This window comes from Rhea americana, unplaced genomic scaffold (assembly GCF_003343005.1).
Source record: "Rhea americana isolate MKP2758 unplaced genomic scaffold, rheAme1 scaffold_33, whole genome shotgun sequence".
In the NCBI taxonomy this organism is placed as follows: Eukaryota; Metazoa; Chordata; class Aves; order Rheiformes; family Rheidae; genus Rhea; species Rhea americana.
In genome coordinates, this window is record NW_028186457.1 from 3,405,418 (window position 1) to 3,477,506 (window position 72,089).

A 72,089-nucleotide genomic window follows, 5' to 3' on the forward strand; every position below is an offset into this window, starting at 1 on the left:
ACACCTTTCATACAGTATATTATTTGTGTACTTTATGAATATGTCATTGAGGAAGTCATGTAGTTAGTGGGATATAAAGAAGGCTTGCCTTGAAATATTAATAGGATAGAATATAGCACTACTACTGTGACGTAAAAGGAAATTTGTTCCTATCCTAAGGGTCTCACATCACATCAGTTTATACGTAGTATTTTCATTCTAGTCCATTACTGTACAAAATATTTCATCCCACCTACAAACTTAACTGCAAAGCAATGTAATAATAATCTACTTTTCAAAAACTACCAGAAAGAGAATCTGAGAGATTGTTTCCATATACATATAYATATATATATATATATATAAAAGAGCCTGTATAATACTTTGACTGTCAAATATCTATGATATTTGAACTATCAAATTGAAAAAAAAAGCAGAAAAGTGAAATAAAATATTAAAAGTGCTTGTACATTTTCTAACAGAACAATTTTCCATTGGAAAATACTAATAACATAACAGCTTTTGCTGATATGTTTTAGTTTAGTAGAATATTTCTAGGGATTTTCTGAATAAAATATCTTAAATTGTATATTTAAAGATATAGAGGTTATGTATTTTGTATTTTTCATAACGAGATAGTGAAAAAGAGCAGTACTAAATATTTCAAGAATCTCCATTTTCTAAAGAAATATCAGRTGTATTTTTCATTTTCCATTTGTTTTGGTGCTAGAACAAAACAAAACTAAATTTTTAAAAACCTGAGATCATGAAGATCTCAGATCATGAATTCAGGTATCTGGCTGCTCCAGAAAATATCGTGTGTGTCAGTTTTATTATCTACCCTCAATGTAGTTAATCTGAAGTGTTGTTGACATGTTATAAGCCTGAAAGCTTCTGCAGTGTGTTGTAGTTCATGGTTGCGAATTTCTTCATCTATCTGCAGAAGGATCAAGGAAGTCTATAATGAGTTTTTTCTTACTGTATTTTGCATGGTAAGACCRACTAGCTGGTAAGAAGCAAGAGAGACAAAGAAATGATTTGTCTCAACTGTTCAGGTAATGACAACCTCTCTACCTAAAACAACGGGACTATTTTGATTGGAATGCAGACTGCTAGCATAAGCCACAAAACTTTTCAAATGACTGTTACAAAATCAGTCCTCTTATTCACCATTATAAGGCCTCTAAAGAGTTAGCAAAGAGATACTATATTTGTCCAGCCATTTGGTATTATAATGGTAAGTAGAGTACTGGAGAATCCGAGGATGTATAGCTCTGTATTTAGACTGACTTGACTAACTGTCCTTTAAGGATGTGTGAGGTTTCCAGCATCAACATACAGCTGAGTCTTAAATGAGGGTAAAGAACAGTTCTGATAAAGAATTTTCCAAGTTGTGTGGCATAYCTGTAACAGGTACAGCTACAACCATTACTGAAGTTTATCAGAATTCYTGATTACAATTAATGTTTATGTTTTTCTAAACTTGGATTTTACTCACAGGAAGGACACACCCAAATCTATCATTTTATCAAGATATCACTTATTCACTGGAGTCATTTGTATCTGGATTGCAGTGGCTTGCAGATGTGACCTCTTCTGTCACTCTCAAGAGCTTGCTGCTCTTAGTCTCACTAAAATACCACACCACCTTCTGAACAGTGTCAAAAAAGATGACAAACGGGTCCTGTCAGGATAACAGAGATGGTGTATTGTAAAGAAGATGATTAAAACTAGAGTCTGGACTGACAAATGCACAATGGCCCATTCCCTACTGTTCCTAAAGGTTGATTTAAGACGTAGCTCTTCATATGTCCAGCATATTTCATGAGAAGGGACATTGCTTGCATGGTTCACAGAGTGTACACCATGTGCCAAGCCACACAAAYGGGTATAACTCCACTGATGTCAGTGGATAAGTGATGATGGCATCACTTAAGACCTGGATACCTATCTCAGCTAAAATTCATGAACATTCCTTTTATATAGTATTTTCATTCTGCGCTGGGATACCACTTTAGAACAAGAGATTCTTACAGCTTCAATGCATTAAACTTCAAATTTTTTATAAATCATCTTAGAAGATGGCTATAGGCATATTGAAAAAGTGGTTCATAAACATTGCTTTGTATAGTGTTTATTTTATGCTGCTCTCTAAACTAATAAACCTGCCTCCTTTTTATTAAAAAAGAACTTATCTACATCTTTCATTCTTTTTCTGTGCTCAGCCATTCCTAGAGAACAGACCATAATTAGTCTAACTTTCTGTGTATATTGTTCAGTTAATTACAGTTTCCTCACATTTTCTGCTGTAATTCTAACAGACACAAGTTTTACCACACTACCTTAAGAAATCAAACTAACAGGAAAATGGTCTTATTTTTGCAGCCTATTTCATACACATTACAATAGTCTTTAGGGAAGAATATAGGAATAGGTGTAAAGAGACTTGAGGTCTACTCACAGCCCTGCCATACGTTTTCCATCTCACCTCAGGCAAGTCACTTGACCTCTCTGTACACCATTTACTGCTTGAAAATATGAGAATTAATGCTAGGCTACTAAACTAGATAAATATTTTGCAAAAGAATATTGTGTAAATTTAACTCAAATAAATGCCACAAATTTATGTTGATGGCATCAAAGATATTTAAAGCAGTCAAAAATAATCTGAATTAGCAAATGCTTTGTTCTCAAAATATTTAAAGGACTCACAGCACTTTTTTTCTTTATGACCTTACTTAGGAATTCAGAGTTATATTGCTGACTCACTTGCCAAGCAGAACAAATGGGTCCTATTAGTTCCAACTCAGGAGCATAAAAGGAATATATAAAAATTCTTGTCACAAGAAAAAGAAAAAAAAAAAAGATTAGCAGCAGCAAATGTACCAGGTTTTTGTTTCTGATAAGCACTGCATTTGAGAGTGATTAGGGAAGAAAACAGAAATAGATACCCAGCTAGCTCAACCTAGTTACAACTAAAATCTTTCAACAGAGATCAAATCTCTCTCTGCTCTGTATTCTGGGACCTTTAGCCAATGAGTAGTCTTTTATGCTGTAAGGCAAAAAAAATTAAGATATACTATATACACACACACATACACAGACACATACATATATGTCTGCATATATGTATATATACATATATATGTATATTTATCATCTTCCTGATTACTGGAGTCTCAAGCATAAAACACTGCTTCCTAATTCTAGAGAGGTAAGAAGGTTTGGAAGATGAACAATTACATTTTTCAAGATCAAGCTAATAAATTTTAGTATTAGTAAGTGACAGTGATTTTTCATTCTCAGCAGGGGCAGATTTTGCTCAGGGACATGGTTAACCCTGTTCATTATCCTACAATTATATTCCTACTGTCATTCATAGAAACCACATCTGCAAACCAGCTTACTCTCGTTCCTTATTAACACTGATAACTGGTTATCAAATGAATGTTCATACTGACTTTATCTGGTAAAACACAGAACAGGTACAGAAGCTGTGATAAGAAAAAGGAAAGAGAGAGGATTTACTGGTAGATAGGTTAAGAGCCATAGGGTGAAAATGAAATGCTATTTCATATGTATGCCATCTTACAAAGTAAATATTAACAAGTTGTTTAAAATGAAGCAAATCATTTACATTTCACCTGTTCCATTTTTTTTCAAGTTATTTCAGCAATTGCTCCGTTTTCTTAATATGATTCAACCATTGTACATATCAGCTTTAGCAAACAATAAAAGTAATTTGGGACTTCAGACTTTGTCATTTGTGATTTTTTATCATCAGAAGATTACACATCAGTCTAATTTTATGGCCTGTATCATCCTTTTATCTAGAAACTTAAAGAACTAGCTAAATTCTGAATTAACTGAAATCAAAATAAGCCCCAGACATTAACGTCTAATCTGGACAAGCATCTCTTGTTGTGTGAAATGGGTGTTTCATGCTTCAGGAATGTTTGCCAAGACGATTCAACCCCAGTGTTGTACCAGTGTGGCCCTGTCTCTACCACAGGTGCCATTTAACATTATAATGTTTCTCCTTGGAAGATCTGAAAGTACCTTAACATATGCTGACTCTGCCATAACAAAGCGAGGTGAATTGTCAGCCTAGAAACACACTGTCAAGTCAGGGGGATCTAGTGTCTCACCTTTTTCTTAAAATAATTAACTTGTGTAAAATTTAGTGCTTCAAACCATAAAACATCGTGCAATCAGTTTACAACTATCGGGACGCTTGTAGAGCCAAGCATGTTGCATCTGCTAGGACCTTTTATTAATAGCAGTAGGGGAGGCATAGATGAAGAGGATATCCCCCAAAGAAGCCTGGACAAGAAAATACACGGAGATGAAAGAAGGGACCATAAAGGCACATATGTATTCCTTATTTTTTCTCTGTATAGTTTCCAAAGGAAGCATTCCCCACCTGCATTACATGTCTAAGTGACATCCACAGCCCAAATGGTATTATGCAGCTTGGTGAATAAGAGTGTTAGAGAATGTCATTAAAGTTGCTTACACAGCATTGAGTAATTAAATGAGATCCATGGTACATCTTTTTTTTTTTTTTTTTTTTATCTCAGAGGCTACACCAGTAGAAAAATAATGGAAAGACTACATGTTGAGGTACAGCGTGGTACTGCTGCCATTCAGCTGTTCCTCTCTACTTTCCAGCATCATCTCATCAAAAAACATTGTATCTCCCTTCACTCCCCATTCCCCTCTTCAAGGGGGACTACAGAAGCAACAGAACAAGTGAAAGCAGCTGGCATACTTGCCTCTCTGGCACCTCCCTCAGATGGATGCTTGGTTAAACTCCTCTCTCAYTCTGCCCTTGCTACAGCCATAATTTCTACAGTTCATACAGGACCTCACCAATACAGCTGGAATAGATCTTACCTTACTGCATGGCCTGTCTGGTAGGTCTGCATKTGAACATCAGGTGGGAATGATTCTTACCTCCCAGTCCCCTTCATCTACTTTACTTTCTTATTAATTAATAGCTTTCAGTCCTGAGGATTATGTATGTCCTGTGGCACTTACCAGCAGGACATCTTCTCATTGCTGCCTCCTGGCTACATTTAAATGTTAATAACTACAGGTAATACATGCAGTTGATTTTATTTTAATTCCTACCAGTTTTAAATGTCAGTGATTAGACTTGTCTGAAATGAATTTTACTAAACTATATCCTGTTAATTATCTTTTAACATTTACAATTCTATCTGATGGCCTGTATTGCCAACCAGGCTCCTAAGAGGCAATTCAGCTTTCTGCCTTTGAGATGGGGGGAGGGACAGTCAAGCCCTCAACACAAAGTGCAGTCTGATCTTCCTTGGTGTGCAAAACACTGGAAAAATGCCACAAATAAAACCCCAATAAACTCTAGCATTCAATGCCACAAAGTTTATGTACCTCTTTAGCTGTAAATCCTTTGCATAAGGGATTTGCCTAAGGTTTGTTCTTGAAGTCCAAGAGCAGCCATACTGTGCAGAAGGAAATGATGATCCACAATCATTAGTTTTGTGTAAAAAGAGTAAATAATAAGTGAAATGACCTGAATACATCAGTCGTTGCCACATTCGTAGTCTGCAGGATACATCAAAATTCTTCCATAATCATATTTCTAGACTACTGATGATGGAGATTTTTTCTGTAGAGATAGTTCTGTCCACTAAATTACAGGCAATATTGAGAAGAAGGGGATCATTAAAAGTAAAAAAAGAATTTGGAGAACATCTGTTTCCATTGTCCTCTTTTCAGATTTTACTATTGCCTCAATAATACCTGAAAATATCCTCTGTGTGTAGTAGAGGAGAAGACTGGTTCTCAAGTGGAAAGGTATTTCATTGGCCAGAACTCCAGCTTGGTGACAGGAAATCTTATAGCAAGTTAAATTTCCTGTTCTGCAGACTTCTTATGTGACTTAAGCACAACAAGGTGAAGAGTGAATGAAATTACGAAGACCTCAATAATTTGTTCTTTCCATCTGTGGCTAAGATAACATAGATAGGGTTAACACAGAGCCTGGGTTGCTCAACATGTCCAAATTAGGACTTAAAAGAKCTGATGTCTGGATATTTGGTGATGGAAAAAAACATGGTATATTTAGTTATGCCCATGCTGGATCATTCAAGAGAGCTTGAACAAATCCTAAAAGTCTCTGGCCTCCTGCTACCTCCAGAGCTTGAGCTGACACGGCCTCAGAAAAGAGACTTTGATCTTTCACACTTTGAATAGTAACCAATCCTGGTACTAAAAGTGGGTTCAGATTTGCATTTAATGGACACAGTGTAGAGAAACCTCACTGTCAGATTTACAAATAAATATACTGATAATGAAAACAGCTTACTGGAAAGGCGTGTGTGGAGGGGTAAGGGGGAAGGGCAAAGATTTGAAACAACAGCTAATGTGTAAATACAATTTTGAAAACAGTTATAACAATACCCTGTTGTCATCACTGAATGCCCCAACAGCATTGTAAATAGGATCCACTGTGCCTTGTTTCTATGTCTGAAATTTTTAACAGAACTTCGCTATATCACAGAGAAGTTGTACAGTGCTCAGATATCATGAGTGTTATGAGCCGCTATATGCTTAAAAGATTGTCTGTAGAAAGGTATTCAGTCAAATTAAACCTTCATAAAGACATTTTAAAAGTGTAATATTAATTTCTGATTAAATTGTTCCTTATTAAACAACATTAACCCTCACTAGGACCCTTCTACAATGCACTGACATTATTACCTTTTCTTTGTCTCAGCTCATTTTTAGAGCTAACCAGAACTTAACCACTCCACTGCAAATATATATATTCTGTGTCACAAAGACACAGCCTTAAAATCAACACTTATGTATGGGAGACCAGCACTTATGCCAGGGAGACTTTCAAGGGCAAAAGTAATTGACTGTTAGGTTTGAAATAGAAGGCTTGAATGGACGTTCTGAGATAGTCGTACATTTTTGCTACAAGGAGCCAACAACTGGTGGAAAACATCATCTTTTCTAACATTTTTTACTGGTGGTAGAAAGCAGTGCTGCCGTCATTGATACCTGGCCCAGTTGTTTTAAGATCCAGCAGAGGCCCAGCCTTGAACTGGGAATAACCAACAGTGTATCATCTTCTTGTTTAGGTCTTGATCAATCATAAATTATGGTATTATTAAAATCTAATTTTTTCCTGCCAGCAATGAGTTGTTTAGGCCATGATATGGTACTTCAAACACTGCTATCCATTTCTTTTCAGCTTTTAAGATTGTATTTCATAGAAAAAGAGAATTTCAAGCAAATCTTGCAGCAAAAGCTGTGTTGCTCTGAACACTGAATGTTTCATGCTTCTGTTTAGCTTTGTAATAGATTTCTCTGCTCTATCAAAAAACAGTGAGTTGTCCTGTGCATAGCACAACTATGCTGAAAAAGCCAACTTGAGCTGGCCCTGTGACTATTACGATAAAGCAAATAGTTAAGAAATTACAGACTTGGTGAAGTTGGTAAAGRAGGGAAAAAGGCAAAAAGGAAATCATAGAATTGGCAAGGATGGAAGGGACCTCTGGAGATCATCTAGTCCAGCCCATACGGGGACCCATACCCATACAAGTGGCCCATACGGGGACTGAACCCGCAACTTTGGCATTATTAGCACCACACTCTAACCAGCTGAGCTAAATAAAGGTACCATCCAATTTGGAAGCAAAGTATAATACAATTAGAACCAAAAATCTTCAGGATTATTTTACACATATTACTTACTTTGGTTCAAATGATGAATAGTTACCTCACGCATATTTTCAATGGACCAAAATAGAGCAAAAGGAGTATCTACCTACATTCTTGCAGCACAATTACTCAGCTGAAAGGATTGATCTGTATGTCCCCACTTTTGTTATTTCTGCACAAATACAGGCAGTAATTGTAAGAGTTTGAAGTCCTGAAGTTGCAGACTTGTATCTCACCTCTTTCACTGACTGCTAAGATTCGCTTTGAACTTTGCAATACCTATGAATGATTAACTCCTCCTATAGATCCACAGATAATCCAGGAAAGCATTTTTTCCCACTAGAAAATAAGTATCTTTCTAATGGTGAGGATAATCTAGGTGCTGGGACAGACTGTTTGACTATGTGGAAGTTTTAAATAGCAGGTTATACAAAATTCTGTCAGGAGTGATTTAAGGAAAATTGATCTTGCCTTGGGGCAGAGGGCTACACTAGGGAACTTTCTGAGGTCTTTTCTTGCCATATCTACCAGCCATTTCAAATCACAGAACCAAAAGGAATTGCTAGTATAGCTGTATGCTAGCTTTCAACCCTGGAAAGTAGGATGGGTTGAGACTGGATACCTCAGGGCATTATTAATGAGAAAGAGTGTTTTTATCATTAGATCACCAGCTCAAAAGAAAAAAAGGCTAAAAATCCCTCTAAGACCTATTTGATGGCACATTTGTTGTATGAGCTTTTAGAGATGTAAAAATTTGCTTTTAAGTCACAAATTTAACAGGATAATCTTTACTAATTGTTGTACTCAAAAGCAAAGCCAAGACCTGCTTGAGTTAAAAGAATACAAACACCTCTTTATGCCCCATTTCCTCCAGGCTTGAGGAAGTCCCTGCTAAAGTAAAAAACTATGAACACTAGCTGTAATAGCTAGTCATCACAGAATTGTTGGGAGCTGACATTGTYTCTTTATATGCACACTGGGAAAAGCAAAAAAAAAATGTATATAGACTTCTATCATTCATGGTTGAGTTTCATAGTTTATTCTGAGCTTTGCATATCTGCCTAGTATTAATAATTCTTCTGCTATTCTACATTTTTAAAGGGAAGTTCAATTGTGGAATGTGATAGGACTACGCTAAAGATATCCAAGGATGGGAAACTAGAGATGCACACTCTTTTACAAATTGCCTCATATTTTCTATGATTTAACTATCATGCGTATCTAATACAAGCCACCCAAACTAGGAGATGGACCAAATGATAAAGGCTCCATCCAATGATAAATGGAAAATTTATTGTATGCCTTAACCTGTCTTCTCTTTTTCTCTAACATCTGTAAAGTGAGTTTGGCCATCTAAATTGACTAAGCTGCCTAAGTCCCGTTCCATAAATATGGAGCCTGCAAATGAGTAACCAGTTACAAAACCCTTCTTCAGACTAAGAAATGCAGAGTGCAAGGAGTATGCTCCAGTGACTAGTAAGGCACTGCCTTTCCAGTCCAATGATGCAGCTGGGCTTTGGAGCAAAGAATAAGTCATCACTAACTATTCAGCACACATCCAGTGCTATTCAACATAGGAAACTAGTCTTGTTGGTTTGTTTTTGTTTTTGGTTTTCCCAGGGGTTTTCATGGAAAAGCCAAATACCAGAAAAGCATCTGTAAAGGAAGCATTTCATGAAAAGTGGTTATTTTCAGCAAATGCCTGCAAATATTAACACATGAGACTTTGTTCTGTCAATAAATACATGACTTTGTGACATACTTCAAGTGAGTATGTAAGAAAGAACAATATTAAAGTCAGAAAAAAAATGATAAAAAAGATCTGGGCCTACATAAAAGTCTGTAGCAAATACTCTAATTATGTGTGCGTGGGCTCTACCTACATTGTGCGTCTCCATACATACATACATCTTCTTTGTAGACTTTGTAAGGATGGGTGTGAAAGAAGGCTGCATTCATTCTGGGAATCTCTCATCCATAGCACTTCTTAGAAGGAAGTACAAACTGGAAATATGACACAGCAGGTCATATCAGCAACTGCTGACCTAGAAAAACCTTATACAAGTTTGTGACTGGTGAGAAGGAGAACCTCAAGGAAGACAAATCTTGGATGCCAGAATGTACAGCTATGTGTCCAGTTGTACTTGGTTGGCCTGTTTACAATTGCCTAAACATTTTTCACAAACCTTGGTGTAGCTTCACTGCACTTCCAAGAAACAGTAGAGGATTTGCCCATTGGTAGAAGCACTTACTTGCTGGAAATAAACATCTTTTTCATCTGGTCACGAATGCATGAAACAGCAATGAGATTTGACACTGTTTCTTTCCTTAGTAAGTATGGTTGATGAAACGTATTTAATCATTCACAAGCAGGTTTTGCTCCTTATTTATTGGGAGTAGTTTGATTCCATAAGATTTGACAGTTTTCTGACATTCTCCAAATTGTTGCAGTAATAACAGTGACACTGACAATATCATTTAGAAATCTCTTACACTCTGTATGTGAATGCAATTACATATCTACTGTAAGTACCAGAATAATGGAACAGCAAATTGTTTTGTTGAGAGAGCTGAAATTAGATTATGCCATGCTGCCAAGAGAGACAAAGGGATGGATGAATTCTGGAAGAGAAATTGCTATACCCATGAGAATGATGGGTTGCTGTTCCCTACCTCAACGATGTATAAGCTTTTCCCATCTCGGCAAGAGGCAAAAAACCTGATCAATTCACAAAACCAAACAAATTGCATGTGTTCTATAAACAGAGAGGAAGCATGCAGTTCTCCCAACTAGCTGACTAAGCCAGGATTTTCAAGCTGTATATTTGCTGATTAAGTGTTTTTAATACCACTGAAAATTCAAGCCCTTAGAAGTAGTCCTACGTACTTCTGCTGACAGGAATAACACCTCCTCCCCGTACAATCCATCAGACTTCCTGCCTAAAGGCAAACAAATGCTTTCTTTCCCAGCATTGCAAGGAAAGCCTGAACTGTGTTGCAAAAATATGCAAAGCTAGAGGCAATGCCAGATAGAAAASAGGTTGAGTAGAAGAATTTTTATAAGGTGCTGGACTCAAGGAATAGCTTACTCAGTATCCTCTTCTTGATTTCAGCCACAGTCAAGATTCTTTTAAAAAGCTACCAGAAAAGGCAGGTATTGGAAGGTAGTGCTCCTAACTTTGGATTTGTGCTTTTCTTAAACACAGATATTGTATTCTCTCCCTTCTCAAAAGTATTATTCTTTTCTTTTTTTAATATACAATTTTACTTCTGAACATTGCAGTAACTAAACTCTTCATAATCCTGATGAGTTCTTGGCTTTGGGTATGTGGTGGACCAATTTTCCTGTAGTGTATAAGAGCAATGTAGAAGTCATCCGGAGAGACTAGCTGGTATGAAAAAAAGTATATTCAATGACTCCAGCAAGGCTTGGCTGATCAGAACGGGATATGCCTGATCACATGTAACTTGTCATAGATCCATGGCAGCCAATGGAGTAAACATGCTTTTTCCCTTTTGACAATCTGTTCCTCAGATGTGAATAAAATTCTCTTATCTATGTCTGGATATGAAGGAGAAATTCTGTGGAAAAATCAGATGACTTACACTAGTGTAAGAAAAGAATAACATCAGGCCCACRATTTCTAAGGAACCTAGAGCTAAAAGAGGAGTTAATGCAAGTCATCATAAAGCAAAAGCAAAAGAAAGTGTAAGCTAACAAAGGATATCCTTGGGTAAGTTGAATATGCTGTGCACACTTATCTTTCGAAGACTACTTGCGCTTTGCTATTAGCTTAGCACATCATGCCTATGGTATTATCTAATTCAGTACTACCATTGATCTGTCTGCTATATTTGCATAACGCTATATTAAATACAATAAACTCTCTCCTGTTAACTTACTGCCAGGCTCCCAAAACATCATCATGTAATACAGAACTTAAGGTTTTTAAAAAAGTTCCATGGAGGCTGCAGTGTAGGATCTGTAAATATCTCTCTCATATTTCTTGTTAAATATACTGTTAAGTATAGTCTTGTTTATGCTGTTACAATGCATGTATTATAAATTATTCAGGACTGTCTTCTGGTGTAAGTCAGAATAGTTCTAAAAATGTAAAGTAACTGAATTGCTATTGATTCAATTCAGTACCTTCAGGATTATCAATTAAAAGAAAAGGGGAAAGATAATCTTCCACCACCAAAGTGCTATTTTTTTTCTCTGTTTCTTTTTTAATTAAAAAGAAAATTTCTCATTACATGTTAGTGTGCAAATGAAAAGCAGGAATAAAAATAGATCAGAATAAGAGAAGCTGAGAATTTAAAAAGAGGTACCATGTATTATTTTGAGTCAGGAAGGGGTAGACAGTAGGGGCCTAAGGCCAGGGGACTATACTCTCAACTCTGATCTGGACCTCTTTCTGTGAGCAGCGGTTTAGAAGAGCAAATACATCTTTGGCTTTTCATATTAAGTTTAAGGAGGAATAAAATATTGTCTGAAAACTGTTTGTAGTAGCAAATAGGCCTCTGCACAGATTTTCTCATTTGGATAGAATTGGCGTATTATACTTGAACATGGTAAGACGGAAAATAAATTGTGAGTATTTTCATATGCTTACTCTTTAGACTGTCAGATTCATACCACCTAAAAGAAACAAGCGTGTGGATTTTAAAACTGGACTACACAACGTGAATAGAAACTCAATTCCGGGTAATGAAATCTCAAAGGAGATAATCCCAGCAAAACTGTCAAAAAGGAAAGGGATCAATGGGCGTATCTTGCAGAGCACAAGCAACATACCTTATTTTGTTAGATATATTTGATTCCTCATTGCATGTGGCACTAGGAGCCTAGATCACATATCTAACTATGTAAAGAGAGAAAAATAGAAAAAATATAAAATTTTGGCAATAAGATGTTATATAATAGCCTGGATCAAATAATACTGATTCAACCAAGAGATACCTGATCATCTCCATTGATTTAACTACATATAACCTTAAATCCATACAGTCAAGGCCTATTTCTCATGCCGTGAAAACTCAATGTCCACCTTATAGAGTTATCCCAATTTATACTAGATAGATCCAGCCCAAAATTTTATGTAATAAAATGGCTAAGAGAAGATGAATGCCCTGTATTTCATTTTGCATTATCCTCACTGAAGGCTTGAATTCAATATGAAGTGTATACAGTCTGAAGCATTATCCCTGTAAGGAAGAATTTTCCACATGTGATCATTAGATCTTATCAAGCTCATATCAGCAGTCACAGGAAGTGACTCTTTCCTAGCAGTGACTCTCAAAAGTCCATGTTAAGAGATAAAGACTAAGACACAGCAGAAAGATAATGTAGGCCAATATTGCTGTTACCAAAATGTTACCTGTCTTTCCATCATCAGTACAGGAGTCAAAATGACAAAGGAATCATCTGATATTGCAGATGAATAGAATTCATTGCAGTCACTAAAACTGGAATTTGGCCAGAATAGTACGGTTAATTTTCCTTCCTGTGGTGAAAAGCTGGGAAGATTTTTAATGATCATGGGATATCTGTGGCCACGGTTTTTCATCTCATCTGAAAACAGTTACCTCCTGTCATGCTGAGTACTTACTGCCTCACAAAGAGACCCAGGCTTCCCCATATCGCTTCCCTACAGTGCCACATGTTTGCATTATACCCTGAAAGATTAATCTTTGGAGCATTACACAGTACTTTTATACACAAACGTTCCAGACTCTATAACCAGAAAGATAACAAGTTGTATCAGACAGACATACCAACCCAGAGGATTGGAGCTGTCAGGAATAAAGCATACACCCCTGCTGGTCTATAGCTGCTTCTTCATATACATCAGATCTGGAAATCTGCAGAGACACCTCCTGCATGAAAAGAATACTTTTGTCAAGTGTTACAAACCAGACTTGTAATCTTCTTTGGACTCAGCTTCAGGGGGCCAGATAATCCAAGCTGTTGTGACTCAGCAGGAAACTGTCAGAGAGTGTTTCAAGGCTTCATGGAATCTGTTATTCTTTTTACACAGCTTCCCATGTCTTTCAGATTGTACGGATTCTGTCAGATATGACTTATGATGGAGAAGAGAGTCTGCTCATAAAAGGAAGTCTCAGAGAAGGAGACTGAGTCAGAACAAAATCCTTTATCTTGACACAAATACCCATGTTTGCACAGTCTCTGGTTTCTGGACATTGCTACATTCTGTATAAAAGTACATTCTATGCATTTCTCCATCCTCTCACCTCTTCTTGGATTCATGAGTCATTGTGCATTTGAGCAACTTACAGAAAACCAGCATATAGAAGAAGAAGTTGAAATAGAAAAGATATAGATGGAGACCTGGGGACTCAGTCGGTGTGTAGCTGATCGGAATGTCTATACTTCCTCAATTAGCTCTTCATACAAAAAGTAGGTTTATCTACAAGCATGAACTATTCATATTATTGGAGAAAATGTGAAAAGGAATATGCAGGCGAGTTAAAAATACATAGAATATTCATGTTTCTCACAGCATTCTTTAATATCTTCAGGGCTTTAGAAGGACTTCATCTGGAGGAAATAAGGCTGGAGAGCTAAGGTTTTTCACCAGCTTTTACTTTGCTTTTGGGCTCTGGGTGAAGGGAGGAGAATGAAGGATGACAGAGGTCCTTAGTAAGACAGAGGTCCTTAGTGAGAAAGGAAAAATTTATTTTTTCATTCATCTACTTAAGTAAATAGTTTTAAAAAAAACTCTTTTTTTAATTTAGCAGAAAATATATCTAATTTTTTTWAAAAAAAAGATTGAAAATTTTCAAGAGCCTTTCAATTACCATTTTTCTGGATCTGGAGTGTCTCTTAGCATTTATATAATACTTAGGATAAAGGAAGACCTCATTTTAGCTGGAGTCTCAGAGAACTACCAATATACAAACAAAAGACAATAACATGTCTTAGGAGAACAACAATATAATATGATTAAAAGTTTGTCAAAATAAGCTGCCTTATAAGAGAAAAAATGAATGACCCTGGGATTTACTTTAAAGTATGACTTTTTCTGTGGTCTAAGTATTTATTTAGAAAAAAAAAAAAAACTCTTTTGATATCTAAGTATGCCCTAAATACAGATATCAAGTGACTCCTAAGTTGACATGCTGTAACTGATGTACTGTAATTTATTAAAAAACAAAACCGAACAAAACAAAACAAAAAAGAGACAGCTACACTGCAAATCATCTTTCTCATATAAACTACTCCTTCTCCACTGATTTCCCCATCTTTACTGTATTTGGTTTTCCATCTTCTTCCTCTGTGTTTCAAGGAGAACATGAATTCTTTATTGTCCCTTCAGTCATACTCACTAAAAATCTCACTAGGTTCTCATCCTGCCCTGCCTTGATAGCCATAAATGCTTTTTGCCTCATCCTTCCTTGCCCACCTCATTGCTCTACATACCTTTGTTTCTGCAAGTCATGAGAGAGAATACAGATAAATCCATCTTTGAATACATTGAAGATGCTTGTTAAAAAGCAGGTTTTTTCTCTTTAGTTTAAAACATGACAAAATCAATTTTTAAAACTTCACATCTTAAAGTGATTTTGAAGTCTGATCTCTTTAAGTGATGTGCAAATAGCAGAATGATATCACATTGTCAATTTGTTACAGACTCCATTTTCCATGCTTCTTCAAAAGCATGGTATAATCAACAAGTGAGCCTTTAAAATGTAAATTAAAGAAAGTACACCTTTAGATTGAAACAAGAAAAGATTCATCTTTTCACACACTGAGACCAGAGAAGTCTATTTCACTGCAGTCTCTTGGAAAGTCAGACTAAGTGAATGGGAGTTTTCACACGCCATTTTACCAAGAGGCCTCTGGACAAAACCTTCAGAGCTTCAATTTCCAGGACTGTGATTATTTAATATAATCAGCTTTTGTGTGTCATCCACACAGAACAGGAGATTACTGCTGCATGTAGCGTGGAACTGACACACAGTCCCTGCCTCAGAGAAATGTGGAAAACAAAAATGAACAGTAAAAGCAAAATGCCTTTCTTATTATGAAATATATATGAGGGAAAAACCTTCTTGGCCTCTCCGGTAACCAACAGAAAAGCTAGTTAAAGGTATCTTAAAATGCTCATAATACTGATAACTCTGTGCTGAGGGAAGAATAGGCAATTCTGGCATTCTTCTCTCATTCTCACACCTCGCCAATGGCCCACAAACAAACAGCATGAAATGCATCCACAGATTTTAAGGTCAGACAGGATTACTGCATCCATAAATCATAACAGTTTTTTTCCTCAACTCAAGAAGGTGTTCAAGTAGGTGCCAGAGGACTCCTCTCATTACTTGGCTTCAATTTTATTTATATATATACATACCTATATATATATATATATATGTATATATAAACTCTCTTCTTGTTTTAAAGGCTCTGAATAATTTCCAGTCTGCAATCTCCTCCAATAAACTGTTTCAATTTACACGCACTCCCAGGAAACTGTTTCTTATTTCAAGGTTGACTTTCTGTAGCTGGATCACTGGATCTGTTTATCCCTTGTCATTAAGACTGAAATTTCTTCCTTAGCCTCTGCTATCAGATATCTTTTTTGTTTGAGTATCTATTTTTGCTAATCAAAGTTGTCCCTCAACTGTCTCTCTGCTAAACTGAGTAAATTGAGACATGTTTTCCAGACCAATTTAGCCTTAAATTCTTTTCAGTGATACTTTCCATTGTTCTTCCTCACGTGCAAATATCAGAACTGGACGCTGTATTCAGGCAGCATTCTGAACTATACCTTCTATTCTAGGGATCTGTTTTGTACGACATAACAAGTAACGCTGTTAGAACAGGTGAAAAACAAGTGTGGAAGCGGATTTTTGTCTGAATTCTGCATACCCATTCAGGATACCTTGTAATTACAGCCTAACTTGGCTTGCCATTCAGCATTAGAACCCTAACCCTGGATTACAAAGTTAATCTTCCCATCTGCCTAACCCTTAAGTTTTTCAATTCCACTCTATTCTAGTAGTAGTGCTAAAGCCCCATAACTGCAGGAGCCGAAGGGCAGTGAACATATTAGGCTAAAAGCAAGTGCAACAGAGGTTTAACAGAGAATGTAGGCAGTTCTAGTTGAATTAGGATCTCAGCTGGGTGAAAATTAAGATGGAAACAGGAAGAAGTCTGAGTGTTCGGTACTACAGATGCTCAACAGCAATGATGCAGAGCAGGGAGAGCAGCAGCCACAGGTAATCCTGCAAGTTATGGAAAGTTTACTGCAGCCTCTAAATGCAAATGACTTCAGTGGTCTGAAATGGCAAGAGGAAAGCAAGCTGTGTCCCACACAGAACCAAGATGACCTAAATGCTTGTGAATTTAGTTCCTATAAAGTGGAAGTGGGAAGTTTGACTTTGCAGTACTGCCTCATAAGCTGTAAATTTTAACATTTCCCTGCTTATAAAGTGGAATCCAAAGACTTATCACTGCATTTTATATAGTTGAGAAACTTGGGTTTAAAAAGAAGGTACATCTGATTATGACAGCAGTCTCATTTGTCTAAAGACATCTACTTTCCGATGGATAAGGACAGCTGAAAGGCTGCAAAGATTGGACTGCCTGCAAAAGATTATCCTCAGGAAAACAATGGATACAACTTTTTAACAGATCTCCAATATAATCTTTACACTGAAGCTTCATTTTCGAAGGAAGGGGAAGAAAAATATAAACAGTAGAGTCTGTTATGAGACCTTTTTTCTCTAGATTTGCTAAATACTTTCTGCACATCAGAGACTACCCAGGAGAATGACTGCTATCTCGCAGTCTGTCACTAGGCATGACCAGCTAGCATGCAGGAGCTCTAAAGTACTGATATCTGCAGGAAGGAAAATTACATTACTCCTTCAGCTGTTCAAGCCAGTCTAAATTCACCCTAGCGGTGGTACTCATAATACACCAATTGCAAGCACACTTCTCCTATTACAGCTCTTGGCCTAAAAAAAATACTCAAAGCATATTAAATAGAAATAAAGTGTTTAAACTAATGAGAAGATGAAAAAAATCCAGACCACGGCATACCAAACACAGAGCAAACACATATATTTTTCCATTGGAGGCAGTAGCCTCTGTTACTGCACAATGTTGTCTCCATTCTTGCATCCACTATAGCAGGCAAAGACAACAGCAGAGTGTTAACACACGGCTTTGTCTCCAGTTCAGCCCAGCATCTTGAGTGAAAGTTCATTCACTGATAGAAAAAGGAAATGGATCTTCTCTGAATCAGAAAAAATGATGGGAGGAGAGAAAGAATGTGATACACAACATACAACGGCAGTATACTTGTATGCTTCACAGCTTAGTCTTCTGGAGCACTGGGCAGTACTGTCACAGAGGTAGCAGACTTTCTTGTTAATAACCAGGAACGTGGTGTATGCAAACCTCCAGCCGTCAGGTGTCTGCATGTCTTGGTCGTGGGAAAAAACGGAGGGATACTTGTGGATTTTCTAAAGTATATATGCCTCTATCTACCTGTAACTGTAGGTCAGTGATAAAGATATCCAAACTGAAAAGGTTTCACCATTCCCTCCTTCCCCAAATAAGTTGGGGTTTCCTAAAAAAATTACATTAAGCACTGACTTAGGACCAGTAAGACGTTCATCTCAACTTTATAACCTCAAACTTTATGACAAAACTACTCATGACAACAGTATTTTAAACTAGAATAATGGACAGCTAAATCTGAAAAAGTTTCAAATCGATGATGAGCTGCAGTTTACATACATATGCAAACTCAAAGAGACATCAGCCTGTGTCAGAGCCCCAAGAGAACTAACGAGTTGTCACGGCCTTGACCAGACTTCCCTAAGGCCACCACTCACCCGTGCCCTGGACCAGGACCCCATTTCGCCCAGCTTCGGGCTGTCAGTCCCTGCCCCAGCAATGTCCTGCTCCCACTCCTTCCTTCACGCACACATCTGCTCTGCTTCCCTGCCGGGATGGTGGGATAGGTCCTGACTGGCAAGGGCCTGCCCTGCTGCCACAGGGATCCCCCACAGCTACCAGTCTGCACTGCACCCTAAGAGCATGGTCCTTGCCCTCTTTCAAAGAGAGCTGGCATTCATTTTCTTTAAGCAAATTAAGGTTACACTCCAATTATAAAAAAACATAAACCTGATGATGGCCAAAATCCTCTTGCTTTTAAACTTGAAACTCTACTGGTTTTGGATTATGAGTGATTTGAGACTGCAATTTCTTTTGAACTTTTTCTTAAAGTCTGAATATAGGTCATTTGTGAAATCATTAGATAGAGTTACAGAACTCCTTGAATGGATTTCTCTTGGAATTTCTCTCTATTTTGGAAACTAAGTTTTGGAAATTCCAGCTATTTCAAAACTTTGAACTTCTCTAGGTGTTCTGGGCCACAAAATAGACTCTACTTTCTGGAGAACTGATGTTTCTGGGCAAATAATGAAATTGTTTGGGGAGGCCTTTMGTGCTCTTTTCCTGAAGTATGCACGATTAGTTCCATGATTTCATAACTCAGTCTCAAAAATTTCTTCAGGGTAATGTTTGTAATGCTATCATTGTATGGCAAGTGGAAAGCATGTTCAGAGATACAAATTCATTTAAAGCAGGATTCTTTGGGTCTAGTTTCCTTATTTCTTGCTAAGTCTACTGCTTCACAGTTCTACATATATCTAATTTTCAACTCAAATGACTTATTGTTAATCAATGTTAGGGTTACCTCTGACAATATACAAGTTTCATAGTACAATTTTAGAACCAGACCATCAACTTCTGTATCCCTCCTATCCTTGCAGCAGAAACAGGGAACCTATCTCTGCAGAAATCTTATGCCTTCCCTTCAGCAGGACTGGCCAGGCTTGGAACTGCTCTTCAGAAATTTCTATTTACTTCCTGTTTAGATAAACCATATATGTAGTTTACATGCTATCTAGTATGACTAGTAAGAGAATAAGTTGTATAACGTAAAATCTTTTCCAAGGACAGAACGAACAAGAACATTACACAGTTTGGCCTCTTGCCAAGCACATAATTTCATCCAGTAACCCTTTCATTAAGTCTAATAACTTTTGATTAAAATATTTCTGTGAGAAATGCTCACAGGTGAAATAATTCCTGAAGCTTCTGACACTGGCATATTTTCCATTTGCTTCTAAGATGTTGGCTTAGTTTAGAGTTCAAAAACATTAAGTGCCTGGTCCCATAATTAACCTAATACAAATCTGTTCAGGGAGGGCTGAACAAAACAGTAGTGCTATGTGCCTAATAAAAGCAAACCAAATAGCTTGAATTTTAGATAACAAATATTCAAAACAAGCCTTGTATGTAGTTTGAAGACCAGATTAAGAAACATGAGTGGCAATTCCAGAGTGAATAACTGTAATATTTCTTAATTATACTACTGCTGATAAAGTTTTATATTTTTCGAGAGAAATAAAGAGGGAGTCCTACATGATTAAGAAAGGTAAAGATAAAAGATAAAAAAGAGATATAAAAAAGTGGAAGTCCATTTTCAGATATATWATTAGAATTGCAGGGGACTTAGTATTTAAGCAAGGTTAAATGCTTAAAATGTTACCTTTTATATATGGAATAGTAATGGACACAATCATAATATTTTTCTTTGTAATAGCAGAAATTAGTGAATTGGATTATCCAACATCACAGGCAGGTCTGTGGCTGATTCCTTGATTTGCAAATGCTCCTCAGTTGAATCTCTACTCAGTGAACATTTAGAGGAACATGTCTTGTTACTAATGCATCCCAAGCATATGGTTATCATACAAACACACTGTTTGTTTGATAAATAAAGCACACAAATGACTGAGTAGAATTCAGTGGAACGTATCATTTTATCCTCTTGTACAGAATAGACTATCATGCCTCTGTTCTATGAGGGACAGTGAAATAAGTTCAATCATCATTTTTTTCCAATTACTTTGCTTGCAGTTCCAAGAGTTGAACATGTCAAAAAGGTTAGCTTATGAATGGAAAGTCTAGCATTTTAATTTGAACAGAAACATCTCAGTATGTTACCTTTTGGTCTACAGAACACTGACCAAGATAAATATCACCTGTAGACCTCTTTTCAAAAAACTGAAAGAAAACATCTGCTGGATTCTGCCAAAAATCTCATCTCTTTCCATCTGCCACTGCTAACATTAGAGTCCTTCTAAGGAATGCTGAAGTTCAACATAAAACTTAAATTCTTATGTTTAATAAACATTCATAGATCATGATACTGAAGATGTTTTGGAAAAGCTGTAGAAGCACAGACACTGACGAGGAACTTATTTGAATTATCAGAATCAACTCCTGAGTGAAAGAAAATGTGACGTGCTCCTTTAACAGACATCCAAAAAACGCTTTCCATGTCTTAGAAAAAATAGCACAGTTCCATTTCAAAATAAGTTGTGAAAGGCCTAAAATAAATGGGAAAGCACCTGAAGATTATAATGCAGGATCTCTTACGATGTCCATTAGCAATACGGCTTGGGCGAGTAAAGTACCTTAACAAGAACACTTTTGCAAAAGAAGTGCTGAAAGAAGGCTATTAGCGTTAATGAAGTATCCTACATGATACTATTTGCCTATCTGAAGCTATTACTCAGGAGTTAATATTTCTCTGGAAGCAACAACACTGAGGAGATTAGAAAGTTGCCATCTTGTTTGTAGCCTATCTTTTATCACAGGATCTGAGTGAAAAAGGAACACAGGGKATTATAGACATGAAGCAAAAAAGTATGTGTTTCACTGTATGATCAATAGATCTCATTATCCTATTTCTTCATTCTAGACTGTACTACACAGACTACAGTGAACAAATAAAACAGTGAAGCCAGCAGAATATTTCAGCTTGCTGGACAACAGAATGCACGCATGCACGCATATGTGCACGCATGCATGTGTATGTGCATATATTCGAGAATATTGCAATCTCCTGCCCTCTTCGGTAGTGATTGAAAAATGTACAGAATCAAAAATGCATATTTTCAGTATTAATCTGAAATCACCCCAAATATTATGGTTAAAAAGACTGTGATTATATTTCTACCGAAGCAAACTCATTTTTTTCTGTTTACACTGCTAAATAGCCTTTACGAATTCCATACAACAGAAACCGAGTGCTGACTGTTCAGTGCTGTTAACAATTCCAAAGCACTTCCTCTGCTATTGCTAAGGTCCTTCCTTGTGGGTAGCTTTGAAATTCAAAGTCAGACTTTCTGGTTATCCGGGGACTGTGTCTTCCAATAGCTCCTTCATTCCGAAGTTAGTGACAAGTTAGTGACAGCATATTTGGCTTCTACTGTCTTGCCATTTTAGATTTACTTTTGCCAAAGTATTTGCCTGAAATTTTCCCATAGTTTTGACTCTCTAATTTGAAAAATGACTTTATATAAACAGGAGAAGTACCCCAAACATCTCCATATCACTACGAAGCAACTGATTTTTTATCGAAGTAACAATAGCCATGTTGTGATATGTTAAGTTCACAGCATCACTCATCACAAAAAGAGGGAAAGAAAGGACATTATCAAAAAATCATAATGAAATGATTAAACAAGCATAGATTTTACCTTGCCAGATAGAAACACATACTCTCAGAAGATGATAAGGAACAGAATGAAAATATCCACTTAGAAGACAGGCRGTTATGACAATCATTCTGTTTGTAGGAGGAACATAGGAAAAAGGTTAGGTACAAAACAATTGAAAGAGACAAACCCCCAAATTCTAGTAGCTGGGTTAGCACAAGGCCTGACTGCACACTGCTCCCAAGAGGAGAGTCCCATCTCCCCATACCCCTCACACCGTCTGCTTGGAGAAGTGGTAGAAATAGCAGCAGGCTCTGCTCTGACAGAGGAAGAGCAGGTAATAAGACTATAACTGTTCTGTCACATTAGACTTAGACGTGCTGATAATGTGGACTACAACCTACTTTGTGTATGCTAAAAGTTGGCTCTGCATAACTCTTTCTCCTGCCCCCCACCCACCATCATTATCACCCTGCTCTGAACATCAGCGTTAAAACAATGCCAGAAGTGGGAGCAGAGCAGAGGTGACCTTACAGGTGTGAGCTGTAATTATCCACAGATCCCAGAATCTGTCTGAAGCTTTAAGCTGTGTCCAAAACAGTTCAGCCCTGTGGAAACTAACATTAAAACAATCTGACCTCCTTGACAGCAGCAACTATGGGGCTCTGATGGACTGCGTCTTACAGCGACATATTGTGTTTCACCTGTTTGCAAATTATTCAAACTGGAATTAAGTGGGTACAGGCAACGCTGACCACCTGCAGGAGGACCTCTAGGTCTGCTGAAACTCAAGGACAATGTACATTTCTGAATTTTCTCTAGATTAGCTTGCACCACAAGGAGGGAAAAATAGCACACCATTAGTGTCTGTGGCTTTTCAGTTTTAGAAACTATTAAGTGCTTAGAAATATTCTTGTGAACCTGCTATTACTGCCAGAAGTTTTCAGAAGGGTCCTACACTCCAGCATTTTCAGAGGGCAAACAATAAAGCAAGAATGAGAAGTACTTGTACAACCAGAATCCCTAGGCCCTGGGCTTGGAAAAGGCCATTAGAACCTGTCAACAAAGGAAAAGGTCTAATGATACGCAGAACCAAAATTTTTGGCATTTGGATCATGGTGAGCACAGGCTTGAAAAAACAGTTATTTTCCATTTGAAAGAAAATTATCAGTTCTAAACATGAGAAAACTTTGYTCATTTACACTAACCAATCTTTACAACAACTCTGAATTTTCACAGGTGACCAAAATCTGTAAGACTGACAGATGGAAAAACATGTATACTTTGAAAATGTATACTGAACAGAAATACTTGTAACACTCGCATCTGTATTTCATATGGCTTAGCCATTAGATTCTTGAGGCTACTCCATAAATTTGAGGTTTGGGACCTCTATCGCATCAGCACATGCCCCTCACTTTACTCATAGATATATTCATGGACACAGTGACTCCAGGCAGACAAAAATCTATGAAATACCATCCAATGGATTTAGCAACTTCCCAGATTAAGGTCATGTATTTTAAAGTGTTTGGAGACTAGTAATGCAGTTTTCTTTATGTGAGCACTAAACATAGCACAGTCATTTTTTATTAGATCTCTAGATACTATTGAAATGCACATATTTATATTACTCACGATAATGTTTCATATTATACTATGAATACATAGCACGTATAATGAACTTCTAAAGGAATTGACGTAATCTTAACATCTTCCTATGCAACAAAACAAAAAAAAAAATACACACATGAACAAATTTTGACCAACTGTATGCTCCAGCCCAAGAGAACACTTTAGCATCTGCTTTATGCCTTCTCTGGGGAGTGCTTTTATGCTTAAAATTAAGCAGCTTCTTAAATGCTTTGCTGGATTAGCTCTCTAGAGCAGAAACACAAGATTCTACAGTTTGTCACAATATTTCTGATTTAATGAGTCCCTGTGCTTTTGTCAATTGGCATCTGAACATTAACGTTTTTCAACTATAGTTTTTGCTTGAGTGAATATGGGTAATAAAAATCTGTAGTGTTGCACAAGAATACTTCATTTGGTCTTTTCATTTGCCATGAAGATATATTTTCCGAATCCAGCTAATAATAGTGCAAGTTAATTGTTAAGTAGCAGCTGCTGTAGTATTCTTGAAGAGTTTCTGAACACAGTGTTATTAAGAAATATAATTCCAGGGTATTGAAATACTATGCATATTTTTTCATTTGCTCTCTCTCTTTTCTGTGGTCATCATTTTAACAAACAGGTTTAGCTAAAATCTCTCCGGAAAGGTAAGTATTAGYAGACTCAATTACTGTAATATCCATAGCTAATCAAGAGCTATGAAGTGGCTCAGCAGGGAGTCTAGCCCGTACACTAGAATTGATCTATGCAGAATTTGTATGTGAGAATGAAATGATCCAATTCATTTCAAATACAGTTTAAGCATCATGAGCACTTAGAGCATATGCTGTGTTTTTGCTACTGGCTCCCAATCTGGTAATCCTCTAAGTTAAGACCTTGGTCCGACAAAGGACACCAAAAAAAAAAAAGAAAAATCCAAACAACAAAAAATTAGCATATGGCTACTAAGCCCAAGAAGGGAAGGGAAGAAATCTTTTTTCTTTCTTCCTCTTTGTACTGCGCTGGTGATTACAGTCTGTAATGGTAGGAGCATTACATGCTAACTCTCATCATTTGTTCTTCTCTGGACATCAGCTAGTATTAGTTGGAAACAAGTTACAGGGCAAGTTACATCTTTGGTATGGACAGTTTCACATTCTTATTCTGGTAGGTGTGGTACAAAGAATAACTAATCCAGAAGTTTTACAGTCTGAGTCAGTCTAAGGAGATGAGATTAAAAGATTATTTTAAAAACATATACTTAACTAACTAACTAAATGTAACTCATTTAAACCAAGTCACAATAAGCTTAACATTTGYTTAAACAAAGACTTGGTTAAGAACTCCAGAATCTGACCTTCATTTTTAAAGTTTTTCATTGTGCCAACAACACTGTATAAGCTTATTGATAAGAGTGAAACAGAATTTGTCACATCTAATTCATGTAAATGTAGTGAAGATCACAGGCAGAAAGTGTTTCATTTTTATTTTACATCTAAACTCAGGAGAAGTTCAGGAGAAACTTTGAGAACAACATTAACTGCAAGAAAAGCTTTCTAAGCAGCTAAAGAGATGAGAAGGTATTAGAGGACACTTAATTTTAAGAAAACAGAGATATTTTCAAAGGCTGAGTTTTCCCTTAAGCTAAAGACAGCACATTTGTTTTGAGGACTGCAATGCGAACTGTGCCATGTTCTTTAAGAAGTGAGAAGAAAGAGAAACATCTTCCTATGTTGTCAGCAGAAAACAGAAATCCAAAATAAATGATGGGCCAAATCCATATGTAGTGTAAATCAATGCTGGCTTGGATGAAAATATAATTTTATTCAAACGGAGAGTCTGTACCATGGCATTTAACTGAAATTTTAAAAAAAGGRAAAAAAAAATGTCTGTCAACTCCACCTTCAGCAGGAAATTCAGTAGGAGGCCTTCTAGCTGAAATACTGCAATGCATTTCAAGAATATGTCACTTCGGGCACACGGAAGTAGAACTCCCCACAGCAAAGAGCATCTTCGCAGTTTACAGGCATARGTATACCGCTGCCCATTCGCAGGAGATGGGACCTGTTTGAGGCACTCACCCTTGACTCATTTGGGACAGCAAGTAGAAAACAAACAGCTCTACTTGCTTTATGTATGTATGCCATGTCCTCTCATTTGTCCTTCCTGATCTTGACATCGTACTTTTAAACTAAGGCACCAACCCATGGGCTTTCAGCAGCACAKGGATGGAGTATGAGTTCTTCAGAAATGAAACAAAGTGAGAGGATTTTGTGTGTCATCTCTGTGCATAATCAGTGAGGGCAGATACATGCTCATGCCAAGGGCAATTCAGAGCACAGACGTAAGAACTCTGTTTACCGAAGCTAGGTGTGAGTGGCCAGCTTTGGGTGAGTGAACTGAGAAATGGAAAGAGCCAAGACACAACTGCTGAATGCAGTAGTGTGTTCATGCCTATTCTTACTACTAAAAACAAATGCTGCATAAAAGAAACTGAGAGGTGACTGAAAAGGGCCACCAGAGCTGAAGCTCTGTGCGAAACATCATTAAGATATGCTTGTGTTTCAAATAACATATTTTTAATTTTTCAATTTTCATAATAAAAAATATTTAAAATATTACTCAAGGCCATCAATTGCAGCTTCAGCCTAGTGAATACCCATGATCAGAGACTTCATAAACTTGATTGCCTTTTTAAAGTGGTATTATCGCTTCATTAATTAAGGAATTCAAAATTAGTCCTACTGCCCTGAGCTTTTTGGCTACAAATAATAACTGTATTTGCACATTTGCAGGCCAAGCTTCTCAAAAATAATAAAGCAATTCTGCAAGGTTTAATCATTAGTTATCTGATTTGACAAACCAAGATGATATACAAATTAAGACTGAATTTCYCACTGTACAAAGAGGCCAGGTATGCAGGCCTCTCTAAAGCCCTGTTTATTCCATAAAAGATATTTCAGAAGTAATGAAAATACAAAATGTATCATTAAGATACTGGTCTTTTCACTTTAACAGGAAAAAATGAAAAGTTAGAAATGAAACTAGCAATTCTTAATCAACTTGGGAAGCAGCAAAACTATTTCATTTCAATTCTAGTCACTATAGTACTAATTTCCTAGCAAATAAATAACCCTACACTTAGAAACTGCACCTTACAAAAAAATTGCATATTACTAAAGCAACTGCATATGTTGTTGCTAGATTTTGATTTAATATTTTACAACACAACAGTGAATATATATTTTCAAGCAAAGGAAGCCAATATTATTTCACAGCTTAGCCAATTCCAGTGGTGGAGCTTAGAAAAATTCTACCAGATCAATTCCATAGTGGACAATAATAGTCATATTTTCCATAGGAAACAACAACAAGAGAAAAAAAAAAGACAACTTTCAAATGGGGATGCTCAGATATTAGACACATCATTTGTAGTTTTCAGTTCAGTCTTCAATATTTTCTGCAGATAAGGAACAATTTCCAAAATCATTATTTGATTAAAAACTCAAGTTTTTTCAAGGAGAAAATTTTCAGTCAGCTTTAATTAAAACCTATAGATTCTCTATCCGGAAAGGGTCTAATATGTCCCTTTCAAAACATTTAGATCTTTTTTTCCTAAATCAAATTTACATTTTGGGCTTCGCTCCAGGATCTTTTTCTTGCTATTTTTTCTTGCCCCAATATAAAAAATAGCTTGTTTTTCTGATCATTTTGTGGCTGAAATGACCATTTGCCTTTGTTTGTTTGTTACTGCATGTGCACATTGAGGATACAGTTTACTTCTTTGAACAAAGTGACTGCTTAAAACCCAGGAACCACAGATGGCAGCAGATTGACTCTCTGAACTGTCTTTGTTCTTAAGTAAAAGATTTGAGGTTAATTTTCCTAAAGATTCAATATAATTCATCCACACAAAATGGCAATTTTGGCACATGTAAGTGAAAACAGGGAACTAGGAGGATACTACTTATTTAAAACACATCGCCAAAGTATTAGATCATAGGAAATTATTCCTAAATAAGCCACCCTTGTCTTTCTTTCATTAGGTAAAATGACATCCTATACATTCATACTTTTCATACTATGACTTGTCCATTCAGTTCTATGTTCTATCATTGATTATAATAGCAGAGGATGGTACATGATACCCAATAACAGAGAAGCAGTGAGAAACTTTCTCCAAACAATTCCTTTGCTTACTTTCTCCTAAGCCAGCAACATAGGCGCATACTCATCAGCTTTATTTGGCTATTAATATTGCACAAATTTTAGGTCCAGCTTCTTCCCTCAGTTTGGCTGCTTCTTTGATATTTTTTCCCTAGACCAGCTTGACTAGGTTTTGCCCAAAATACCACTCTTCTGTCCTATACGTTACAGACGATGCTCTTCCTGCTGCAATGAGCCAGCACTTGCTTCCAGTAAATCCCTCTAATATTTCGGTGCCCATCAATAGGTTAGAAGAGCATATATAGTCTTACTTTTTGGTAGGAAYATTTGCTTTTCAATGAAGGAAACTGCTTGCTTTTTTTAGCAGCYCACCCACTCCAATTTTAAATCTCTGCAGACGTAACAAGGACAATTCCTGTGCATACTACCCCTTTCAAGGGACGCAGGTCATCTTTCTTTCTTAAGAAAATAAGTATATCGTGCAACATAGAATGAAAATAAATCTACATATGAAGCACTTAAATCTTTTATTTTAATTGTGTTTAACTGCTACTTAAACAGCAAAACATCCAAGTCTCCCTATTATCTTCTGGCATTGCATAAAATCCAAGACAATCAAGAAGTTAATTGCAGAGGCCATGCCACTGCAGTTTAAAATGACCAGGTCTCTGTGTCCTCTCATGAATATCCCTTCTGAGCCTCCCCGGAGAAGCATGTATCAGGCTTTTTGTCACTAGTCAGCTGGTACTGTCATAAAGCACCTGGCTAGCTCAATGTCTATAGTAATATAATCTAGCATCAGTTCACAAAACTACATCTCACTATAAATTCAGCTCATTGTCAGTTAACGCATCTCAGAAGAGTTTGGTTTGAACCAGCAGGTCTGGAACTGTGTAACTAACAAATAAATATATATACGTACATACATATACATACACATACGTACAYATACACTCTCACACACATACATTGTATACACAGACACACACACACGTATGTATATATTTAGAAAACACTAGGATATGTGTGTGCGACCTTTTGGGGGGGAAGTTTGATTGTTCTCCCAAAGTAGTATCTAAAAGCAAGTATGGAGGGACAAAGAATAAATATGATACGCAAGAAAGGTAAAACAAGATTATTACTGATRACTGATTATTTACTGGAGTTGATCATTTAGCAGTTGTCTCAGAATTTTTTAAACAATCAGAAGTGATTTTTTTAAAGATTTTTTTTAAACCACAAATAAGTGATAGTTAATATCCACTGAATGGCAAAAGGAGATTCAAAATCCAGATTCTTAATAGGACATTGGCTCTGAACTCCTGAATTCCTTTAGAAAATCTAACTTTAAGTGTCAGTTTTTACTGAAATGCAAACGAATAACACTGTGAAAGCTCTTCTTGTGCGTTCTGAGTCCTGCCTGATTCCATTACAAATAAAATATATGCGGCTAGCTCATGAATGAGCTAATAAGGCATTATGAAAAAGCATGGATTACATTTTGGCATGCACACATGCAGCAAAAGGTTCTAAAACTGTACTGGGAACTGAAGAATAGCTACCCAGCCTGAAAGATTACATATCTTCATTGCAGAGTTATCAGATGGTTAAAGAAATGGATGAATTTTGCATTTAAAATAAATGAATAGTTATAAACTGCAAATCATTGCTTTCACTTAGTCAGGACAAAACAGTAACAGTAAGCATTGCAGGTTGAACATGGACAGAAATCATTCCCACTAGGCAAAATTTTGTCACTGTAGTTTCAGAATAGTTTTAGTATGGCATAGGATTAACTAATTTTATGAGGTGCTAATAGGTAATTAGTATATTATAATTATCAAAACTCATATTGYTAATATCTGTAATATGATGACATGGTCTTTGATGAAAATGTTTCTAATTGTCTGTGCTGTCAGCACAAACAGATTATTGAACTGTTTGGAGTCTAACAACTGATGAAACATATTTCAAAGTCAGACTGATGAAATCTTTACAATCATACTTTTTAATAGAAAATGCAATTTTAACTTTAAAAAAATTCTCACAAATACATTTCAGAGGATTGATTTTTTTCCCATTGGTAATAGAGGAAAAAATAATGATGTTAGAACCATTCTTTATACCACTTCTTTTCTTTGTTCTTAGTGAGGTAAAATAATGATGAGTAAAAGCTTTATTTTTGTATATACTAAAGAGATATTCCTGAAGTTTCACTGGGAAGTTTAAAGACATATAAAAAAAAATCAAAATTATTTAAATCACCTTCAACTCTTTTCTCACATCTTCATTTCGTCTCCCAGCCAAGCAAATAACCTTCTAATAAAATATGGAGCAACATACCCTAACTGTAAAAAAGTGAGAGCAGGTGGTGTTTCAAGTGAAATTGGAGATCAATTTGCAAATGCTTCTAATTGCACATTAGTGCTTATAAAACTACACAGCAGGAAACTAAGTACAAACCACATATAAAAACTACATTTTTCCCCTCAGAAATCTCTACTATGCCGTGCCTTTGGGGCACACAGTCACCCTTTCTAATTAAGTTTCTTGTCATGTTCCATGTTTAAAAAAGCCTCCAGAAGTCTGCTCTTGTTTTAAGATTAGACTGACTAGGTTTAACTATGCACGATTAACTCCCAGGAGGTAGTGTTTTCCTTGAAGTACATCTTCAACTCTCCTTAGAAATTAACCCAAGAAATCCCAGCCCTATGCTTCAGTTTTCATGATTTAGCCCCATAACATACTTGGAGGTGTTCATCTAGAGGAAGTCAAAACAAGCAAAAGCCCCATTGTATATCAACGACCAGGAAAACCTCATGGGGATATTTGAGATGAACACTGTTTCAGGTAAGGTCACATTTGAATGGGTAAGGCTGGAAGCACAGTCTGTTCAGGGTCTCAGTGTAAATGAGTTGTTGCTAGAAAGTCAGCTCATAGGTGTATCTGACTGATTGGGGTTTTTTTTCCCCTCGAAGCCTGAGGGATGGATATGTGGAGTGTAGGGAGCCATTGCAGAGTGAAATGAAAAGCTTTAAATATCTTTGAAGCTCACAGGTAAGAAGCTACAAAGACTACACACATTGCGCAGACAGAACTTTCTCTTAAAATAAACAATATAGTAAAAAGAGAACCTTTGAAGAATACACAACCAGTAAAGCAACCATGTGAGAGGGACCAGTATTTCTTGAAGTTAGTCAGAGCAGCAGTTCTACAAATAAAGCCTCTGTCACCAAAGTGAGGGGAAAGTCTGCTTATTGCTAGCTTGTGCTATTTCAAGGGTAAAGTAATAAGCACTACAAAGTGACAGGTTCAGAGGGCCATGAAGTCACATTTATGAGTTTGGGTTTATTAGCCTTGAAAATTCAGCAGCAGAGTAATTTTGCTTCAGCTCTTTTGTAATGAGGAACACCTGTCTGTCTGATTTCTCAAAAGTTTTCAGAGAAAGTGTACGTACATATACTATGTAGYGTGAATATACCAATTCCAAAATTTGGGGCAAAATCAGGTACATCACAATATGCCATGCAGGCAGTCAGCTCTATTTCATAGAAACATCAGCCTTCATTTGGTAGGTATCATTTTTCTGCTTTCTCCTCACRGGACGACACTTGGATATCTTTATCTTTCTTTCTTTCATGACTGGTCTAGCTGTACTGGCTGCTGTGACTGAAACCAAGACTCAAGCTACACTCTGTCTACTTGCTCATTGAATGACCACCAGACATATGATGTGTGGCCATTCCTCCAGTATTCCCAGTGAAAAAATCAAATAATTAGGAATGGCAGGTCATAGCAGTCCTTTGTGCMCCCAAAGAGCTACGAAGTCCAAGGATCTTCAAACCTCATTGTGTAAGAATAGAAAGTGAAAAAGCTTAAAATAGGTCCCCAAAATAAAGTTGTAAACCACACTTCAGAAATGAGGTATRTAAACTTATAGGATAGTGTGGCTAAGGATTGGACAAGGGTCTGATTAATTAAAATTTAGATTTTAAAAGTAGATCAGAAGCAGTCTTTGAAGTTGGAACTCATTGCAAGTGGCAAGTTTCATTCTTTAAAATCACTACTGAAATTTTGCGGTGGCCTTGAAAGGCAAATCAGCAAATGAAGCAGAGTTATCCAATTAGAAAGACCAGGAACATTACCTCTTGTGATTATGTAAAACTGGTCAGGAAGGTTTAAGTAATATGTGTGCAGCAGACCCCCACATACAGGAGAGAGATCTCTAATTCACCTCAGCAACCTTGTGAATAAGTGCCATGTTTGACAAAGTGGTTCATGTTGAGACACACCATCTGTAAGGAGTATTGGAGACTCCAAGGAGACGTCATGCTTGATAAAGCTGGTAATGTCAATGTCCATCTGAAGTACTTGCTAATATTTCAGAGGTTTGAGGAGTGGGGATAGAAAGAACTGCTAGCAACGCAAAAATTACGAGCTTTAAGAAAGCACTTGGGAATACAGTTAATGAAAATGAGCCCACTGGAAGCAGACCATAATGAAATGGTTTCCATTATTTATTTTTTTTTGTGTGCTATGCTTGTTTTTGTTTTCTTTCTTTTTTAAAATCTCTGTTTGGAGAGTGATGCCCCAATTATTATAACAATTAGTAGCTTAATACTAATCTACTTTTCTGTCATTTTACTGTGGTGTTCATCCAGTAATTTTATCTTTCATTAGAGATACTAATTTAAACTGTGCATGGAACCCAGTCTGTGCATGAGCTGTTTAATTACCCTTGTTACTCCTCAGAAAACACACAGACATTTACAATTCACCTTTCATCATGGTTATGAATAGGGTAACCTTCTTCTTAGACCCACCATTCTGTTTCTTGACCAAACCTGAGAGGAAGCACAGAACTATATCTGGTTTTGCAAAATTCTACTTAGCACGAGTGATATGAGAATCTATTTCATGACTCTGATATTTCTGAGGTGATGTTTCCTTATCCTAGAATGAGTTTACATACCTATAAAATGGTTCTAGATTAGGCTGGTCTATCCCTAGGACTGAATTCTCACCAATTCTTGAATTCTCCATACTGGTAGCAGTCACCTTTTGGATGAAGATTTGTCATTTAGGACAGTTATGTGCTACCACAGTGATACAGAGGAACTTTACTGTAAACCTAAATTTTAGTTCAGAGACTTACAAGTTAAACCAATATCTTTTTTTTTTTCTGACATCCAGAACAGCATACTCGTAATGTATTTCATATCCAGGTTTTTCAACTTACTGATCTTTCTCTAGTCTCTAATGCCTTTTTTATTTCATGGTGGTTATTTTAATTACATATGCAGTGTCACAGTTACTCTTAGGTGAAACTCCCCTTTACTCTGTCAAAGTCACAATGTAAACATCACCAGCAAGGGTTCTTGTACCAYGGTTAAACTTGGCCTCTCCTAAGCTGAAGAGGTTGGAAATGGACAGCAGCATTTGCAATAGAAGATAAAACATAYGCCTCATGCATTATAAACCAGAACATAGCCATACAATCTGATTAATAGGTTGTGATTTTTCCCTTAGCCTTTTCTAATTTTCTGTCTCTTTTGCATTCACTAATAATGTGCCTGTGAGTTTCTGTTAATGAATTAGACTTCAGCTGTAGAGCAAGTCTTAAGCTGTTCTTCAATTTGTTCTACAGGATACACTGTTTGCTTGAAATAGATTTCTTTACAAATGAATGAATATTAGTCCTAAGCTTCTACTTACGAATGAAGGCTTATTTGCGATAGCAAATTTTAGGAAAGATAGACTCTTTTGTGGCATTATAGAATATCCTTCAGTGTTAAAATAAAGATGCATTTTCATCTAACACTGTAAGTTAGTGCAGCAGAAAAAAATAAAACATTTAATTTTGATTAGATCTCTTGCATCTTAGATCATTACGGCAAGATTTTTCCTTAAGGAAAAAAGACTTCATTAAAATGTACATGTACTTTCTTTCTTCACCTCACATGCATTTCAGATAAYTCTTTTTCTAAAATAATATCTCATACTACCAGTCAGCTCATTTGTGATACAAGAAATTTGCTGTTCCTTGACCACTCATCTTCCTCTGGCAAAAAATGTTTTAATTAATTATTATAATTTCATTTGCTTGTGTTACAACTATAAAATACCATTTTGCAAAGTTAAAAAGAAAGCAGGCACAGTCTGAGCTGTATCCTGAGTAGCTGTAAGAAGACACCTTACCCTACGAGAGGTTTAATTTGCCGTATAGTTCGGATTGGCCTTTCCTCTGTGAGCCATGGTTTACAGATGGGTTTCTCAAAACAGCACAAGGAACAGTGAAAAGAATGAGGAATCCTACTACAAGGGTTTTCAATATGAAACTTTCCACTAAAAAAAAAAAAAAAATCTGATAAGACTAAATTCTCTTAATTTACAAGTTTCAAGGTGCTTAATTTTCCTTATTTAAATTCTTAAGTCTCCTGAGTAATCACATTCCCTACAAAAAAAAAAAAAAAAAATCTGCTCTACGCTTACTCTGTCCCCACATGCACAGTCCTATCTAGAACAGAAATACAGCTAAGAAGCTCTAATGAGGTAGCTACATTAAAGACTTAAACAGGGAAAGTACACCTGCCCGTGTGTCTAGTGAATCCTTARCTGGGATTCTGCAGCAACCAGTAGCAGTTACACTACTACCTCAAGGCAAGAGGTTAGGGAGGTCTCTTTCCAACCCAGTTGCCCTTGTTTGTTGCAAGGTTACCAGGCGTAACTTCTCTGGATCATCTGTTGCCTATTCCTACTTCTGTACTTTGAGTCATTGAATTTCACAGATACTACATGCAGTTTGACCATTTCTATTAGGATTTGTTCTGACAAGCTCAGAATAGGCTTATGTGTTCTCCTCTGTTGGAAATATGAGACACTTAGCAGATAGCCCTGCCAAGATCATTGTTTTATTCAGGGAGAAAGTTTATCATTTCTTTTCTGGTCAGTCACTGAGAAGTCTCATCTTCATTATATAGTGTCTTTGGGATTTTGGTTTGCTTTCAGTACTCTTTTCTTCTGTTAAGAAAGACAATTTTWATTACATTTTTTTCAATTTTATGCTACCAAGCCTGCCGCATCATACTGAACATTTTTCTTAAGACTCAAGTCTTCAAGTCTTTGCTCAATCTCATGGTTCAAGTCAAGCAAAATCTGCTACACAAACTGAAGTCTTACATCCAAAATAGGACATCCTTTTTTGAAAAGTAGTGTCCAATATAGCACAGAGGCCTCAACATGCTAGCATTCCAAAACACTCTCCTAAATGTATAGGGAGAGGTAATGAAATCAATAAGATAACTCAGGTATGTGAGATATACGCATATCCTCAGTTGCTGTTGTTCCCTGTAGTGCAGATATCAGCCATTGTCCACATAAAGACTTCACAGTGCACCTAAAGAATTTTTAGACACATCTGCTGTAATATTCATGTAATTATTCTAACCATAGTAGCAACTCAGTATCTGTTCTTGGCAGCATGTGGTTAGATTATGTATACAGAGCAGTGAGGCAATAAAACAACTTCTGCGACAGTATTTGGGAATTCAAATCCATTCTATACTCCACAGACAAAGAAATGGGATTGAAATATTACTAGAAGAGATCTTTTCATCTGTTACTTTTAGTCCACAGCGACCTCTTTACAATAAAAAATGGATGACATCTTTTAACAGTCAATATAAAAGGAGTTTGTTGTGCTTCATGGAAATATCCCCTAGAGAACAAATCTTTTATCCTATTATTTACTACTTCTATATATACCAAAACAATTTAAAGTTAGAAAGATTTCTAATGTTGTAGAGGCTGGAATTCACAGGTGAAAGCTTCTCCATCACTTGGAAACAATTCTGAGATACCAGCCAACCAGCATCCACTTGCTCAAATGCACTGCAGTTCTGATGAATGGATAGCTTAATGCTGCAATGGTACCCTGCTGATCGATTTATCACACCAAGTATTTCTCCATCATGATCCCCTTAAGGAAAAAGAGGAAATAGGAAAGGAGGAAATAGGGAGAATATTGCCAGGGACATAAAGAGAAGTAAAACAAAAATAATCTTCACCAAGCTAGTAGYAATATCGCAGTGGCACTAGCAACTGACAGGGCCTTTGTACCATAAGATGATGAAACTTGCAGTAAATGTTATATTATCTGCTAGCTCCACTAGTTAAAACTGCAGGGCTGTGAGTCTCAGAATGACAGAATATCAGAAGAGACTTAAAAACTTCATTTAATATATATGGAATTTGTGACTAAGAGAGGCCAATAGCATGCCATTATTTTTTGTTGTTGTTTCATTGAGCAGTTCGTTTTACAATCTCATACCTCCTGACAAAAATAAAAGAGGCTATTCATATCTTGTTTTTAATCTCTTGCTTTATTGCCTGCTTAAAACTTCCAGTATTGATCTTTAATAAAAATATACAAAAAGATAGCTAGTTCTGCTTTCAAAATGGAAGATCTTGCTGCCTTGTTAATTCTTGTCAATAAAAAAAAAAGTGGTGAAATTTGGAAATTTAAAAGTCTTAAGATATAATTTGTTTAGTATGTTTGAACATTTAGAAAAATCCTGATATATTTGTTTGACATAACATTATGACTAACCTTTGTTAAGCAATACATTTAAATAACTTATTAATTCACTTAATTAATTATAATGTAAATTCCAAGAGCTACGTTTAGGCAGTATCATTCAATGTGACAATGTATTCTGAAGAACTTAGAAGAGATCTTCGATTAGTGAGTCAAACTGAAACTCCTAAAGTTGGAATGGTCAAGCCTTGAACTAAAGATTGGGCCACTGTGGATGGAACAAGAAAAGAAATCTCAAGACTGTCCTCAACTTCTCCACAGTGAGAATGGGAAGCAGAACTGATAAAGAGATTTTCCTAAAAGCTGTATATACTCAATGACAGAGTCTAGAAGCAACATTAATCCTCTGTAGAATGATTGCAGATAGTGAAAAGAAGTGAATCTTGGAGTCATAGAACTGCTTTTTCTTTCTTTTCTTCAGCTCCCATCCCTAGCTATAAAAATTTTCAAGAAAAAAACACCTACACTGCTGAGATGTTTAATTTTAATAGTGGGAGTAAGCCTATATCTCATCATATATTTCATTAAAATGTTATTGAAATAGTTGTTCCTCTTCTGTTTACAGTCCCTGAAAGCCAGAGATTTCATCAAATACAGTCAAGATTTTAAGTACGCTTATAATCAGTATTGGTGGTGGTGGGGCAGGGAGTGATTCCCCTGTCCCCCAAAATCAAGACAGGAATAAAGAAAAACATCAAAAACACTGATAGAGGATTTCCCTTAGCGATGTGCTCTCTGAAGCTGGAAGAGTATTCTGAGGAAGTATTACTATGTTTGCCCCACTATTTACTGTTTCTTAGACATCTGATATTAGCCACCATTGAAGAGAGGATACTGATCATATGGATCTTTCATCTGACTTCTTCATAAGGAGGGTGGTGCATCACTGGTCACCCAGAGAAGCTGGTTCTCTCCCCTTGGAGGTTTTCAGGATTCAACTATATAGAGTCACAGCTGAGTTTATCTCCCTCCTGGCAGTAATTCTACTTTAAATAGAATTTAACTCTATTTGATTTAGAATTTAGAATTAGAATTTAATTCTAATTCTATTAAAATAGAATTTTAATTCTATATAATTTAATTGGGCTAGAGAACTCGAGTTATCTTTTAACTGACATTTCTATAAACCAGTGAGTATTATTATGTTCCTATATTATTTTCTTATAAAACATTTTATAATTTCTCAATTAGTCGAATAAAGAAATGTTAAATGTGTACCTACATGTTTTCAAATCTATAAAATGGTTTCATGCAACTTTCAATTGAAAAATGACAACAATAACAAAACAGAAGAAAACTTTCCAATTAAAAAACATTGGAAATATCAACTAAAATGAGCATTTCCACTATTTTCAAGCAAAACAAAACTGAAGAGCCSCAGTGGATACTTCCCATTCAATCATGTATACAGAAATGAGAAGCATAAGCAGAAGTGAGGACAAATAGGTCTTAAAAGACCCGGTGGTTCCCAGAGCTTTTAAGGTCACAGCTAACTTTATCTGAATCCATCTTTTTAAAGCTGGGGAAAGGAACTATGATCCTTGCTAACTGGTAGGTTAAATAGGATGGATTTGTGAAACAGCATCTTCTGCTAACCCAGAATCTTCTCCAATGGGAAAGGTGATAAGTGGAGAAAACAGCTCACATCAGACTTCAAACGAAGATTACATCTGCTGTCGATAATGCGGATGACAGGAAATACCTATGCCCTGCTTATACTCAGATGCAGGGACAGTTATTCAGCTCTGCTGCCTTATGGCCCTTAAATAACAGTGAAAAAAACARAACTATAATTGGAGGGTGTCAGCTGAATTACTGTTGAGCAAACTGCTTTGGATTGCAACAAAAAAAATTCCTTCAGTGACTGCTGTACTGCAGTGTAATGGTAGAGCCCGTGGAGATGTGAAATCAGAGTGGTTGTCACTGATTTGCTGTCATGTACTACAAAGGGAAAAGACAAGTCCTGTTTGTGGGCTTTTGAAAATGATCTTTGCTTTGTTGTTACAAGATGCTTCATTAACAAACATCAAAATGTTTGTTTTCCTACACCATGGCAGAGAGAAAATAAAAAAGCCAACAACATCCTGGAACCAGATGTGATCTCATCATTTTATCAAAGTGTTAATTCTACAGGTGTTTTAAGCTCTGTTCAGTGCTACCTGGGAGTTGTTCCCAGGAGAAAGCCAGTTTCTGTTGGTATTTGCTCTCATTTTTTCAGAATAATCTTTTCATGTAATGCCTTAAAACTTAATAAAGTTTTAAGAGTTATTTGCCTAGAAATGATGAAAGAAGGAGGGGGTTGTTTGTTTTTTGTTTTCTCTTCCTTTAGTACAGGAAAAAATGGTGAGATTTACTATAAGGATGTATTTTAGACAAGGACTTTCACAAAGACACAAATATGAAATCCACGGCCCCTGTAGACACTTTACTTTCTTAAGTAATTGAATCTTCTGCTCTTCAAGAGCAGCCTATTACAAACCAAATTGGTGCTTTGTTTCTCTTTAACAATCTTCCTTATCCTCTGATATCCTAATCTTGCCAGTCAGTTAGTAGGAGCACGTTGTTCCATTTGCTTGAATAAACTACTGTAAAAAGTACTCAATGACCTACACGAACATAATGTTCAATTTACTTCCTAGGACTGAATGACAAAAGAAAGGTGACTTTTAATGATTCTAAAAGCATCAAATGAGATCAATAAACCATCAAAGATTTGATCCCAGGAGACCTCTTAGCAACTCACTTTGCTCATAGTTTCCTTTCAGAGAGGATTGTATGTGAAAATGAAGTTCTCTGTCTGTTAATGGATTTTTAGACTCTTTCCTATGCATTAAGTAAAGTATAATTAGCACCTACATTCTTCAAGCTTTCAAGAATGTTACTTATGTCTGTGTCTCTGCTATTTTCTTGTTGTGACGGAAGTCACAACCTTTCATCCTCAAGAGCTTTGTCATATGAAATATTTTGTAAAACAATGCTATCCGTAGTATCTTGATTTAGTAAGAAAATGAACATTTTTCTCACAGAAAAGGCTCGGTTTGGGGCAATAAATAAATTAATTAATTAGAAGGTGAAATATTACAGATAAACATACATATAGATTCAGTCATTCTCCTAATGTGTCTCACAGCAGCGTGAGCTCATTAGTGGTCCTTACGTTTTCTACAAGACAGCTCTTTGTTAGGTCTCTATTTTCCCCGACAAGAGGTAGGAGGGCCTCTAGGTGTCGCTGGYTGTAGCAAATCATGAGAATGGTATTTTTGATGTGAAAAAAAGAATATCRATCCGTTTAACAGTGACTGAAATGAACTAATTTTAACAGTAAGCTAGGTTTACTAGATGTCCTTAACAGWATTACTGACTCATATTAACAGTCACCTGCTTGATACATCAAAACACACAGATTATTTTAAAAGCTGGTATTATGGTAACCTATATGACTTTGCTCTTTCTCTTTCATCCCACTTGGTTCACGGCRGCAGACAGAATTTCAATTTTTGGCAAACGAACATTTTTCAAATCAAAGCTTCAAATGTATAGTTCACCGTATCTCCCTGAGTGTGGTATTATTCTGTGTGCACTGATTTCTACTACTTGTACAAAATCTGCTCTTAATTGAAATAGCTTTTCTCTTGAATTCAAAGATATGACCATAGGGTCTGCAGCCCAATTGTGTTCCACTGTTGTGCCAGCACCTCAGAGCCAGAAGAAGAAACTGATCTGAACAAAATGTTATTGCCTTCTATTTCCCAAGCTGCRTTGTATCCAAACCACACACTTTGAAAAGTAATTTTTGTTCACTTTTTAAAAATATAAAGAGATAGCAGTAGCACAAAGGAAAATTAAATATGTAGGTWTACATAATAAAGTACAGTAATTGCCAAAATGAATCAAATTAGGAATCCAACTCGTCCAGCATCCTATCTCTGACAGAAAGGGGCCTGATATATCAAAGAATAATCACATATTTCATCAAGTTGGTCCATGGAGGATGTATGTTTACATAACTGTCCTTGTTAGACTTTGATGTGCTAGAATAAGCTAATGGAGAGATTTCAGGAATATAACCTTATCTATCTCTTAAAAGGAATTCTAAATATTTAATTTAATATCAGAGTTACAAAGATACATGTTTAAGGGACCAAATGGACCTGCTTTTCTGTTCCTAAGTTAAACGTATGCTTAAAGTAGGTGGCAGGAGTATCACTAGCTGATCTGATGTGCAGTTCTGGATTTCAAAGTAACTTCTRAATTCTATCGCTTTCTTTATTACTTCTCACAGGACAATCAGCCCATCACTGACTGTCTCTCTCTTCCATTCCTCAGTAGAAAAAATAGAGATTATAAAGTTTTGCTTCATCTGTCCTCTTTATTTGATCAATWCAGACTAAGCTCTTTGAGCCTGAGGCTGGCAGTCAAGGAGTGTGCACTTCTAAGTGAGAACAATGAAACCCAACTTCCCTGTGCTCTTTAAGTGTTATGCATATATGCAATATGCACACAGGTGCTCTGAAATATTTCTCACTAAGGCAAAGATACTACTAATCTTGTTCAGACAAACTGAATACTTGGGTATATTATTAAAGCCCATAATTTCACAAGGAAAATTGTAAGCAGTTTCTCAYGTAGCTCCCCACGTTTCCCTAGAATAATCCCATTATATTGAAATGAAGATATATACCTAGAAGCATTGGTGACTTTTAGGCTAAACTAATGTACTTGGAACTAGGCCATGGAAGTGGTTTTAGCAGTACTTAGAATTACAATCAGCTCCTGAACAGGTTTTCACACTAAAGCATGAGCCTTACTCTCTACCACTCAGATGAGGTTTTTTCCTTCTCGTACATTCTTTGCTAAACTGTTTATCCATTTCACTTTTTCACATTTAAAATGGTTTTGTGAAATGATCATTTTGGAAGAAATTCAAAATCAACATTTTCTATGACAATTTCTCATGTTTTTCCTTGCTAAATTTTCAGTGAAAATACCATTTGAAAAACGGAAAAAAATCTCATATATTTGTTCTAATGTAGTCACATAAATAAACATCGTAATTCCMCTATTCCTCCAAGCCAAGTAATTCGGATTAAACTGCAGAACTTCTGATTTTAATACAGTCAGATAAACCTAGATTTCACTCCACTTCCAAATTCCATTCTTAATCCAGGTATATCATGGTTCAACTCTTTATCCCTTCATCTCCAGTCAAAATTGGTATTGACAACAATTTTAATATTTCAAAATTTTGAATCACATGAATACCTTGTAGCTTGTTATAATAAGACTTATATGAAGATAAAACACTTAAGAAAAATGTAACATTCTAATATTTAAAGAATCTTGCAATGAAATCTGAGTTCATAACTTCTTTCCCTGTTTCATATTCTACTGGACTTCAGAGGAACTCGYTACTGAGGAGTATAATTAAAAATTGCTTCAGCTGTAGTTATACTGTGCAGGTCACAGGCAGTGATTTTGTTATGTCCCTTGGTGGTCCCCAGCAAAAGTAGAGAGCAGTGTCTGATGAACTTTTCTCAGCAACATACATGTGAGAAATCTGGAAGATGGAAACCTAACGAGACTGAAAACCAGTGGAATCACCTGCAAAAGTTTAAATCATAGCCCTTATGTAGGCATCTTAAAAWACATATTTTTCCAGCAAGTTTCAAATAAACACAAAAACCGTCATTCTCTCTAGATAATGGTAAATATCTAGGTCCATAAGATCTGGCTGAAGTGGTTTAACAGAAATCACATTACTTGCTTATAACAGGGCGGAATTCAGGTCTCATATTTATTGGCTCACTTAACTTTACATCAACATCATTTTCCAGTCAAAATACTGATAAAAATGAAAATAAAAATAGTATTATTGATCAAACAAATTAACCAACACATGTTACGGCAACAAATACTCTTTWTTCTTTTTTGTGCCTTGGGAAGCAGCTATTGATTGTCAACATCTGACTACCAAGCAAAACTTCACTTYAGACAACTCCAGTTTTACTGAGGACAGGGATATGTCCTGGCAAAATTAAATAAACAAAAGCAGTTATACTGTTGTATAAAAATAGACAAAATAATCAAAGATAATTACATTAAGAACCAATCATTATAAGGCAATAGAAATAAGTGGCCACTGTAAACCATAATGATCAAGTTTTAAGGGTTTACAGACACATATCATATGCATCTTCTCTATTCTGTACCATGTTTTCGAACATTTTGAATTGATTTTGGATAGAAAAAAACTATGTGACTAGCTAAGACTTCATCATGGTAGTATAAATCTCTACTCCTCTACTTTGCKGCAAACGATTTTCCCAGACCTCTATAATCAGAAAATAGGATAAAGCTCAAATAGCACTGCTACAGAGTTCATAATCTCACTTAGAGAAAGATTTCAGCTATCAGTTCTCTATGTAACTCAGGAGCACTTTCAAACTTATTTTCTGAAAGTTCTTCCTGGTTTCCAGGTCACTAAAAGAAGACCTTTGTATACATTTATATATAAGATACATATGAGATTATTCTCTTAGGCAGGTAATGGAAATTTGACAACAAAACGGGAAAACTAATAATTAGAACAAATCCATGTGTAATCTAATGTGGTCATTATCATTGTAATTGTGGTAATTGTTGAGGTTTTACTTTTATTCTGATCTTTTTTTTTTTTTCCTTATGTCATCGTCCTTTTTGTAGTTCCAAGGATCCCCAAAACGGAAACTCAACTTCCTGGGGCTCCTTTTGACTGTATGCACTAGCCTGAACTTCACTCTGCCTATATTTGTCTCTGAGGTCAGGAGGAAAAACTCATACTCATTAAACTTTTAGTGCAACAGATTTGTGCATGTATGTTTCCTCTAAGTTTTTCCTAATAAGCTAGAGACAGCTTCACTAGTGTTTTCTAGGATTTCAAAAGAACTGTTTTCCTAGTTATATTACTTTAACAAGATCATTCTATATATGGAGTAAAACAAAATCCAAGAAGTACAAAATCACCACAAGTTATTTATGAGTGCACAGCGATTGCTTAACTTTATCTCCTGAGAGATGCCTACCAGCTCACTATGAAGAAGAAACAGAAAACAGCCTCCATCTTAAAGTAAAAATGACATCTATAAATTAAGTTGCCCTCAGTTAAAATGAAGCAATAAATGAAATTTACACTGGTAAGTCACTGATGGACTGAAAAGAAGACTGCACGGAACAAGGCTGTGAGATCTATTTAAARAACAGGACAAAGGGTGGTGTGACATGATGCCTTTATAAGCACATTGCTTAACTTCACATGCAGCTGTACAACCACAGAGTCAGCATCAGCGAACAAGTTACTTGAAAATATTACGGCAAACATTTCTTGTCATTTAAAGACGTTCTACCAAACAGTTTTATTTCAATTAAATTCCTCAGGAAGAGGTGCAGGAGAAATGGTCAGAAAGCAGTCCAGTTTTCTGTTAGTTTAGCCAGAAGTTCAGCACTTCTGGCTCCAAGACTTGCAAACCAAAACTCCAAGTCATACAGACTAAGGATAAGCACTGACATTCTCAGAGGATTTCAATAATGCTAAATAAAATTGGGACAGGGATCAAGTTCAGGTACCAGTCTCTTGGACACACACTGCTTAACTGGGAGCTCGCTATCTGATGCTGTTTTGGGCTGCTCTGCTAGTTTTCTACCTCTTCTTTGAAGGGAACTAGATTAAACCCAAGTGGGTAAGAATCAGTCCACACCATCTCACCAGTCCACTCCTACACAATAATATAGGCATAGCCCAAGCTGTCTAAAGTAGCTAAAGTCTAGTTTATCTCCTATTATTGTGATAGTCATAGAAGTCAACAAGAGGTTAAAAAAAAAGGATCAGATTAATCTGGGACAAAAAACAATCTCTTCAAAGCTCTGRAGAACTCTTTTGGCTACATCCATAACAGTAAATGAAATGGGCCAGGGCACAATCTCTGGCTGTGTAGGCAAAAAAGCATGACAAAGGCGGATTCCCTCTGCCCCCACAGGATGGTACCACCCCTGCAGTCCTAGGTACCAGCTACCCCCTGAACCACGTCCAGACATGTTGCTAACAGTGACTTCACTCAAGGCAATCACAGTGAACCTAACCCAATCTCTGAGTGGCACAGCACCATCTTCTGCTACATATGAGGGGCAGATATTCTTAAAGACTCTCCTCCATCAAAGCATTTAAACATATGCTTAATTGTGAGTCAACTAGAGATCTTCTGAACTGCTTGAAATAAAGAATATATTCAAAGGTTCTTCTGGGCKGAGGCCTAAATCCCTTTGCACTTTGGAATTTGTTCATCCAGAAATTTCTCCCTTGCCTGTTGCCACAGCTGAGGTTGCAGCTGTCAGCAGTGACACTCAGCTGCCTGCAGTTTACAGCAGAGATTTCTCAGTTGCCAGCCTTTGGCCAAATGACCATCAGAACTGGAGAGGGTTGTGCCTTCTGTCACTGCAGGCAGTCCAAAGTTCAGCAAAATATGATGCGTGTGTGTGTATGTATATGTGTATACACATTTGTATGTGAGTATATGTGTATGTATGGGATCTTTCCTGTTTGATGGATCTGTAGCCTGCATTAGGCCAGATGTGCTTTTGTGAGCAACAAGATATTTTGCTTTTCCATATTTTGTAAAAATATTCCTTTATTGGGCTAAACCTAGTGTACACTTAAAGCAATGGAAAATTACCTATTCATTTAAACAGATCTATCTTGTTAACTATCCAGATCTCTAGATTATTTTAATCATAGTTACTTTGTAAGACAGTAAGTTTGAGATTGTATATTTTGTCTCATTACTAATAAAATTACGCTCTACTAAATTTTTTTAATCACTGCTCCAATTATTTAGTGAATTTTGAAAATTAAAATGAAGTTAATCAATCGTGTTATTCTCAATTAGTGTTCCGAATTATACTGCTATTTGCAATGTATAGCAAAATACATATTCATTCCAATCTTGCTGGCCAGCTGGTGCAATTGCTAAATATTTATATCAATATTTCAGACAAGATGGAGCACCAAATTAATCCAAACGTTCACACAGCATTCACCTGATAGAGGCTAATTTGTCTTTTATCAATAAAGATCAAAGATATGTTAGCAACAAGTTAATGTTTTTATGTTTTGCAAGTGACACTTCATCAAAAAGGATGAGCACATAATTTGAAACTAATTATTGTAATTTTGAACATGCTATTTTTAAATAGATCTCCATTTAAAGAGTATTTAGCTGAAATATTTGGGACAGAATAGTTCTGTAGTTTTATTTAGAGCACTTACCACTCTTGTCTTTGTGCAAATGATTTGACATAGAAATCTTATTACTAGATAATATGATGATGCCCTGCATATGAAAAAAAACCCTTTTATGAACAGCCATGTGCTACTTCTCATTTTCCTTCTTCCCCTCTTTTTTCTTCACACTTTTATCTTCTCATTATCAGATCCCAATCTTCTGCCTTAAATAGGGTAGAAATGCCTCTGCTGTTAGTTAAGTTGTGACCTTGTAGAGAAGATAGGATAGTTCTTTTCCAGGTTCTATATCTACATGTACAGGAGTCTAGGACTAAAGCAGCACTATAACAAAGAAGTCCCATTCAGGTGTGAAAACTGTTGTCTTGCATTAACCATAGATAGTTTAGAACCCCCCCACACCCCAAAAAAAAAAAGAAAAAAAAAACTTGCAATGATGTAACATGATAGTAGGATAGGAAATGTCATTACACATTTGCATATACTTTCCCAGTTCTAACAAATTGCCATGGTCATCTACTGTGGACCAATGCCACACAGGATATCGTGTTAGCTGGACCTCTGATTTGACTGGATGTCTGTCCTTATACATTCTTATAAAGGAACAAAACCAAACAAACAGATCTGTAGACACTGTGCTCGTTTTTATCAATGCTGTTTGCTGTTTGTATGACTCTCTCATTGAATGTTGTGAATGTGTTTATCATAACACAAGATGGAAGAAATGAAGCTGTCTCTCCATGGATAACTTTGTTGTTACCTAGTCCTAACACACATTCATAAATGTACTTTCTGTCTCATTACAGAGGACTTATTAAATGAATTACGCACCTTGACTGTTCTGCAGATTATCATTGCTTCTGCAGCTGCAAAAAGTGTTCTTAATTCTTTTGATGAAAACAAGTAAATTCTCTCATGCACTTAGAAGACAGAATTCAATTTAATAGTCTTGAGGTATTCAATATTCTTCTCTGCTTTTCTTTGGTTATATGAATTTGAAACAAAATATGAACTTAGAGTCTGCTTAGAGTTTATCTGTCTCAGTTWTGAAGGCCATTCTGCTCACTGAACAACAAGCCACTTCTACTGTGCAAAACTACCCAAGCTCTTTTTATCTTGCATTACTGAATGTGCAGCAAATGAACCTGACCTCAACATAGCCAAGGAAGCAGTCCCTGTTGTGCTTCAGTCTTATTGTCTGCAGCATTTGTCACATGAAAGAGAGTGAAAATGTTCATATATATTCCAGTTCTTGCTGACAGTTCTAACAGGCACAGTAAATAAATCACTTGGAACTTCAYCACAGTTGAGATAATGATTTAAAATGTAAAATTGTTCTGGAACAGAATTTCAGTAAGGTTGCAGAGCAACTCAAAAAATTCCCCTATTTTCTTCCCCAAATAGCTGCTGACACTGTTTTGTACCTAGCRATACTGACAACTTGCATATCTTAAGACTTGCACTGTCTCTTTCATGTGTCATTTATTCATACTAAAAGACACGGACACAAGTGACAAGACATTCTCTCAGAATTTGACTACATTTTCTGTGCAAAGACAATAGAATCGACCTAAATGCACAACTAGAATTCTTCCAGGGATGGCAAAATTAATACTTGATATAATTTATTTTTTWAAAAAAGTTTTCAAGCAGCTTAAAATGCTCAAACAGGTATGTCAAGCAAAACAGGTATGTCAAGCACAAGCAAGAGTCGGGGCTTGGTCAGGTCAAAGTGGTAGTTGCATTCTCTGCCTTGCATATGTTTTCTTGGAAATTACAGCTAATTAGGCAATTTTTCAAACTGAAGTCAAAATTCAAGAACCTGTGTCTTAGGATTCATAATATTCACTCCCTTTTTGTAATGCGGAACCTAAGGAAGTAGCATTGTATCCAGAGAAATTACCTGGTCTATCCACAAAAGGACTTTTCCTCACATTCAAAAAACATTACAGCAGGAATTTCCTTGGGAGCAGGTAGACAGGTAAAAGGAGTATCTTTATCTCCAGACTATATTACCACTGGTGCTTGTTTGGAAGACATGAAATGTTTTCACACCAGCCTGTGAAAAAATGACAAGGTCATTTTCTATATTCTGATGGTTTACCTCCAGTATGCTTGCATTCTCCTTCAATACAACACAGAATTGCTGAAATACATCCCATCCACTTTCACTCTCTTTTCATCTTCTCCTACAGCGGTGGTGAATCATTTGACTTCTGCAGGTACTAGGCAGATAAAAAGTCAAATTAATCTATCTTTTAAAAAACCTGCTTGGTAAACAGGCCTACTGCTCTTTTCTTGTAGTTAGAAATCAAGCAAGGAGAAGTGGTGACCTCAGACAATCTGCAGTTTTCCACAGGGAATTTCAGCCCAAGATTGGCCCCTGAGTTTTTCACTCTTAGGTTTGTAGAGGATCTCAGAAGGGCTGAAAGCCATTTAAAATGTCACTGTAATGGGGATTTTATAGAGTTACATGTTGGACTAGCTTTACATACAGAGTACTGATTAGCTTTGTTTCAAAAGGAGCAACGACACGGACCACATCATTCAACGCAGTAACATATATAATCATATTAACTCATGGCTGCAGCACATGCTAAAGTCCAAAGCTTTATTCACTTGTACTTTCAGTTTTAGTTTTGGGTGAAAAGAATGGTTCTCCAGGGTAGCAAACTTGAGCAGAAAAGGGAGTTTGATCGGACATAAGCGTAACAGCTATAGACAGTGTAAATACAATGCATTATCGAGAATATGAGCTAATTTACCAAAAGTGGACAGAGGCTGAGGGATCTTTTGGGAACCTCTTGCTATAGCCATTTTACATTTCTGTGAAAAGAATGATTTTCTGCTGTGATGAATCATTTAGCACTGTTGTGCATACCAACATGTGTCTGAAAGAATATTCAGAAAAAAAGGGACCAATAGTTATTACTGTTAGGAATTTAACTAAGTCTAGAGTGCTTGGATGTGTATTAAAACTCATTATGAGGAGCTATAACAGGAAATACCTATACTTTCCCTTCTTCTTGCTTGCTCCTGGCCACAGAATATGCTTTATCACTTTTGAAGGAGTGAAACTATGGTCAAGAAAGGAGAGGAGAAAGTAGATGAGAAAACAACCATTAGACATTTCTTGTCTGGTTGCAAAATACAAAAAGTGCATGATATTGAGCTTTTCAGTCTCCAAGAAGCACATGGGCTGACAGAGGGGATAAGAGAAGTTCCTTGTACTTCTTTGCTTAGCTGGGACACACATGGAAAGAATCAAGCTGTAATGAGGTTGCTTCTTATTACTAATGTAGCTTCAATCATAATCCCATAAAATATGATAGGTAAATATGTTCTTTTCTAATTAGGAAGATAATGTTGCATCAGAGATGCAGAAAAATTCTGAATAAATACACTGAGCCTCTAGCAAAGATAATAATACTTATGTGTCATGTAATTACTTTAAATATCTGTTTAATCAAAAACATACTCATTCTTTTTAATGTACTTTATTCTGCAGTCAAATCTGTTGCTTTCAGATAGTCTTGTAGGATAGGAAAGGAATAGATGCTTTCTTTCTGTTTTCATTCTGAGASACACCAGGAGCCATAAAAGCACATCATTTGTTCACAGCAAAATGCTTTTCTGTACACTCTAGGCTAAGTTTTCAGATGCAAGCAAGCTTCTAAGGGTGTAAATCTAGACCATATCTATTCTAATCATTCTTCATATTTTTCTTATTTCTTTTTACCAAACTGAAATAAACAAGTAGGTATACTTGTTTATATAGAAATACAAAAGAGGTATTTCTGTCTTTCAAAGAAGTAGAATGCAAAAATCTGATGAAGTAATCAAAATTTATTGACTGCAGAAAGGAGTCAGATTGTGCAACATTCCCCAATTGCTTTGCCCATCTCTTGGACAAGGCCCTTGGCCTTTCCAATTGTTCCAAAGTTACATATTCAGCCTGATGTAAATTCCTTCCTTCAGAAAAGGTTGTAATCACTAGAAGGATCCTGCACCATGGAAATGGTATGAAGTCAGCTAGACTCAGCTCCCAGTGCTTGAAAGAATAGGTGCTTCATTCAAATGAATGGTTTTGTGGCACTGACACTAGCAGGGTATGTCTGAAACAAACTAGAGGAAACAAAAATCTCACTACTTTCTGCCTTGCCATTTTCTGTATGAAAAACTGAATGTTTTCCTATTGAACTGTGCCCTGAGGCTCACTGCAAGATAAGGAAAAACAGGTCTCAAATTAAGGGAAACACAGACAAGTATCAGAAACYTGTGGATTAAACTTAAGCTTCCTATCCAGTATTCAGTACTGTTAGCCACTACTTCCTAACTGTATAGTCATGATATCTGTTTGCAAAGTAAGACATGTGCCTGTAAATCACTTCCAGGCACAATTGCTCACAGGTGCACATTAGAAATAAGCTTATAGGTTTATCCCCCTTATAAAGGCATTTTATTAAAAAATAAGTGGTAATGTGACTGCATAATGTATAACAGACTTGACTGTTACACAAACCAAGCTGAAGTTATGGGTCACCATATTCAGAAGCTGATATGACATGAACTGGTTTTAGTTCAAGATGACATGAAARGTGGAACAAGAACCAAATTCCCAAGGAATTCAGTTTGACTGACAGGAGTCTATTCTGAAAAATCAAGCCATGCACACTCAAATCATAACCCATCCATTCTTAGTAATTGCAGCATGAGTCACTAGACTGGCTAAAAATGCAGAAAATAACTCTTGTCAGAAGCTGTGCTGGGTCACATTATTTCTGGTATAGTAAATGTATATCTTCACTGTTCACACTGTGCCAACTGCATGCCTAGTTTTACAGCATTACTTCAAAATATTGTCATCTTTAAGTCAAAATATCTGATAGATTAATACTAGGAAATACCCTGTAACGGGATGAACAGAAAAAAAAAAAAAAAAAGAAGAATAAATTGCCTAAGACAGGTTGATACCTCCATCATCAGAGGTGCATAAAAGTAGATTAGACATATGTCTCTCAGGAGTGGTTAGTTTTGCTTGGAGCAGGCTTTAAAGTTTTCTCCAGACCTATTTGAGGATTCTAAAATGCTATTACAACTCCCAAATGTATAAACATGAAAAAAAAAAAAACCCACAGAGTGTGAAAATACCTGACTGATCAGTCATCAATAAACAGACAAAGCTGAAAGAAATACGAGCAAATATTCTCTTTCTCACATGTGGAGAGTAAATTCCATTTTATCAACCACTGAATGCTTCTCTTTTGCCATAGTCTCCCAAAATTAAAAACTTGCAGTAATTTTTCTGAAGTAAACTCTGAAATGATACATTGAAAAAGCACAAAGAATGTGAAATAGGTTTTGCTCCATTTTTATATCATCATCCCATCAGGGACTAAAATATGGTACAACATGAATGACAGCAGTATTTGTTTGAAGAATAAATATGAATCAGTAAGTTTTTGAATTCTGATATAAAAGCCGAAACTATTTTTTTCAGAACAATGTTTCTGTTTAAGAATATTCTGGCATGCTATAAAGAGAACTCACTAGCCTGTTTAAACTCAGGAAAAAAAAAAACATAATTTTGGTATATGTAAGTGCACAGTCAGTAATTCTCTGTGCTGATTCAATGAAGAAACACTGTATAGTTGAGAGCCTTGTCACTGTTCCCCCAAAAAACAGCTGATCCCATCTGAGAATCAGCAGTTGAAATATCTTAGTCATAGTTATCTTCAGGTAAAGAGACAGATTACCTTAGAAAGTTTTAGCCCAAACCACAGTGATCAGGGATATTAGTCAAACTTTTTCTCTAAAGGTATCTTTAAAATACTATTTCTATTTCCACGAATCATCAGTCTTCATTCTGTCTTTTCATCATTCAATTTATCCTCTTTTATGTATGCCTAGAAAAATCAACTTTTTAATTCCAAGACCCTGTCCATAAGAACCTCAACAGTGCAGCAGGATTCTAATTAAATTTTCTAGTTTATAATCAGTAATTCCCAATTACCTCATCTCACTGCAATGAAATTTGAAGCTAGGTAAGTCTTTGTTAATTCAAGGTGCTTCAGGTCACAAAACATTAAAGAGTAAACCATGTCTCTTCATCTGAGTACATGCTAGGATGTAAACTTCCAAGTATGCCCATTCTATTTACATGACTGCAAAGTAAAAATATTTCTGACAAAATAGCAAAAGCAAGGTGAAAAATGGCTTGAACAAGCATGACTCAATTCCTCAAAACACAGTGTTATGATATATTGTATTTTATTACAAGAGGGTAAAGTGTTCTTTGCAAAAAAAAAAAATACAACACAAAAAGGAAGAAATAGGTAGGAATCAACTGCTAAGAAAAAAAGAATGCCATTCAAGATCTAAAAATTTTCACAGATGCCACTTCAGAAAGCTTTTGAGGATACTCCACTTTGTGGCAGGATAATTAATAAAGGGGTTGACCTCTTCTTCAGGTATCTGGGATCAGAGTCCTTCCAGTGATGCAGATTTCAAGATCACCAATAACAGCACATAATAGTCTGAACTCTGARCCAGCAATGCTCTGAAGACGAGCAGACTTCAGCTGCGTCCTCARACTTAATACTGACTTACTGTAATTTAAGAGCAAATCAAAATTGTCACTAGAAACATTGCTAAATTCCAATGAAGTTTATGTAAGACTCTAAATGTWGCAGATCACCTACATACATAACTTCAAAGCTGTGAGCTCTGAAGGAAAAAAAAAAAAGAAAAAAGAAGAGAAATCCTGACACRTCCAAATAAAGAGAGGAGAGAGTTCCATAGGTGAGCAAGTAGAAAATGTTAATATATTAAAGGTGCCATTACATAATCTTAAAAAACACGTTGCATAGCCATTGCCTCTACTAAGCTTTTTGCTACTACTCCAAGTCATTTAATTTTCATTGTTCTCTGTCAACTCTTGATCAAAAAAGTAGACAAACTTGTTACACAAGTGATCAAACTACTGCAGGAAGGGGACTATCAGTTTGGCAGTGGAAGACCTTGTAGGCCCTAGATAACAAGAAGATAAAACAGGAATCAACTACTCCACTTCTAGTTCTTTTCCTTAATCTATTATTGGGGAAGGTGGACAAAGATGGGGAAARGAGAAAATAAGCTTTTTGTTTCAGGCATTAATCTTTACAGTCAAAAGGTATTAATTTTACAAGGGAGGGGGRAAAAAAGACAACTTCACTGTTCTGCTGAATAAGTATTTTCAAGAGAGCTTTTACAGCCTTGAAACAGTTTGAGCTGGTGTGTAACACAGGCATGATCATGTCATGCCTTTGGGGTCTCTACATCACAAGGTGTGAAATACAAGTTTTTTAGCTTTTTATTCATGTTTTTCTCTTTCCATGAGATGTGAAAGAAYTTTTAAATTCCAAATATTCTTATTAATACAAACAGCTCTGGCAGAAAATGAACCTCTTCCTACTCTCTGATTTTTGTTTCTTAATTCAGGCTCTAAACATGTGAAATATTAATCCAAGAGTAGCTTCCTCAAAACTTTTATCTAATTTCTACCAGTTGTCAGCTTCTCATATGAAAGCCTTGCACTCTTAAGGAGAACATAGCACTAACCAGTAAGTTATAGRCATCTTCAGTAACGACTGTTAAAATTCTATTAGAGTACATGGAAAAAAAAAAAAGAAAAGAAAAAAAAAGAAACAGTGACTCCCCTGCCTTTCAAAATACTCAATTTCTTTCTGTTAAAGAACTTCTTAAATAAGACATTATTAAAACAGTCTTTCCAGTGATCTATAGATATTATCAGACTACTGTAGCTAAAACATTGAAATAAGCAAAGTATCTGTAGCCTGTCAGCCTTAAATTCTGTACAGAATGTAACCACAGCAACACATACCTTGGATACAGAGATAAAGCAACAACCAGAAAACATGTACGGCATAAATGGTTTGAAGGTAGACTTACTATCAGAGTAAGATCCTCTCATTCACAGAAGAGATTCATGATAGATGATGATTAATAGAAAGATGCAATACATGCATTTAAGAAACTAAATGTATATAAAAAGGGCTTTGTGCCCTTTTGTCCAAAGGCGCAACGACTTGTGCCTCCAGGTTCTTTCTTCATAGTGGATCCCCATTGACTTGCTGGAAMGGGATATATACTCTTCTCAAAAGATAATTCAGTTATAGACATAATGCAGATGTCAGAGCTGCAACGCCACCTTTTTAAAGGATACTATTGCATGTTTGTTTATCTTTGGCTCTCTCTCAATGCAAAGAATAATCTAGATTAGCACAACCTAGTCAAAAAGACTTGTAGATCAAATTCATAATTAGCCAGTCAATTCTCTTTGTGCTTATTTTTTTTTTTTTCCTTCAAGGGAGAATGCCCAGGTTTTATAGTCCTTAGCATGTCTTTAACAGCTACTGCTTTCCTCTCTCACACAGATTTACAGAAAGGATTTGAGCCTCACTGCATTGATTCTCCTGTGTATATTTCGTTTCTGGAGCCATATGCAAGAAGCAGCCAAAAACAAAAGAAAGAAACATTCTTACAAAGGAATTACATTTAATAGACTCCCATTGATTTACTGTATTTCATTAATAGCAGTTTACTGTAGTTGAACTTAAAAAAAAAAAATCAAAAGCATGAACTCTTAATGAGCACATACACACAGTCTTGAAAACTGACAGCCTGAGCTAAAGTTTTTCCATAGTCTTCTAGAGCTGGCTTTGGGCAGTGGGGTGGGGAGGAAGAGAGAAGAGCAGAGGGACACAACATATATCTTGCCAAAGTAAAGAGGAAAATATCTCCGTAAATTCAAGTCCAGAGGCTGACCTGATTAGAAACAAAAGACTCTTCCTGTAGTTCACTTGTAACAAGCAAAAGCATTTTCTCTTTCACAGCTCTTCTAACCCACCATTTTCTATTCCTCCTTCCTACACTACATCAAAGATTTATCAAAATTCAGCAGTGACTTATTTAACATTCCCATACCTTTTTATACTTCCTTGCCTCCTCTTCCTTAAAGGTGCTATTTACTACCACATGAAACTAGTTACATTCCTTCATTCTGTGACTGGTTAGTGTTTGCAGTGAGGATAACACAGCTGATAAGGATCTTCTGCTAATCTGCAGGTTTTCATGAAAAAAGTGGATCTGAGAGTGTTAAGTAAGAGAGTATATAATAATATGCAGGTGTTTATAAGGGAAGTATCTTGGATAATTGCTTTTTTTTCTTCCATTAAAAAAATTGTGTATGTGTATGTCTGTATGTATGCATGTATGTATGTATGTGCACGTGCAACTTGGCTTTAATTTTAAGGAAGTAGGTTCAGCAATTTCATAGCTTTCTCCACTCTTTTTGATAGGAGGGACTGTTATCATCTTTTCTGACCCTTCTGCCTAATTCAGACTGCTTTACCTGATCATTTCTAATTTTGTATCCTTGTAAAGCCATGCTGAAATAAGCATGAAATTAAAATGCACCAGAGTGTCAATCTCACTCATCAGCAAAGAGCAGAAAATAAAAGCTCTAAATACTCAAGCAGTTATTTAACCAACAACCCCAACGCTGTAATTCGCAGCTCCACAGTATGTTTTTCACTGTAAATTATGCTATCTGAAAGTGTGCAGAGTGCATGTGAGCTACTGGAAAARTCATTAACTCATGATTTGTTTAGGTAACATATTGGTTCCAGGCTTAGCAGTTTCAATACGGTGTCACTTCTATATGGATCAATTGGACAAAAACACTTACAATGCCTTCGTCTAATATCTAATATATAGGAAATATATCCATAGGGAAAACAAACAGTATAGAAGTAGAAATACTGGAAGCAGCAAAACATTTTTATAAAGAATATGCTCCATATGGACTCTGAGTCCAACTGTTTTTCAATACTACCTAATCTGAGGCACTAAAAATATTCCCAAGTGTCACATACTAATTCAGTATAAATTTATTTTCTTATAAGCACCATAATTTTTTGAAAAGGGAAATTTTATCTCACTTGTAGAAAGCAGCCTTCACTTACTAATTCGTTTTTGGGTACCACCTTACAGGGTGCTAAACATCTCAAACTCAAGATGCTAATGAAGTTATCCTTGATAATACAGCATCAGCCCACAGTTAGTCTTAATGGAAAATATTGTGCCAGTCTATGTATCTGTAGATGCAGAGAAATAAGGAGAGATTTTCTAAAGTATTTTGGTTTCTCTGTTCCAAAGAAATACTTTTAAAATCCATCTTGTGAGGAGACCCTCTTCATGGTTAACAAGGTCCATTCCATCAATGAGACTGCAGGCAGCGAAGAGGAACAGAAACAAACAGAAATAAATCAGAATAAAGAGAGTGAATTGAAGCACATAATAATTATAAAAAAAAAAAGTCCTATTTTGTCATCGATGATGTATACCAATGCTCTGGAAGAATCTGTAATCAAGTAAGAAAAAATGCAGATGAAGAAAATGTTGGTCAGCACTGGTTCAAATATGAAACGCAATGAATGAATGAGGTGCTACTTCATTCAGGAAGTGATACAATGAGATTCCACCACAAAAGAACTACAATCTCATCCTTACAAGCCAAAACACTGAATAAATGCACAAAGCCCCAGTTTGGAAAGATGTAGCATCAGGACTGGACATAAAAAGCGATCTAGGTGAAACAAGGTAGGTGAAAGAAAGCCCTTCGTTTTTGTTAGAAGACTAACTTCTTGCACTTACCTGCACAATCCTACACAAGAACTGGAGCTGCAGGAGGCTGTAGGCACATACTCGCGAACAGATGCGTCCTACAGAAACTTCAACATTACAGCGACAACAGTACCAACTTGGAAGGATTAACTTGAATGGAATAATTTAAATTAGATCTTCACTAAAGAGATGGCCAAGAGTAGCTTAATTCTTTTCCTTTTATAAGAAATAATAAGGTTTTTCAGTAGAAACAATTTAGGCTTAAGACGGGTGTCAAGACAATCCAACAGCAGTAACTGTGGTGCTGATACAAGCCTAATACAATACATTATGTATATTATCCAAAAGCTCATTGCTAACAAGATACCTACATATTATTCCAATAAAACATATGCTAATCTCCGACTGTTACCTGTGAACAACTTCAAGAAAAGTTATGCTTTGACTAGTGTCCAGTTTTGTGTCTGGGTTTCTTAATGGCTTTTCAGACTCCTATTAAAAGTAGACCAGGAGACAGGCTTTCAGTGTCTACCCCAAGGACCACAACCATCTGTTACCTAATAGAAAACGGTTTTTAAGTAAAGGTCAGGCTAAATTGTAATGGAAACTATCTAGGGATGTTTTGCAGAGTGGTTACAGCCAAAAAAGTAAAGTTAGTAAAACTAGACCCAAAACACGGTAAGTGCAACACCTATTGCCCAGTGGATCTACTCTCTGGGTTAATTTCATGACACATTTTTTGACTTTGACTGATTAGAAGCAGAAACTGTTTTACTACTAGAACAGAGAACAAATGCAGCTTTGGTGTTTACTGGCTGCTGTATCCAAGCAGAATTATCATTTGATTCATTTGGATATCTTTTATAAAATTGTTGTTTGTGCTAATTAGGGCTTAGTCAGAGGAGCACCATTTAGTTTCTTATTTCCAGGATAACTATGCAGATTTAAATTGGACCAGCACCCACTGGGCCATATTTTTATATGGGACTATTTTCCAATATCCCCATATATGAGCAGAAATACCTAGGTGATTGTGCCAAAAACAGTATTGATCATTCCTCCACAGCCACTCCTATGCTATTCTTTCATCCTGGTCTCTTCTCCCTCATTTCATATTTCAGTGGCTTCTTTTCGTAATGTGCTTGTATGCAGTATAACTCAGTGTTCCAATTTATGAAGTCAGTGTCTGTTACACATTCTTTTCTGTCTCCACTACATAAGGATGCAGACTTGTTACAGCTCCTTAGTATATTATCCTAGTTTCTTAATTATCATAACTTATATCCCTGCACTCTGTTTTCAACTACCATATCTGTCATTCAATCATTAGCTCATGCAATTGGTTACCTTCCTCAGTAATCATCAAACTATATTCTCAGTGAAACATATATCCTAAGGCAGTTTTTTTTTATTATTATTACAGTTTAACACATAGGGAAAGCAAGACACAAAGGTTAAACAGTTTTTCCAAGATTAAGCAATGAGGAGTCAGTATGAGACTGTACTTAAGATTACAGTACGAGAGATAGTGGATTCAGATCACTGACAGATGAAACCTTCTTCTARTCAGTGGTCTGAATGTGTCACAGATCTGTCACAGACATCTGTGTGCCACAGATGAAACCTTCTTCTAGTGGCACACAGGAGGAAAATGAATACTCTATCTGGGATACAGAGTTCCACACCTTATATTGCTTAATTTATCCCTCTTACTTGTGCTCCCTCACAGTATTTTCATCACASTTGCATACAGAGGAAATAATCAACTCTTAAAAGCCATGCTGCAGTACAGAACTTATGAACTTATCTTTCGAGTTTTAGGGAAGGGCTGAGTCTGCTCTTTGCCTGGACAAAAGGGCATGGCTTTAATGCTACATTTTACTTCTAGGTTTAAATGGTAGCACAGTTAGAACAAAAATCAAACAACTGAGAAAGCTGTTGGAACTTCCTGCTGTGCAGAACATAAAAAAGCTGCCAACCTCTGCAATACCGGGGGATAGTCTTAACAGACATGTAATGATTCCATGTGCATCAGGGAAAAATAACTTGGTATCTTAAGACTATGTCCCACTAGAAGATTATTTCCTGAACGCAGGCATAGAGTCTTAGGACCAGCTTTGTGAAGAACTTAGATGCCCAAAGGCAGATTTTAATAGAATTTAGGAATGACCTTCATCACACCCAACTCTAACCATGTAAGAGCATCCTTTATGGGCTAATTACCTTGGGTCTCGCTATCATTCACACAGTCACCCCAGGGAGCAATTTATCCCATGCCTCTGCCTTAGAATTGGATGAACCAAGTTCTGGAATGCCAAACTTTCTCTCTGCTGGCTATAAAAGCAGGACAGATGATTGCCTTAGTAGATTATTGCCTTCTACATAGGCACAGTTACATGAGGTGATTCCTGTCCTGTGACTAATCCTGAAATGTTCRCAGGCTCCTGAAACTTCTATTCCTACCCAAGTCCTGAAGTATGTATTTTAGGGAACTGAACAGATCAGCACCCAGCTCGGAAGTTGCACTGGCAGGAGTGCAAAAATGAAGCATTCATTACCTGAAACAAGTGTAACAGAAATTTTGTTTCTACAGCTACCAGATCTTCCATTCCAGGATCTCCACTGCTTTTACCTGGTTTTATGTGAAATGCAGGAACAGTCCTGGGACCAGGGACAATGACCTGCATCTCCCCCACTTATTATGCCTGGTCTGAGCTGTCCGGCAAAAGATGTCACTCGGGTGACAAAAATAGTTTGTTGTTCCTCCCCCACGCACAAACTCAACAACTTTTCAGAACTGAGTCCAGAGCAACTAAGTTCTGTGGACCTTCTTAGCCTCAGGGGACCTACATGGCAGAAACTGGTTCTCTCATAGCTAAAAACACTTCACTGAAGGGTGCTGCCTGAGCAAAATGATGGAGTGGTGCTAATCTAGTTGCCTGAGGGCATATGTTGAAATCTCTCTGCAACTGGGTGTGATTAGGTAGTCTGATACCAATAGTTGGAGAAGAGATGCCACAGAATGATTTTTCCCTGGGGGCAGTGCTTCACTTCCACTGTTTCATAAGTTCATCTATGTGATGCAGTTGAGCTTTTCCAACAAGGCACTGTATAGTAAAGTCAGTGTTCTTGTTTCAAAGGATTTCTAGACTGTCAAACCAGCTGGTTTGATGACCCACACATAACTACTGAAATTTCTGCAGCAACACATTTTTATTCTAAGGGATATAACCTGAATTTATATGAAACACTAGGGTTTATCAACTCCCCTTCCATGTCTAACCCACGGTCTACTGGGAAATGAGATTATATATCTCCTAAGGCCATCCCAGAAAGAACATTTTAAATAAATAAATGAGGCCCATTTGTCTCTGCCGGGAAATATCTTTTAAACCAGTCTCTGCTTGTCCCCACTGACTGTCAATGTGAAAAGCTGGAACAGATATTTCCATGGCATCCCATTCTACTATTGTTGTTGCYACTCAGTACAGTGCACACTTCACTTTTATTAGCATCAAGTACTTTATCTTATCAATCTTAACTCCTCTTTAATTTCTTTTCCTCAGTTACAGGTTTTCTCACTAGCAGTTCCCCTTTGCATTAGGATGGTATTAATATCTAAACCATTAGATGACAGTTTAACATCTCTTTATTCACTTAAAAAATATTTGCTTCCAGGTTACCTCTATTATATGAGGAGAATAGCAATAAAAGCCAGAGATGTGTGGATGATTTTTTTATGCTTGATGTAGTGGCAATTGCAATGAACAAGATCATTCTTTAAGGATGGGCAAATCAAGTAATACATTTGCTGAACAGCACAAATTTTAGTGTTACCCAGCTACCTGAACAATGCCTGAATGACACTGTAGGCCCCACTGCAGACTGAGATAAATGCAGAGAATCAAATTCTCCAGGAAGGAGAAAAGGGGCTGGGATCTATAGCTTAATAAGCAAATATTGGTGATTTAAGTTTTAATCGTTGAGCAGATTCCAAAGTTTGGAACATTAGTGGACAGTCCACTTATTCTCCATTTCCTCCATCTGTTTTTAATTCAATACCTAGTCTTTCTAGTGTTAAGGTCTTAACTATTCTGAGCCACAGAAAACTCTTGGTAACTTACTATTACAACACACTTTGAAACCAAGTATTAGCACCTAGGTCTGGAAAAGACTCCATTGTTAATGAAACCAATTCCCTGCATCTATGCAGAAAGTGTTTAATCCAGAAGGGTCCACATCCAGAACATCCTCTGTTCATATCCCACTCAACATCCACTGTAAAACTACTCCCAGTATATTAGCAGTTAAAATACTTCACAAACAGATTGGCTGCTTCTTCAGAGAATAAGAATATTTAGAGGGTTCCTTTTCCCACAGGAAAAAAAAAAGGGGGGGGGGGTTTAGAATAAACAGAAGAAAGTTATATCCAACAGAGTACAAATTATCCTTTAACTTCTCTTGGAAGGTAGACGGGCCTAACTTTGCCTATTGCAGACTTTCTGGTACCTTTCTGTGAAATGGCAGTTATTAGACTATATGAACATGAGTAAGGACCAAGGTTTTCACAGGAGTATGAAAAATAGTTCTAGGGCCTACCAAGCAAAAAGAAAAGGCCTTTCTGAGAATGCTCTAAAATGCAGGAGTCTCCTCTCCTGTGCCCCTCAACTCAAATGCGCAATTTAGGTTGGCTAGAGACTTTTCCCAGAAGGGTCCTTAACAGAAAAAAAATGCTGGGCACCCACGGGCCTAGAAAGTATCTGAGATACAGTATAGGGCTAGCTGGATCTCTGCTCTGACCCACTGAAGCTTTCCAATGTGTTCTCCAATGAATCAATCATACCTTGACAACTATTCACTCTTCATTTATAATTTAAATGTCTAAGGGTCTGATTCTCTTCTCACAAGCATCAATATASCAACATAATTCCACTGGACTTAATTCCCATTTATACTAATGCCTTCTTACACCACTCTGACTTTGAGTGGATAGTAGTATAATGGAGCATTAATCAGAATTAGACACTGCAGTCTTGGCTAGAATTGCTCTTCACTTACCCAAAGAAAGGGGGAAGAGAATTAGCACCTGAGACTTGTTTCAAGTAAGTGCAGAGGTTGCCCCTTCTATAAAGAAAGGGGCCATGAAGCTCTTGATTCTGACTGAAAGCCGAAATATCTTTGTTTTTATGCTKTACTGCTTTTATCACTACAGAATATACAGCCAAGAGAAAGAGAAGGATGATTAAACACCCATTAGTGGAAATCTACAGATGCAAAGCATTTCTCACTCAGGATCCTAGCTGCCAGGACTTTTGCTAGGCAAGAGTAGTTTTCAGCAGCATACACCTGCCAAGAGTTACAGAAGTTGCTCTGAAGTTTATCTGCATCCATCTGGAGAAAATAACTTACAGTCACAGATATACACATTCTACAGTCAACAAAGAYGGTAACACTGAATAAGTCTGAAACTAAAATGATAGCCATAAAACTTTTTGTTTACATTTGCAGAAATATATGTTTCCTGTAACAGCCTGAAGTTTGGGAGGCTGCAATGTCGTATACCATCAGAGACAAGTGTGTCCCTCTCTCCATGGATCTCTTCAGGCAGACAATGCATCAGAGTTATAACAGAAATATAAAGAAGATGCAATGAAATACAGCAAAATGCAAAGTGTGGAATAAGGAGGGGAATAAAAGAGGGGAATAAGGCACAGTACAGTTAAATCAGGCTTTCTGACTACTGAATCAGAGAATACTGTGCTTCTTAGAGAATACAGCAGTGAACTGGTAGTCAGGATTAATGAATTATGTTCCTGGTTCCAATATTGATTGTGCAGCTTTGTTCAAATTACTGAATTTCCCCATCCTTCATTTGACCAAGTTGTTAAAAAAATGAATGTAAGTCAGATTCAGTTCATTGTTTGGATACTCTGCAATCCTTACATAAAAGCTACTGAACATGATTGTTCTTATAAATGTCAATAACTTGCATGACTGAACCAATTTACTTCTATGAAAAAGAAGGGTGGTTGTAAAGCTCTACCAATTGTTAAAGATTGAATGCTGTGGAGTAAAAATTTTAAATTTTCTACTTCTGAGGTAAACATTGATTACGTTGACAAGATGGTTAGAATACCTTAGTGAGATAAGGGGAGCCACTGGCATTCTGTTCCRGATTACAACTAAAAGTAACTTTAGGAATGTGGTATTTTACACATTTTCTTGCCTTATTTTCTCCATCTTAAACAGGGAAAATCATAGCTATATCCAGGAACAAGATAAGGCTTAAGAAGAAGTTCCACTCTTCAAACTTAAGCTTCTTCTATGCAAGAGTTTTTCTGCATAATGCTTCACACATCTGTGCTTTCATTTACATAAGATGACAATGTGAACCACTATTACTGTGTAAAATGTACTCACAAACATATTCACTACAGCTGCGTATGTGGCATTCCTGGACTTGCACCTGAGCACCTGGACTGCCTCAAAATTAAGTCCAATTTTTTTAAGGCTTGATCCTGCAAAGTGGCAAGTTTTTGTGTGTCCCCAGGAGAGAGTGATTACTCTGGAGGATGGAACCAATGTCATTTCATTTATGACATTGTTTCATTCCAGATCAGACCAACCCTCATACTAACAACTGCACTATTTCAGTAGACACTTCTCTGAAGCTTGATATATTGCCATTTTTCAGTTGCTTTCTTTCTCCCAGTATCTTGGATTTGAGAAGAGTTTCAGTTTGCACACGTGTTCCCATCAAAGCCATTTTGGAACTAATCTTTCAAGTAGCTCATGTCACAGTATCAAATGTTCTAGTCATTAACATAGTTGCATCTGATAAGTTCCCATCATCCTGCAAGATTGTAATTCTACTTTAAAAAAAGCACTGACATTTTTGACTGTCAATATTTTCTCATTGCTCGTGACATAGCTGTTCTTAACATGCACAGTGAATCCTTTCTCTATATATATTCCATCATTATGCTGGAATGTAAATTAGATTTAGCACATATAATTGCCATAATCATGAGTTTTTTTTTTTTTTTTTTTTTTTAATCCTGGAACAATTCCTTTCCCTAGTTTTTCTTTTGTCCCAGCAAATACTCATATATTTTCAAGTAAAGCAGTGGGAAGAAGAGACATGAAGATACCCTCTTTCATAAATCGAAGATCTAGCATCTGCATCATTATACTTATCTTTGATCAAAGTTTCCATCCACTACTTTACTTGCTTTCTCTTTATAGTTATCTTTCAAACATCCTAATCTACATTACTAATGCTTACGCAGTCTTCCTGTCTTTATTATAATCATTCTAAAGGTTAAGTCAATTAAGGCTACCAAGTTTATATGAAGCAAAGTTAGTCAGTCAATCATTATTTTTTTATTTGCATGTAGTGCTTATTCTACCTTGTAATCTGATCAAATAGGCAGTAAGGATAGCATTCATCTCACGTAACATTAGGCAGTTAACAGGGATACATTTACGTCTGATCTCATCTCCTTGGGCTCCCTTTCTAGTCAACTGAGAGATGGGACTACTCGAGGACACAATGAATCTGATCTATACAGTATGTCTATTTTGGAAAAGATGATTTGCATATGGGCAAAAAGTCCTAACTAGAGAGAAAGACTCTCAAGACCAAAACTCTTAGTGGTGCGCACATACGCCAATGGTGAATACACAAGAGTGTCTCTAAAGTCAAAGGTTCTTAAGTTACCTACACAGAATACAGGTATCACAAATAACAGTCACAAATAAGTATTTCCAGAAGTTTTTTTCCTAGCATTTCAGAATAATATTCACATTCAGTTTCAATACTCGTACATCCTTTTGCCTGCTTGTCCAAATGGACTGTTTTGAAGTTTACCTGGTTGATACAGTACTTTGAGGACTATTAAATTTCAGAAACCTAGCATGAGAAAATACATGGGAAACTATGATCTAGACTACAAACAAATACTGCTGATCAGGGCTTTCTCTCAATTAAAATCAGGAAGAACTTGTATAGAACAGTATTCAAAGAAGTGTCTCTGTCAGTTCCACTTCTATTATCTGACATACAGTGTGAAAATAGAAAACATCTAATATGATAAAGTGAAATTGCTTCYGAGAAGCAAAGTACACACACAGTGATAGAATTATGGTTTATAGAAAATTCATTTCTTAAATTTTATTATGATGGATGTCTTTCATTAGTAGTATTACTGCTATTATTAATAATGATTATGAGTTTTGATGATTTTTATATGGAGAGGAAATACTGCTAATGTGGAATGAAAAAAGGTTGCAAAGAAAGGATCTTTTCAACCCCCTGAATGTTTTCAGGGTTTTTTTATGGCTTGGTGAAATGTGCTCAGAGAGAAATTCCAGGCCATGTTCAGGGGCAATGCACCCGCATAGCACATCTGTGGTGCAGTTCCACCCCTCCTACAGCAAGCACCAAAATATTGCAGCACAACCAGGACAAAGAGAGGATGTAGGAAGAAAATGTTTTCCTGCCTGATGATTCCCTTGTGACAGAAATCAGCTGTTTTTATAACAATATATTCTTGCAAAGCTGGAAATCTGGGATGCTTAATTATGCCAAGGCTCCATTTATTTGATGGCAACTAGCAAAGACATTTGTAAGGCAGCAAAAATTATTTGTCCCATCTCTGTTGTATATGCCCAGTGCTTGTTGTCCCCAGCTGTTTCTCCTCTATTGTAAGCCTGTTTCAAGTACTGTTGATAAAGGATTTAAAGACTTGTCTGTATCTGAAGAATTCTCATTTCACTGGCTGTTTCTGAGTTTTCAGATCTCAGATCAGGAGAGGCAAAAATCATCTGCCTATTTGAAAAGGCCAAGTTCTCTGTAATTGAGTGAAAATTGGGAAGAGTGTAATTTAAGCTGTTACATTCTTGCTACAGTTTCCTGAAGGAATTCTTGGTCTACCTAATACTTAGATTTTTCTTAATGCTAGTGTTATTTTGATCATTTAGTTCCCCTTTTCACAGGACAGTACCAATCTGACAGGAATAATCATGATCTTTATTTATATAGTCTAACAGGAACTGTCAAAATAGCCACAAGCCAATCAGTCACCTATCTCTCATTTTCCAAATCATTTTATAACCCTGTGTGGTCTTGTACAGGTTCTAGATGGATACTGCACAAGATGCAGTTGATTTATACTGTCATATATTAACAATGAAACCCTTCATGGACTTCCTCTTTATCTCACTGTGAAACAGAAGTGAAAGAGCAAAGCATGGAGAATACTAGACCTGAACAGACATTAACTTTTTTCTGAGTCTCTTAATATGTCATGAAACATAAGTCTTCTTGATCTTTACCTAATGTAACATTCTGACCAGCTCATACAGCTCACTCACCCAGAGGTGCTTAAAGTGCATTTTTCTGCTATATGGCTGACCTCTCTGTTCTCTAGGGAGTTGTTTCAAAATCTCTCTGCCATTCTGTCAGAGTTCCCACTGCTTAGAAGAGCACTACCTTTCTGTCCAGGACTTCTCAAATACAAACCTATTTGCACGTGTTTTGCAGCAAGAGGCAGCATCTGTCATTCTGGGCATGTGCTGCACTTGTTCAAGCACAGGCAGTGTGTCCAGTGTGTTTGAGATATGACCGGTRTTTTAATGAATGATACAGGAACAGTGGTGTGGTTCTGAGCACAAGCTGCATGTGCAGTCATGATTTCCACAGGCCCAAAGCATGGATTAGAAGATTTTTTTGAACACTGAATCTAGAGTGTTTCCCATCACTTCTATTTCTGTAATATTTGGGGAAAGAGGATTTGAGATACACTTTTTTCTTTGAACCACGCTGACGTTATGACCTTCTCTTCTTGATAGATATGACTCACAAACACCCTAAATATTGTTTATCTGCTGAAGCAACAGGAGAAACAGAGCAACAAAATGTTATCAGAAAACAGTAATAATCACTATGACTAAGATACCCCTTTCTTACTAAAAATTGTTACAGTTGTGCAAAACTTCAGCAAATCACAACACAGACATAAATGAGGAATTAGTTTCATAACCCATTCATGGGAAGATCTGGCAGTATTCTCCTATGCACAAAAAAAGAGGTTTTTGTGCGGAAGTAGAATAAATTTGTGGTTATATATATAAAAATGTATCTTTGAAACCTTTAAGAATCACTCAGATAGAAGAAATTGCTGTAGACTAAGTCAAGAAAATACTTTTGAACACAATAAATATAAATTCTGAAAACAGCCCATTGCCACACCTGTTTCTCCAAGATTTAATTGTGTATGCACACAGAGCTAGAAGTACTCTCTGTAACAGTGAAAATCTCTCTCCACATTTCTGATACAAAACCTGCTCAAGTCCAAAAGTCTCCCCATTGACTTTCAACAGCACAAGAATAATGACAAGAGCAAAGCAAGGAAGACAGAAATGAGGACTCCTTCTGGGATTAGATAGTGAGTGTATACTGCTTTGCAACAGGTAGCCTCTGAGCAGAACTCAGCTTCTGTCTGATATATTTGGAGAAGACAGTCTAGGTGAGTAAAAGGAGTGACACCTGCATGTTCTACCTGCATTCCAGTTGCATCTAGATTTTCAATCTGTCACTACTTTTAAGCCCAAAGTGAAAAGTTACCTCCCCATCTTRGTTTTCAAAGAATGTTCCTGAAAGAGAAAACCTAAATAATTATTTACATTCACTTAGTACCACATAAACTGTCTTCACATCTCTTAAGTATTTATCGTATCTGTAAACTTTTTCACACCTTGCTGCTGAGAAAACTGCCAATTCCTTCTAAGAAGGAATTGAATCTTTATTAACCAYTGTAACTGAAACAAGACCAAGGTGCTAGAGAGAGAAGGATTTATTTGGTGTGCTGAACAAGGAAGAATAGGCACAGATGTTCATACCTGATGACAAGTATCTTTAGCACCAAATCTAAGCATCTTTCTTAGGTCAATGGAGAAACCTTGACTTCTGTAACTTGAATCAAGTCTTTAGTTCAGCCTTATGTAAAATGGATTGACTTCTCAATTTTGGAAAGAGCTGCTAGAACTAATGAAGGAGAAAACATGCCAGCCGATGTGATACTCGTTTAAGCTCATTCTGCTTTGAAGGCTTTCTGAGAATGAAATACTGGCAAGATCACTGTAAATCACAGTTAGAGCATTCAGGATACAGTACTTAACGCAAATCCAGACAGAAACACCTCAAGATTCATGGTCATAGTACTACTGACTACACAATCTGAGACTTCAGTTCATTTTATATTTTCCCTGCCCTAACTCCACACAAGCAGGCTGAAAAACCACTTTCTGAGTTCTGTGGTGAACTTTACCACCACCATTATTAGAAAATCCATTTGAGTGATTTGGATTAGTCAATTTCAAATGCTTAATTTTCACTCAGATCAGAGTAAAAGAAGACAGATGTAGCAGAATCTGCCATAAATTCATCATTCATGAAGATAATTTATTTGTCTTCCTCCTTTGTGGATTTTCTGTATGTTTTTCCAAAGTAATGGAGTTAGASTGTGAAAGTAAAATAAAACACCTTGTCCTTTATGTGAATACATAGTGCAATTTATTTGAGACAACTACTGACATACCCTCAGCAGCAGAGCATCCTAGACTCCATTATTCAAGGACTGAGTTAAACCTGCTGTTAAAATGTTCACTATAGTTGACAGAATCAGGGTCCGAAACATTACAAATTGAGATGAGCAACCTAAGATCTTAGAGATTTTCTCCCAAAGAGAATGTGTATTCTTTTCAATTCATCCTGATGTGCCTGTTGCTGCTGTTGTACAGTCAGGATAGTAAATAGTGATGCGAAAAAAGTTAATACTCCCATTCTCACTAAGGCTTTAGTAAGTTTATCACCAGCATCCTTAATCTTGTCCAAATGTAACTTACCTTTGGCCTTTCTTCAGGGCTTTTTGCCAAATTCATGCCTTACTTCTTTCATTGTTTAAGATGCTTTTCATAATAAGGCCTTTCAAAACGGGTATGTTTCATATATTCATAGAATCCCAGGCCATATATCCAAATTCAAGAAATTATCTTTACCCACCTAAGTAAGTCACTTGTTTTTTAAGTTCACGTTTCTCCATAAACTCAAAGAGTTGGGGATGTCCCTGGAGCAACCTAAGATCCAACCCGTTTTCTGGAACCATCTATCTTTTTCCATCACTTGGAAGAAGAATTCAATATGACTAACTTGGGTACTGCAGACTCCTAAGTTTAATTAGGAAAAATGTAAGGCACAAGGATTATCTGAGTTGGACAAAACTTTACACATAGGAAGAGGGTTAGTTTTATTACATCTTTGCTTTTTTCTGGGACTGGAGTCCCTTTCTGCTCCTTCTTACAAAAATGTTAGGAAATTAATTGTTTGTGGTTTATTCCTTGACCTTTCCCTTTTTCACTGCATAGTTCTAGATGAGAGATGATATTTTAATTGCAACTCCTTCCACAAAAAATGTCATTTCTTTCAATGTTTCCAGACAGACAATAATGTTTTTGAAGCAAAGTTTCACTTCAGCTATTGAGGAGGTACACAAAAAGAGACAACAACTGAATGGTATGAGAAAAGATTCTACAGTCACACGATCATCAGAAATGTTCTTGAATATAAATCAGTAATGAAACACTACAAGTGCTACCCAGGTCATAAAATGAAGAAGAGAAAAGAAAAGAAAAGAAAAAAAGGAGCCTCTTTTTGCTCTTGGGAAACCAGTTGAAACCAAGCTCTTCAGCAGTTTCAGCTGAAACCAATTTTAACAAGTTGCAGTCGGAATCAATCGTATAACATTCATAATAAATAGCCTAATAAAGACCTGAATAAATACCTGAAGTAACACTAGACGTAACACTACTGCTTCTTTCTGGATAGAAGGAAACTGACAACCAATTTTATGATTTGTCCATCAGGACTTCTGCGGGCAGAATTCTGTAATTCTATCCTATTCTATCCCCTCTTGCAAATTTAAAATCCTTTAGAAGTATTTAAATTTTGAAAGGCTTAGACAATCACAGAATTCTGTTAGTCACAACTGTTCCTTTCAACACAGTTTAGGACCTGGAAATGCTGGTGGATGACAGATTGACCATGAGACAGCAATGTGCCCTTGTGGCCAGGAAACCAATGGTCTCCTGGGGTGCATTAGGAAGACTGTTGCCAGCAGGTCGAGGGAGGTGATCCTGCCCCTCTACGCAGCCCTGGGGAGGCCTCATCTCGAGTACTGCATCCAGTTCTGGGCTCCTCAGTACAAGAGAGACATGGAGCTACTGGAAAGAGTCTAGCGTAGGGCTACAAAGATGATCAGAGGGCTGGAGCATCTGCCCTATGAGGAACGGCTGCGAGAGCTGGGCCTCTTCAGCCTGGGGAAGAGAAGACGGAGGGGGGAATCTTATCAACATGTACAAGTACCTGAAGGGAGGGTGTCAAGGGGACGGGGACAAACTCTCTTCAGTTGCCCCGTGTGACAGGACAAGAGGCAACGGGCAGAAATTGAAGCACAGGAAGTTCTGCCTGAACGTGAGAGGGAATTTCTTCMCTGTGAGAGTGACAGAGCACTGGACCAGGTTGCCCAGAGAGGTKGTGGAGTCTCCTTCTCTGGAGATTTTCAAGGCCCGCCTGGATGCAACCCTGTCTAACATGCTGTAGGTGACCCTGCTGAGCAGGGAGGTTGGACTAGRTGATCTCCAGAGGTCCCTTCCAACCTTACTGATTCTATGATTATATGATTTTACAGCTAAAAATCAAATGGAGACATTTGCAAGTACACAACTGACCTGAGTGTTGCATACCTTTTCTCTGCTCTTGAAATAAACAACCAGTGTTTTTTTTTTTTTTTTTTTTTTTTTTTTTTTTTTTATAGGAAACATGCTAAAATTGTATCCTGCAGTTTTGTCACACTCCCCTACCAAATTTAAAAGGACCAAAGAACATGGGTTAGTATCACATCCTTTTACTTCTGGGGAATCACAATGTGGGGGGATTGAGCTAGGAAACTTAAGGGACTGAAGATTTTGAGATTAGAAGCTTGACTAAATGTTTCTTTCTCAATGTGTTTCAGGCCAAAGAGGAGCTGTTCAGCTAGAACGTCTCTAACCTCAGCCAAAGCCTCCTTATCCCAGAAAACCATTTAATGCTTGTCTGTATTTTAACTCTGTTTTTAATCCAAACCCCATTGAAGCTGGTGGGCAATATTTGCATCGAGTAAAACCCTTGCCCTCCACACATTTAGCTCCTCCTCAGATGAATATGCAAACCTTCAGAAATTTCGTGAATAAAAGGATGGAGAATTAGGTCTTTAAAATCCATCTTGCCTTTAAGTTGCTGTCAATCTGGACTTCTGTGTTTTCATTGTTTCTAGTCTAACTGCATTTCAGCTTGAAGAATTTAGGCATCACAACTTCTCTAAGCGGCATTTAGGAAAACTGTCATTGCTAATAGCTTTTACTATTCTTWATATTTAATAATGTGCCTCCCAAACAAAGCAGAGGATACACAGCACCTCCTTAAAAGGACATTACAAACAAATGTTCAGTAAGATATGAGAAAGTAATGAGATAAGACTGAATAGCGAAGAAAAAAAAAGGAGAAATATTAATAAGACTATGTATTACTACTCAAAAAAAATTCTGCCTRGGCTGAAGGGCTGAAAAAGGTATGCCAGGGAGGGGTTAAATGCATTTATTTTTGCATAGTGTAAATAACCAGCTGGCATTTTGCTGAATTCTAGTCATTTCTTGTTATTTATAAACTGTAGTTGAAATGATGCCTAGAACATTTTTGGTTTAGCCTTTTTTTCCTTCCTTAGTGCTTCAATATTCTGAATGATGCAATTATTTCTTTACAGTTGGGGCTTCACTTTATATTTTATTCATCGCAAATGTATATCCATAAATACACATGCATGCACACACACAAGAATTTTTTTTAGCAGAACATTAATGACGTCTGTTTGCACAAGATAATTCTGCTACTGCCTTGGTACCTTCTCAGATCTTAGCAGGTGGACCTTAATGGTTGACTGTAAAACCTGTTATTGCATAAAATTTCTATTACCATCAGTGCAGAAAAAGGTTTTAGAGAAACAAAACTGGTTAGGATGATAAATGTATGGATAGCTGTAATATGATTCCATTTAATCTTGCCGCATTGTTTCTATATTGATACCATCCCATTAACTTACACTGTGCATGCAACCTTTGTGGGAGGAACTGCAACAGTATATACAACCTTGGGAGGAGATGCATGTGCTTTCTTGATGACAAATCAAGAAAGGAAATAACCCTGGCTTTATTGTCAGAAATTTTAGAGGAGGGATTTGTTCTACTATCCTTTCCTTCTAACCCCCCTCCACCCAGATAACTAATGAGGAAGCTTAAAAGGCAGAAAATATGTCTTCTGTTTATTGCAATGTAGGTAATTAGAAGTGCCTAACAGTAAGGATGTTTTCTTTTCCCACAAAGTTCAAAAAATCATCTGAATGTGCAAAATTCATACTAGAAATT